Here is a 72,089-nt window from a genome sequence, read left to right on the forward strand (position 1 = left end):
ATCAGACAAATCCTCACTAGGTTTTCTATTCTCATCTAAGTACTAGTCTTCCCTTCTCATTGTTTCCTTGTAACTAATCACTCTTTGTAACCAAAACACTCTTATAATAACTAGTGCGCAACCCGTCGAAATTCGACGGGAAATTATTTTAACTTATTATATAAATTATTTAGAAATTTATTTAATTTAAGATAATATAGTTGAAATTATATTAATTTGAATCATATTCCTCAATTAAATGTTAACATTTTGTTAGAATAATAAATATTTTTTTATGTAGATTTTTATTTAATAATATTTTGAAAAATGTATAGATATTGAAAATTTTATTTCATCTGAGCATCATCTCGTCTGAACCTTGTAGGATCATATCATAATCTAAATTTCGGAAGACGACAACTAACGTTTGAACATCTGACTTTTGAGTATCATCTCGTCTAGATCTTAAAATACAAAAAATGAACTTTTATGCGTCAAGTTTGTTTAACATCACTATCTGGAGCTTTAAAAATCAAAGTTGACTTGTGAAATTGTATGATTTGGAGCTTCTAACATCATAACTAACTTGTAAACATCATTTTGTATGGAACTTGACAAAATCTTGACAAACTTTTATGCATTATTAGTTCTAAATATTATAATTGGGTTCCAAGAATCATCTCGTTTGGAGTTTAAAAAAACAAATTTAACTTGTGAGTATCATCTCATTTGAACTTTGAATGACCACAATTAAGTTACAAGAATTATCTTGTGTGTAGCTTTAAAGATCATTATTATCTTTAGCTTGTAAGATCATAACTAACTTTTAAACATCATCTTGTATGCAGCTTGAAAAATCTTGACAATTTTTTGTGCATTATTTCATGTGGAGCTTGAAATATCATAATTGAGTTTCGAGCATCATTTCGTTTGAAATTTGAAAGAATAAAATGGACTCGTGAACATTAATTATCTTCAAATCTTGAGTTTCAAGCATCATTCCGTCTGAAAATTGAAAGAATAAAATTGACTCGTGAACATTATCTCGTTTGAAGTTTGAAAGACCATAACTAAGTTTTAAAAATAATCTCGTGTGTAGCTTAAGAAAGTTGACACGAGATTCAAATTGTATTAATTTATTTAGTAATTTAATTGATAAATTTTCATAAAAAATTTATGTTGAATCCAAATTTTATTTTTAAATTTTATATAAAATATTATTTTATAATCAAATTAAATTGAAGAAATAATTTACTTAATCAAACCAGTTTATTTTTTCAAATTAAATTAATTAGACCATGTATTTAATTAAATAAATTTGGTCAAATTAAATTGACAAAACAATTCAAATTGTATTAGTCTCAATCATTCCGCCAATTAAATGTAGATTTTTAATTTGGAGAGCAAGAGCTTATTCTTGTATAAGTTTTATTTTGGTGAAATCTTATAAAAATACTCAATGTGAAATGAGGTGATTTATATGAATTCTTCACTCGATTGAGATTATTATAAATTTGATACATGATTAAATATTTCTAATATATTTTAACATCATATCCTCTATTGTTCTTTATCTAAATTCTTCATTTATGCATTACTAATTTCATAATTTATCTATTATTATTATTATTATTATTATTATTATTATTATTATTATTATTATTATTATTATTGAAATAGAAATTTTATTGAAAAAGAAAAGAACAAAACCCTTGAAAGCACAAACGCAGACTAAGGGCCGAGCCTCCAAAAGGAGAGCTCAAACGAAAGAAAACGACAAAGCAACGAAAAACCAAAACAACACTAAGAGAAGAATTGATCGTCCTCGTAGAACGAGTCGTCGTCATCCAGCATATCTCCCCATCTCTTAGAAACTACAGCTGACATAGCTCTAGCTGCGTCTGAAGCAGAAGAGCGGACCCCAAGCGCTCCTCCAGACTGAGCCTTTGGCGCTTTATTCAAGAACTCCACTGGTAACGGAGTGTCAAGAACGGCGCCCTTATTCCTGAGCCGATTTTTGATACTGTCAATCGGATTCGGCGGATCTTGCGTACGTTCCATACCCTTTTTAGGTCGACCCGGTCGACGCTTAGGGTTGTCAACGAGCATTTGCATCCCCTGACTGACCTGCTCTTCTAATTTGCTAATCCGACTAGCCAACTCCTCCGGAACAGAAAGTGTAGGCTCAATGACCGACCGAGATGCAGAAACATCTGCCATGTCCATGGACGGAACGACGGCTGACTGTAAATCCTCAGACCCGGCCGTGTCCTCCCTCTGAGGTCGCTTTGCCGAGCTAGCGGCCTCGCGATCGTCAGCAATGATCTCCTCATCCACGGATCTGTCAGAATCCTCCGAAAACAACCGTGTCCTCCTTGCAGGCTTGAGCAGCATCCAAGGGCCGATTCTGAACCGGTTTCATTAAGGACTCCATATTGTCTTCATTCTCTAACTCCATACCCTCCAGCACCTCAAACCGATTTCTGTTTTCCACAGAATTCTTCCCAACAGTGACGTCACATCTGGGTGAAGACTCCTCCTGGTTATCCAGCTTAGCAGCAGAAGGTGCCGCGTGTTGTCGAGAACAGCTCCTAATTTTCTTCCAGTGTCGAGATCTATTGCTATGCTTCCTGCCCCGCAAACTATTATCCTGTACTTTTTGTTTAGTCGGAGAGGCAGGCTCAATGCCCGATTTCCTGCAGTCATCAGTGGCATGGCCAATCGCAGAACAAAGACTACAGAAGTATGGCAAATTCTCATAACCAAACTCAATTTCATAAATATCATCATCACATCGCACATCAATAGACTCAGGAATTTCCAGGGCCACATTCATCTCAACTAACACCCTAGCAAAATAACCAACTGAAGCCCGAGCAGTCATGCCATCAACAAGAATAGGAGTGCCAACATGCCTAGCTATACCTAGAGAGAACTTCAGGATGCCAAAACTCATGCGGGAGATTATAGATACGGATCCAAACCTGAGCAGCAGAAGAAACAATCTTGTTCGGATTGAAGTTTGGAGTCCATGCCTGAAGGAAAAGGATCCCCACACGAAGACGCCAAACAGAATTCGCGAAAGCCAAAGCATAATCTTCCGGTGACGAGAACTTCAACGTGAAATATCCCTTGCCCAGAGGGATAACCTGCCACGAGGACGACGTTTTCCAGAGGATAGATAGCTCAGTAAAAAGATCCGCCGCAAATCTTGGTGAATCGCCTTTGCGAAGGAAAACCCTCCCATGAATAGCATGCTGAAAGGATTTGATTTGCCGTTGACGGAAAGCCGAGGAAATAGAAAGGCACGGCCTATCGTCCACCATTTTGGGTGTCAGAACCGTAAAATCATGAGCCGGGACGTCTGCGGGACGTCCTGAAGATTGCCAAAGAGACTCGGCAAACGACTTCACGGGAGGAGCATCAGCAAACGTTCTCCCTTTAGGAAGAGGCTCTCGAGACTACTGCTGTGCTGTCGAAGTAGTGGAAGGGACCCTACTATCCAGAAGAATCGGTTGGAGCATCTCCGGGTTGTTTGTGTGCGCCACCAGCGAAGGACCCTCTAACCGAGGGGTGTCGGAGATCAAAGAACCATGACCGTCACCCTCCAGAGCAGCAACAGACGCCACTACACAAGAATCGATGGGAGAGAGCCCCTGAGGAGCTCGCGCAAAATCCGCAGTTTCAGCCGCCATGTCCAAAACCCTAGAACTGTTGAGAGTCCCCGAAGATGAGAGAGTCTGAGAATGAGCGACAGCCCTGGCCAAAAAGCTCCAGTCAAACACCGCCGTCGACTGATTGGAAGTAGAACCATGCATCAAAATCGACGGAACCCTGGTCTCTAAACCAGCCGTGGCCAGAGTAGTAGCGTGTCCCGACGAAACCCACGAAGTCTGAGAAACCCTAGGTCCCGTTTGAAAATACGAGGAGGAGCCTTCCCGGAACATGCCCGACTGAACATTGTGAGGATCAGACGGTAAAGAATTCATCCGAGTGACGTGAGAAATTTGATTAGAAAAGACAACACCGCTGGAGACATTGCGCAAAGACGGAACCCTAGCCACCTTGCTGCTTTCCAACGGAGGAAAATCTAAAAGCGTGGGAGACATCATGCCGGCCGGCGAAGCCCAAAGCCGGCCGGCCACGCAAGAGAGAGGGGCGGCCGCCTAGAAGTCGGCGGGAGGAAACCCTCCTACGTGAAAAACCCTAAGAAATGAACATAAACAAATAAAGTTTGCAGAAATGAAAAATATATTTTTCTTCCCTATATAAATAAAATGTATGGATTTATTTTATAAGAAATAAAAATAAAATTTTAATTATTTTGATAGACATAAAATAAGATTTTGTTTTAAAGTAATCAGTTTATAGAATTTGTGCATTATTATGCAAACATGTAAATCAATGACCGGACCCGTTTATAATTTTCATATACATGCATGTCTCAATTCAAACTTAATTTAAAATTAATTTTATTGAAAATTAAGAATATAAATATTATATATATATATATATATATATATATATATATTCATACAATATATTAATATAATATATTGCAACATATACATATAATATGTACACTATTGAGAAATATAAAATTAATAACAAATATACATCCAATCACTAACATTCAATTAAAATAATTTATCGCATATAGATTATAATTTTTTTCTTATCAAACATGTAAATCTAATTTTTATCTAGAAAAAATAAATAATAAAATTTATTAATTTAGATTATATATAATGTTAATATTATTATATATATACATTTATTATTAATTATATTTATTATGATTAATGAATCTTTATATAGAATGTAATAGTTAATTAATTAATAAATGATGAAGATTAAATGGTGAGATTTTAGATATGTCACATAGGTTAAGGCTTAATCCTATTATATAATAGATACTTCCTAATTATTCATTGATTCCATTATCAACCACATACCAAAGTTTTAAGTTAATCTGTTCATTAAGGAAAGACTTCTAAATACACAAACCCAGATAACCTTTAGCAATCACAAACTAAAGTTATGAGGTTATATCACATTCTTTAATATATACTCGATAATTCACATAATGCTTAATGACATTACTAAGTGTTTTAATATCTCAAGAGAACCAATTTGGTTAAGTAAATTAACACGGGAAAAAAAATGTTTCATCTACATATATATATCCCTTTAGCATTTTTATGAATTACTAAGGTGTATAGTTATCGCCATTAACACATGCAATTTACTAAATCAAAGGTAGGTGTACTTTGTGAAAAACCATACTTGACTTCATATACTCTGTCCCAACTTCAAGCAATAAACTGCTTTACCTCGGAACTCTCCTGGGTTTGGGACTCATACCGTTTGAAAGCTCTTGAAGTCTAGTTTCATTTAAAAAAAAGTAGGTTGCGAAACTCTATGTGGTTTTAGGAGATATAACCATTTTCCTACAGTCTACCATATTCGACAGTTTTGTGCAACTGAAAGTTTTGATTTTTGAAAAAATAGTAGATCTTGTCAAAATAACTTGAAATTTTGTGGGTAGCTAGCTAACATGTTCATCTTGTTCATATAAAAATTTGGAAACCATAAACTCACGGAAACCTATTAGAAAAGTGGCTCTTGTATCAGTTTCTTCCACACTTTCGGTAGAAAGTTGCAGTTGGAGTTTCATAAATTAAAAGGGTATCAAACGATGTCCAAAAGACTTCAAATTTTACATGAACGTTCCTAACACTTATATATACTTACCATAAAATGTTCAAGATTTTTGGGTATCGATAACCCCGTCGAAATCAATCAAGTTAGTAGCTTAAATAAGCTAGCCAATTCACTCATCAACTAGTCCACCCTAAACATATAGCCAAGCATACTTTATTTCTTATCAAACCAATTCATCATAATTTTTATCAATCATCTCTAATCATCATTTTAATCCATCAACAATCATAGCTACAATCTCATAAGCTCATTTTTATACTCAAGCCCTTACTTTCTTCATGAACTTCAACTTTCCAACTTCACACAACCCAACACCTTCAATATTCCATAACTCAAATTAAATCATGCTTTTCACTCAAAGACCAATAATTAACACCTTAATAGCATGCATATACTAGTTAGAAGACGACAAAATTTTAGAAGACTTCCAACCCTAGTATATTCGAAAATATTGAAGAAAAGATAAGGTGATGTTTTCATGCTTTGATCCTCCATTTACATGCTCATAAAGCTTAGATATAAGTAGATTCATGTGTTTAGAAGCTTACTCTATGAGTTTGAAGAGAAAAGTATAGCTCCTCCTTCTTGAAACCAAGCTTTCAATCACAATCTAGCTTTTGATTAATGGAGATATTGATGTTTTGAGCATGGTTTAAGAGTTTTCTATGGTGTAGAATTGATCTATGGAGCTTTGGTTATGCCCAACAATGGAAGGTGTTGATGGAAAAAGAGAGAGAAAAGAGAGAGGAAATAGACGGCTGCTATATGGGATGAAAGAGAAAGGTGTTATATATATATAACCCCATTTACTTAGCCATCAAGTATTGGATAATAACACATGCTTAATTATCCACTTGCATAAATATCTTATCCATTTATCCACTTGCTTTGACTTCTCTCTCTAAAGTCAGTTCCGCACCAGAGCAGAGCTCATCTCGACCACCAGAGCAGAGCTTGTCTTCAGCTCTGCCTCCAGAGCAGAGCTCGATTTTAGCTCTGCTGCCAAAGCAGAGCTTCGAACTTTCAGCTCTGCCTCCAGAGCAGAGCTCGGCTAAAACTTGCCAGAGCAGAGTTAAAAACTCGCCAGAGCAGAGCTAACTGACTCGGCAGAGCAGAGCTAACTGACTCGGCCAGAGCAGAGCTAACTGACTCGGCCAGAGCAGAGCTCAATTTCAGCTCTGTCACCAGAGCAGAGCTCCACTTCAGCTCTGCCTCCAGAGCAGAGCTTTCATCTAGAGCAGAGCTCAAACCCAGAGCAGAGCTCCCAGGTCAGAGCAGAGCTTAAAGCCAGAGCAGAGCTAGGCTCAACATCAGCTCTGCTTCCAGAGCAGAGCTCGGATACGCCAGAGCTGCTACCTAACTAAAGAAAGGAAAGAAAATTTTTAACTCTATACATCCTTATTTCCTCAAAGTATTTCATTTACTAGTCTCATCATCGAAAATATAATAGCTCATACTAATGGGATATCTCATCTCATCATAAGATTATTTTTATATCTCGGTGCTCTTAAAAATAAATCTCAAAATATTTATAAATAGGTAAAATGCGGGGTGTTACATCAAGTCATCATTAGCGCAAATCTAACTCTTGTACAGGAAGAACGTCTAGTCAGAGTCTTACGAGAGAACAGGGAAGCCATTGGTTGGACCTTGGCTAATATCAAGGGGATCAGTCCAACGGAGTGCATGCACAACATCTATTTGGAGGAAGGAACCAAACCTGTCCGAGATTCAGAAAGAAAGATGAACCCAGTTATGAAGGAGGTGGTACTTAAAGAAATCCTGAACCTTTTGGAATTGGTAATTATTTATCCCATCTCCGATAGCCAATGGGTGAGCACCGTCCATGTCGTACCGAAGAAGTCAGGAATACAGGTCATTGAGAATGACCAAGGCGAGCTGGTGCCCACCCGTTTGCAAACTGGATGGAAGGTTTACATTAACTACAGGAAGCTGAACGAGGCAACAAGGAAGGACCATTTCCCATTACCATTTATTGACCAGATGCTCGAGAGACTAGCTGGTATGCCTATTACTACTTTTTGGATGGATATTTCGGGTATATGCAAATCTTTGTGGCATATGAAGACCAAGAGAAAACCACTTTCACTTGTGTATTTGGAACATTCGCATATCGAAGAATGTCATTTGGGCTATGCAATGCACCGGGAACTTTTCAACGGTGTATGATGAGCATCTTCTCCGACTTACTTGAGAATTGTATTGAAGTTTTCATGGATGACTTCATCGTATACGGAGACTCGTTTGACACTTGTCTCAATCATCTAGAGCTCGTGTTAAAAAGATGTGTGGATACAAGCCTGGTTCTTAACTATGAAAAGTGTCATTTTATGGTAAAAGAAGGAATCATGCTGGGCCATGTGATCTCGGAGAGGGGAATCGAAGTGGATAAGGAAAAAATTGACTCTATCGCCAAATTGCCCTACCCAACAACGATAAAGCACATACGGGCATTCCTTGGTCATGCAGGGTTCTACCGACGATTCATCAAAGATTTCGCCAAGATTGCTCAACCCATGACCAGACTGTTGTAACAGGATCTACCGTTCGAGTTCGATGATGATTGCAAGGAGGCATTCACAATTTTGAGAGACAAGTTAGTGTCAACCCCAATTATCCAACCTCCGGTTTGGGACCTATCGTTCGAAATTATGTGTGATGCCAGCAACCATGCAGTTGGGGCAGTACTGGGCAGAAGAAAGGGAAAAAAAGTTGTGCTACACCTCCAAGACTTTGAACCCAGCACAGTGTAGTTATACCATTACCGAGAATGAACTTTTGGCAGTTGTGTTTGCTATAGAAAAGTTTCGTTCCTATCTTTTGGGAACGAAAGCAATTGTCTACACGGACCATGCAGCTTTGAAATATTTGATGGCTCCAAAACTAAAGTAGTATCATGAAATAAAAATAAAAGTAAAACTTAACAAGTTCAACTAAAATGTTCAATGTAAAATCCTTATCCCTAGTCATTCTCCACGTCAATGGCCACTTAGACTCCAAAACTGCAAAACTGAAAAGATAAGGGGTGAGCATATTGAAAATATACTCAGTGAGGAAACATGCACATATTCACATTTGAAGGCCTACTATTTAGATCAAACTAAAACAATTTTAGCAAAAATCTTACATGAAGAAAAAAATAAAGAGGAGAAGAAATTCAGTACCGATTGAAAGTATTCGAGAGAAGAAGCCAGCTGACCGAATTTGCGTGTATATGTGTGTGTATGAGATTCAGGGTTTGAAATAGATCTCATATTTATACTAATTTTTAAATAGCTTTTGATAAATACAAAAATTATATTCTATGTATATCTCCTACTAAGATAAAGAAATAAGATGATAAAAGAGTTCTAATCTTAATAGGAAAATGATAATAATAATAATAATAATAATAATAATAATAATAATAATAATAATAATAATAATAATAATAATAATAATAATAATAATAATAATAATAATAATAGTCTAGATGAAAAATTAATGGTGCATATCTATATTTATCATGTAATTATCTAAAAATAAGCTATGAAAGAAAATACTATAATTTTAACTTATATAATAAATCTAAAAAAATATGGGGTGTTACAATTCTTATATTCTGACTAATTAAGAATCAAGATCTCGGCGACTTAAATATTCTTAACCTTAGTTGGATTAATCGGTGTGAATAATAGATTGACTATTGCTTTGATTTATCAGGAGTGAGAGTTCTCTTGAAGCTCAATATACTCGATACTTTGGGTGATAGCAATTATTATTTGACATGCGATTATATTGCAATAAGGAACCTGTGTCCTGCTAATAACAGGATGATAATATCCTCTCGAGGAACTCAATAAGTTTATCGTATTAATCTCTGCAGGTGGAATTAGTTCCGATACGATAATAAGTTTAAGTGGTAGCACTCGAGATGTCGTTTATAATTAAACGACTAATTAATTAATTAATTGATCGTCAAATGAATTAATTAATTAATAGATATCAGATATCTTAAACAAGGGGATTAATTAAGTCTAATACTAGCCCCGACTCACCTAAAGAATAAAGAGGTAATTCAGTATTAATTTTCTAGTGGAATAAATTAATACTTGTGTCTCGATTTTATTCTGGGCTGAATAGGAAAATCGAGCACTGGGAGGCCAAACTTTATTCAAGCTAGTAGATCCCCGCTTGGCCCAATAAAGACTTCACTCCATATGGGGTGTCCGTCCATCTATTTCTTACTTAAGCCTTTGGGCTTTATCTTAGTTTAATTAGATGATGGGCTTATTATTTAGGGTTTTAATGCCCAGTATAAAAAATAGGTACAACCCTAATTCTAATTACTTGTGGCATTACGTGAGATAAAAAAGAGAGAAATCTGTGAGAACACAGAAAGTGAGGCGGCGCGTTTCCCTAGGAAAATGAGAGGACTTGAATATCGTTGACATCCAACGTCAAGTCTTGCCGTGGGAACAAGTTGGAAGATCAACACTGGAGTCGATCATTGCCGGATTTGCAAGTAAGATTCCATCCTCTTGCTATAGGCACATGATTTTTGTATGTATTCGTTTGATATCCGAAATGGATCACGGGGACGTGAATCATATGTCAAAATATGGTTCCTTCAATATGGTTCAACGTGATTTAACCTGTAAACCTTTTGAAGTAAAAGGCTAAGCGGAAAATTCAATTTTTTAAATAAAATTAATATAGACCTCCACAGTTGGTTTAAGACAAAGTAAATTGATAATTGGTGTAAACGTCCACACGAATGTGGCTTGCACTCGTTATTAATTTGCAGCTTTTGTCGGTTAAACTTCTAAATTAAAAATATTTTAATCTTGTGAATAAGTGGGAGTTTTGCATGTGAATGTTCACACTATCGTGACTTGCCTGTATTAATTTCTGCGAGTTATTCTGGAAAGGACTAAAATTAATTATTTTAACCTTGAGAATAGTGGGACCTTCTCGTGTAAACGTCCACACGAACGTGGCTTGCACGGGTTAGTTTTCCATGGATTATAAACGATAGTCATAAAAATGATTAAACTGTGGTCATAGCTTAGGCGTCTATTTCAAGTACAACTCCCCAACGGAGTCCCTTCTTGAAATTGCGTGGTCTAGACAAGGTCCGTTTATTGGTCCCATTTTGTCACAAGGATAAGTTGACAATGGAATGAGACCAAAGACTGGGTGTCTGGTCAAACGAAGAGCGCGTAAACTTCCACACGAACGTAGCTTGCATGTAATTCGATTGGGCTAACGGAGGTTTCAATAATATTGTTTTATCAAAAGGTTACAATATTATTGCTACGAATCTTTATGCAATGACGTGTTTTCTAATGTGCGCTTGTTTGTTTATATTTCAGATATAACTGTTACCCCGCTTTTTAATGTTTTATCTGCCAAGCCGCTTACTGGTCCGAATTTTTTGGAATGGAAGCGCAATCTGTGATTTGTCCTAGACGCGGAGGAGTATAAGTTTGTGCTTACTACTCCCGCTCCCGCGAACCTTCATACTCGGTCTTCCGAAGAGCAAAGAGAGGTCCATAAGCGGTGGCATAGGGCGAATAATATGGCGAAAGCTTATATTATGACCACTATGTCTTCTGCGTTGCAGCTACAACATCAGTCGTTGGAGACTGCGGCTGCAATTATGAGGAACCTCGAGGAGCTCTTTGGGGAATCGGACCAATCAGTCCATTTTGAACTCATGAGGAAACTCATGTCTTCAAAGATGACGGAAGGTTCGTCTGTGCGCGAGCACGTGCTTGGAATGATTAATCATTTCATTGAGCTGGACGTGCTCGGTGGAGGAATCGAGGATGCTACTAAGGTAGACATGGTTCTCCACATTTTGCCTAAATCCTACGAAAACTTTCGACTCAATGCCGTAATGGGCAAGAAAAAGTTCACTCTAAATGAACTGCTTAATGAGTTGGTAGCGGCCGAGGGGGTCATGGGAAAGAGTCCACAGGCTTTGGCCACTGCCATACGGCCCAGTTTTCCACTGAAAGGTAGGAAGAAGAAAGGGCCCCATGGCAAGAAAGGCCAAGCAAAAGGTGGGAGCAAGAAGAAGCTAGGCCCGACCGGAAGCGTTGGCAAGCCAAAGGGGAAAGGGAAATGCTTCAAGTGTCAACAAGTAGGACATTGGAAGTCTGACTGTTTCATGATGAAGAAAGCTCAAGGTATTTCTACTGCTCTTGTAACAGAAACATACTCAGTTTCGAGATCTTCCCATCAATGGGTTTTTGACTCGGGTGCAACTGACCATGTTTGTTACACCTTGCAGGGGTTCCTGCGGACAAGGGAGCTTAGTGGAGGCGAGCTGGCACTCTCCATGGGAAATGAAGCAAGCTTACCTGTTGTTTCAATTGGAGATGTGAATTTATTGATTGATGGACATGTTTTGGTTTTGAGAGATGTACTCTATGTTCCGGGTTTTTGAAAAAACTTGATTTCGACTATTCAGTTACGAAAGTATGGATATTCTGTTCTTTTAGAAGACAGTGCAGTATTCATCAAAGATGGTCAAGTTTTATTTAGAAGTGCGGCTGATTCTCTTTATATTTTTTCATGTCCATTCGATTATTCTTCATCTGCTTATACTTTGACTACAAACCAAAAGAAGAGAAAGGCTTCTTCTCGGGAGAACCAAACTCTTCTTTGGCACCTAAGATTGGGTCACATCAATCTAAGGAGGATCCAAAGACTGGTTTCCGATGGTATCTTGGAGTCTCTCCAAGTAGAACCAATCCCAGTCTGCGAATCCTTCATAGAGGGAAAGATGACGACTCGGCCTTTCAAGGCCAAGGGGATATAGGGCCAAAGAAGTGTTGGAACTGGTTCATTCTGACTTGTGTGGACCCATGTCCACTCAAGCTCGTGGAGGGTACGAGTATTTTATCACTTTCATTGACGATTACTCAAGGTACAGATACATTTACTTGTTGTGCTACAAGTCTGAATGTTTTGACAAGTTTCAAACATTCAAGGCGGAAGTAGAGAAGCGACATGGTAAAAGTATCAAGTCACTGCGATCTGACCGCGGTGGCGAATACCTTAGTGACGAGTTTAGAGCATACTTGTTAGAATCTGGGATTACATCTCAGTTGACTACACCGGGTACACCCCAACAGAATGGTGTAGCAGAGAGAAGAAATAGGACTCTTCTAGAAATGGTTCGTTCGATGATGAATTTCGCTACTTTACCTATTTCGTTCTGGGGATATGCCTTAGAAATAGCTGGTTACATTCTTAACTTAGTGCCTTCTAAGTCGGTTGCAAAGACCCCATCCGAGCTGTGGTCAGGGCGCAAGCCTTCTCTTAACCACATCCAGGTTTGGGGCAGTCCAGCACACGTGCTGAACAAGGATGCCGATAAGTTGAGCCCTAGAACTGAAGTAAAGTTGTTCATAAGATATCCTAGAGGAACGAAAGGTGGTTATTTTTATTGTCCTAAGGATAAGAAAGTCGTTATTAGCACTAATGCAAGATTCTTGGAAGAGGACTATGTAAATAACCACAAAAGTAGGAGCAAAATTATCCTCGGTGAGGTCAAAGACATTGGCACGACAAGTCAACCAACTCAGCCAATTGTGCGAGATGTAGTACCCCAAGTCTCATCAGAAAACGCACAAGCTGTCGATACTGAATCTACAATAGTGCCACGTCGTAGTGAGAGGGCATCAAAGGGCAAACCGCCCAATCGATATGCGTTTGTCAATGAATCTACGGATTCAGTTGATGATAGGCTTGTCAAAGAAGATCCCTGGACTTACTCAGAAGCACTAGTAGATCCGAATGCTCTTGAATGGGAAGCATGTACGGTTTCTGAATATGAATCCATAACTGCCATGGATGTATACGAGAAATGTTTGCTACCTGTTGGTCGTGAGGCCATTGGCTGCAAATGGGTATACAAATGCAAGAGAGGACCAGACGGGAAGGTTACGGCCTTCAAAGCGAGACTAGTGGCGAAGGGTTATACTCAACGACCTGGTATCGATTATGAGGAAACTTTTTCGCCAGTAGCCATGCTTAAGTCTATTCGAGCTCTCTTGGCCATGGCTGGTGATTTATGCTTAAATTGCTCTATTTTTAAGGGTTTGTTTGTGCGTATTTTAAGATAATATTCTGGAAATTGGTGCGTTTTATGGTGTATTCTATGCTTTGCAGGAGATTTAGGCTTTCGAGATGGAAAAATGCAATTTTGGAGAATTTTGGATGAATTTGGCGTTTTCTAGGTGTTCTGGTCTCCAGAGCAGAGAAATCAATCGCCAGAGAAATCAAGAAGCTAGAGCAGAAGAATCACCCATTCCTCTGCAGAGAAGCGCCAACATCAGAGAAATCAATCTCCATAGTAAAAAGTCAGAGCAGAGAAATCACCATTCCTCTGGCGATAGCAGAGAAATCACCATTCCTCTGGCGTTAGCAGAGAAATAGCCATTTCTCTGGCGCGACCCGTTTCTTTGACGATAGCCGTTCCTTTGGCGAGAGCTGCGAATTAGGCAAGAGTGGGAGTATTTTCCAGAGCGCGCATCCAGCTGGAGAGTTGCCTTATTTTACACGATTCTATTACCTTTAGAATTCTACTTTGCATGGCAACTTCTATGGTGATCGAAGGAAATCTGAAAACTATAAATATGTCCTCTTTTGACCTATTCAGAACACCAACATTCATATTTTCAGTTTTATAGCTTTAGAATATTTTAGCTTTCCAGTTTTTAAGGCTTGGATCAAGATTGAAGATTCAAGCCGCTACAATCGTTTTCATTCAGTTTTTATATAATTTAGTTTTTACAATTTCTTTCTTATTTATTATGTTTATGTTTTCTTTTGCGATGTCTGTTTAGCCCTATTTTGTGATGAATTCGTGAGTCGTTTTGCTGTGCATTCGAGCATGCTTCGTGTATTTTTGCTCTATCTTTCACGTGCTCGATGACTTTTTGGGTGTACTACTGTCGTGTGCAGGATTCGGGAGTTGATGAGCGGTTTGGCATCATTTCGAGGAAATTTTAGAGTCAGGCTCACGGCCGCCGTGGCCCCACGGCGCGGGCCATGCATTGCTTGGAGAGAATTCTGCGAAGGGCCCCTATGGCGCCGCCGTGTCACGGCGCCGCCGTCTCACGGCGGCCGCCGCCCCTGTGTAAATCCGGCAGTTACGTTTTTGGGCTTTAAAAGCCGATTTTTAGGGTTTCTTGCACTACTTCCGACCCCAGCAGCCTCCACCTGCGATTTTATGCTTTTTCCCTTAGTTTAGGTAGATAGAAACATTGGAGATACTTGTGGATTCCGCTAGATCGTTGTTTCCATTGAATCGATTGTAAGTTCCTCATTTTGATTAGTTAATCTTTACAAGCTTTCGTGTTATTGCATTGCCTAGATAATCGAGCACTTAGATAATGATATTTGATTTATGCTTTTGATGTTTTCATCGCCTAGATAATTGTTTCTTTATGCGCCTAGATAAATATTGCTTCACGTTTTTAGGTTATTTATCGCTTCTAGATTAATTAGCTTAGAACCCTAGTTATTATGCTTGATCTATTGCTTCATATTTATTTCTCGCCTAGATAATTTTACTGCTTTCTTTCTATTACGCGCTAGTTAATCGGAGAGAGTGTCAGACCCAATCTACCCGATTAGAGTGTTTAGGTTTTATTTCTGTACTTGTGAGTAGCACAATTGAAGCCCTGCTAAGTCTTCCTTGAGAGACGACTTGAGTCACCTTACCACCCTAGGACGACCTCGTATAAATTCGAGTCCATCCGTTAGGTGTTTTTGGATGAGTCAAATTTTGGCGCCGTTGCCTGGGGAAGGCTTTAGGCATTTGATTGTGTTGCATTGTTTTCCGTGTTTTCTTTTGTTTAATTCTTTTGACTCGGTTATTTTCTCCCTCCGGTGCGTTTGATTTGTTTGTTCGTGCTGTGTATGCAAGGACGTAGAAGCTTGAAGAGAAAGCTTGCACCTTACTACGACAACATTCATCGACCTCGTGAGGTCCTTTCAAGCCTGGAGAAGGAGTCCGAGTCCAGTTCGAGAAGTCTTGTGGAATCACAGTTTCGAGAGGAAAATTGTGAAGAGAGAATCGCTTCCAACCCCATTCTGGAAGCCGTTGAGGATACACCTTCTTTGCACTCTGACGGAGAAGAAGAAGCTCGACCAAATCCTGACCAAGAAACCATGGCGGAGCAGAACGTACAGTACATGGGATATTTTTCCAGGCCGGTTATTGGGAACACTAGCACCTCAGCGATAGTGCTTCCCACGGCGGTCCGGAACTATAATCTGAAGCCTAACGACTCGAACCTGCTGCCGCTCTTTCATGGAATGCCGAGTGAGGACGCCCTACAGTTCATCCGCGACTTCTGCACCCAAGTGCAGACCTTCCCACTTTTGGAGCTCACCGAGGATCAGTTGAGACTCAAGTGCTTACCTTATGCACTCAAGGACCGCGCTAGAACGTGGTTGCTGTCCCTGCCGCCGAACTCTATCAACACATGGGGAGAGGCGTGTGAGAAGTTTATGCTCAAGTACTACCCTAATCATAAGACTCAAGAGATTAGGAGCCAAATAATGAACTTCATGCAAGGAGCTGACGAGCCTCTCCACGAGGCTTGGGAGAGATTCCAAGAGCTCCTCCGCCAGTGCCCGCAGCACCAGTTAGCACCCGTCATGTTGATGCAGTTCTTCTATGACGGATTGATTCAGACGGCACAGTTTATGGTGGACAGTACAACAGGGGGCAACATTGCCCGGAAGACAGCTGATGAGCTCAAAGAGATTTTCGAAACACTTGCCAACAGAAATCAGTTAGAGGAAGGAGGGTTGAAGCCAATGCAGTAGCTCCCAACAATGAGCTTCAGAAGCAAGTAGCGGACCTGATGAGGCAAGTACAACACCTCACGATGAACCAGGTGAAGGCTCCACCAGTTCATGCGCCACCAGCAGAAGGATGTGGCATATGTGGCGATTTTGGTCATGGAACCAACGCGTGCCATCGCATGGGGGAATGCACACCTGAAGGAGAAACAGAGGTCTATGCTGCTCAAGGCTATCCGGGGAGGCCTCAATTTGAACAGAGGCCCATCTTGAATCAAGGGCAACAGAGCTCCAACTCGGGTTGGAGAAATCAGCAGAACTCGGGATGGAGGAATCAAGCCCCTAGCCAAGGGTCGGGATCAACCCAAGATCGCATGCAAGGACATGGGCAGAGTTCTCAATTTTGTCAAGTCCAGAAGCCTATGGGTTATCAAAACCAGTAGCAATCCTACCTAGCCCCGCAGCAGTTCCCCATGCAACAAGGGAATTTCGAGCAGCCGCAGCAGTTCTACCCACCTCAGCAGCACCAATCTCCAGGCCCCTTATTTGAAGATCAGATGCAAGCTTTCATGCAGGCTAGCAAACAGGCGATGGAGGCTCAGAGTGCTACCATCAAGCACCTCGAGACTACAGTTGGGCAACTAACAGGAGCCCTGAATCAGCTGCAGCAAGAACAGCCAACCGGGAAGTTCCCGAACCAGGACAAATAGCCGCATCAAGCTCATGCCGTTGAGGTAGTCAAGGACAAGGCCCCAATAACCATGGGGAGATGGAGAAGCAAAACTGTGCAGGCAATCAAGGCTACCCAATGCCCCAGTGAGCCACTGCCACCCGTCACTGTTGCACTAGACCAACCACCACCCAAGCAAGGAGATCCAGGTAGCTTTATTTTTTATATTAGCTTAGGTGGGGTTGAAAAGGTGTTTGGAATGCTTGATTTGGGCGCGGCAGTCAATTTGATGCCGTTTGATATTTTTGAGAAATTGGGTAATAAAAGGCTGAAATGCACGAATATGAAGATAGAGCTAGCTGACGGCTCTATTAGTAGCCCACGGGGCCTTGTAGAGGATGTTGAGGTGGTTGTTAGGGGAATTAGAGTTTTGGTTGATTTTGTCAGTCCTTGATGTGGGAAAAGGGATTAGAGGCGAGAATGGGCATCTCGTGCTACTTGGCCGACCCTTTATGGCCACCACCCAGACTCGCATCGATGTGAGTACGGGAACTGTGAGTATGGCAGGGGCAGGTAGAGCGGTAACATTCTCAACTTTTGATGAAAAACCTACTCCCTTCACTTCCTTAATTCAAAGCTGCTCTTATGTTGAAACTATTGATGCTTGGGAGGAGAATTGTATTGTGCAGGAACTCTTGAATAAGCTGCAGGAGGAGGACGAGATCGTGGAGAAATTCCTCGCTAACTTGCAGGATGAGGCTGACATTGAGCAGGAATTTCGGGAAAAGCTGCACGAGGAAGGTGATATAGAGCAAGGCTTTCTGTCTGCCTTGCTACTGGAAGAGAAGTTCGATGAGGTTGTGTCACTCGATCTCCTTGGATGGGTGGATGGAGGACCATCCCAGGATATGAGCATGGAGGACTCATTTGGAGGACCCGCAGCTGCAATTCAAGAAGATGTGTTTACAAGGGCGCTAAGGCAGCTGGAGATCCAATCGGATTTTGGTCAAGGGGTTCTCCTAGTCGGGCTGGCGACTTTAAAACTAGCGCTGCATGGGAGGCAACCCATGTTTTCTTTCTTTTTCTTGTTTCGTTTTTCTTTCGTTTTTTTTTTTGTGTCTTGTTTTGTTGCTTTTGTTGTTTGGTGCAGGTTGTTGTGTTGGAGACTGCTTGTTCTTTGGATGAGAGAGAGGCAGACATCGTAGGGACACTACAGACTCACCACTGGATCGGTATTTAGGGAAGTTTCCTCTTTCACCCCTCTCTTTTTGTTTGCACTGAGGACAGTGCCAGATTTTAAGTGTGGGAGGGGCGTTTGTTGGTATTTGTAAATCCTGTGGGTGTCTTCTTGTTATGTCCTTGGGCTTTCTTGTGTTGGGGTGAATGGTCCCCTTGCCTTGTTTTTTTGCTTGTTTTTTAGTGCATCGCATGTTGATAGTGGTTCATTGGCGATTCTGGATTGTGTCTGTGTTGTTTGTTATCCTTGTTTTTCTTGATTGATTTGTTCCCAATGAAGTGTAATTAGTTTAAGGTTTTGGTGCAACACCCTGATGAGCAACTTTTGACGTGATTTGTCCGGTAGAAGCTAAGGGGAGTGTTTTCAGTGCAATTTCCTAATATCTGTCTCTGTTTGAATTGTTTGGTTGGTTGTTGAGTTTCTGATAGTCTGGGTCTCTGCTCCTCTAATGTTTTCATTATGAGCATGGGAAACCACACGAGAACATTTTGGGTCACCTCCAAAAGTGCAATCTCGTGAATTATGGCCCATCTATTAAGAGCGAAAATAAATTGACCCCAAAAAAAAATGAGAAGTGTATTGTGAAAAAGTGAAAGAATATGAAAAGGAATGAGATATGATTGTAAAGGAAATTGCATTAGGAAATTCACCCTTAGCGGAGAATTGGGTCTGATCGGATTGAGTTGTATCACCTTGTTGTTGTACTTTAAACCTTAGCTTTGAACACTTGATTGGGGGACATTGATATCTTGAAGGACTTGGATTGGTTAGTGCTGCTTGGTAAGAAGAATCGTTGTGGATTTTCTGTCAATGTTGTGATTGTTGCTTGAGGACAAGCAAGGATTTAAGTGTGGGGGGTTGTTTAGCCCTATTTTGTGATGAATTCGTGAGTCGTTTTGCTGTGCATTCGAGCATGCTTCATGTATTTTTGCTCTATCTTTCACGTGCTCGATGACTTTTTGGGTGTACTACTGTCGTGAGCAGGATTCGGGAGTTGATGAGCGGTTTGGCATCATTTCGAGGAAATTTTGGAGTCAGGCTCACGGCCGCCGCGGCCCCACGGCGCGGGCCGTGCATTGCTTGGAGAGAATTCTGCGAAGGGCCCCTACGGCGCCGCCGTCCACGGCGCCGCCGTCTCACGGCGGCCGCCGCTCCTGTGTAAATCCGGCAGTTACGTTTTTGGGCTTTAAAAGCCGATTTTTAGGGTTTCTTGCACTACTTCCGACCCCAGCAGCCTCCACCTGCGATTTTATGCTTTTTCCCTTAGTTTAGGTAGATAGAAACATTGGAGATACTTGTGGATTCCGCTAGATCGTTGTTTCCATTGAATCGATTGTAAGTTCTTCATTTTGATTAGTTAATCTTTACAAGCTTTCGTGTTATTGCATTGCCTAGATAATCGAGCACTTAGATAATGATATTTGATTTATGCTTTTGATGTTTTCATCGCCTAGATAATTGTTTCTTTATGCGCCAAGATAAATATTGCTTCACGTTTTTAGGTTATTTATCGCTTCTAGATTAATTAGCTTAGAACCCTAGTTATTATGCTTGATCTATTGCTTCATATTTATTTCTCGCCTAGATAATTTTACTGCTTTCTTTCTATTACGCGCTAGTTAATCGGAGAGAGTGTCAGACCCAATCTACCCGATTAGAGTGTTTAGGTTTTATTTTTGTACTTGTGAGTAGCACAATTGAAGCCCTGCTAAGTCTTCCTTGAGAGACGACTTGAGTCACCTTACCACCCTAGGACGACCTCGTATAAATTCGAGTCCATCCGTTAGGTGTTTTTGGATGAGTCAATGTCTGGCTAGTTCGTTAATCTGAACCTAGGGTTTGTACATAGCTGATTAATTATGTGTGTATGATTTATTGATATAAATTGGCCTTCCAACTTGTGATTCATGATTCCTGGTGCTTAATTTCTTGTCAATTATTTGGCCAATAATTTACATGTTTAGCTTGTTCTGTTTGAGTCTTGAATGCGATAATTGATCAGCCGATTCAGGAATGCATGTTATAGTAGTAGCCTTGACACTTGAATGGGATAGGTGAAACTGTAGGGAGCTATTCTTTGTGTACGCTTGGGAGTTAATTTATTCCTTGAGTCTTGAATGTGAAAAGGGGTTAATTAATCTACTTTCATAGGTGTTCGTTAGAGAAGCTTGTGAATAGTTCTGTGATCTCTCATCAGGGTTGGATTAAATTGGTAATTGAATCAATAGATCAAATGCATGTAATTAATTAGTAAAAGTACATCCATAGGGTCAGAGTATTTTATTATTTGAGTTTTTACCTTATTTTATTTGTTGTTATTTGAATTTAGTGCTAATCAAACCTTCCTACTTTCTGTTGTCTGTCTACTGTTATAGTCTGTTTAGGAGATAGCTAAAGTTATTTCGTTGTGTCAGTCCCTGTGGATACGATACTCGGTTACTTATTACTTGCTACAATTACCTGTGTTAGTTGCAGTTTTTGTTGCTAAGAATTTAGTGATCAACTTTTTGGCGCTGTTGCCGGGGACTGATTAGAAGTTTCTTTAATATTTCCGATAGGACTTAGTAGTACTTTAGGCGTTTACTTTTCCTTTTTATTTTTTTTATTTTTCTAATTCTCGTTTTGTTTTTTTAGGCACTGCATACGATGGCTACTAATGAACAGATTCGTGCTCTACAGGAGCAGCTGCAACAGCTGTTGGACGCTCAAGCTGCTAAAGAGGCTCAGAAGCAACCAGCCATCAATGAAGCGTTCATTCCACAGTATGTGTATCAGGAGCCTCCACGAGTGAACGTTAACAACTTTGAGCTGCAAAACGGGTTTGATCACGATGGTCCAACAGAGCCAATATGGTGGACAAGCGATTGAAGACCCTAATGCGCACCTGGCGCATTTCCTGGAGCTGTGTAGCACGGTAAAGATGAATGGTGTCCCTGATGACATTATCCGTCTTCGTCTTTTTCCCTTCTCACTGTGGGATAAGGCGAAGTCGTGGTATCATACGCTGCAGCTGGGAGAGAATATCGTGTGGGAGGATTTGGCTCATACATTCCTACGCAAGTTTCATCCGCCTGGCCTGATGTTGAAACTGAAGATGGACATCGTGCAGTTTCAACAGTACGATGGAGAAAAGCTAGCGGAGACTTGGGAGCGGTATCAGGAAAAGCTCAGAAAGTGCCCAAGCCATGGATTTGATGAAGGCACGCTTGTGACAATGTTCTACAATGCCTGCGGGGAGCGTACAAGGATGCACATGGATACAGCTGCAGGTGGCTCTCTACTCCAGAAAAGTAGTTCTGAAGCATGGAGCATTATTGATAGTATGGCTTCTACGAGCTACCAATGGCCATCTGAGCGAATACAATTGAAGAAGGTTGCAGCTGCATCCAGCTCTGATCCTATGGCAGCAATGGTTACACAGCAGGCAGCGTTTGCTACGCAGCTGGCAGAGCTGACTACTAAAATTAGTGAGTTGAATGTTAGACGTCCTGAGCAAGCTGTGAAAGACCCGTCAGGCATAGAAGACGTAAATTTTGTCAATGGCCAAAACTATGGAAATTTTTAGAAGGTACAGCCAGGAATGTACAACAGATGGCAGCAGTTTCAGCAGCAATATCAGCCAGGAGGGCGCCCACACCCGAATCTAGCCTATAGCAATCCCAACAATGCTTTGCAACCTCCACCGGGATTTTCTATGTCTAGTGGAGGAGTCATCAATGAGCCGAAGAAGGATTCACTAGAGGAGATGATGAAGCAAGTGTTGGTGAAGGTGACCGGGATGGAGGCAAACTCGGCAAACATGGGGACCAAAATCTCCAACATGGAGAAAATTTTTTCAGCATTGTCTAAGCAGGTGCAGATGTTGGAGACTCAAGTTGGTCAGATGGCCAACCAAGCAGCTGCGCAGCACAAGTCGAGCCAATTCCCGAGCAACACTACTGCCAATCCAAAGGGCCAATGCAATGCCATTTTCGATGGCACTCTATCTCCAAAAGATAGGAGAATGAGCAAGGAGAATGAACAACCAAGTAAGGAACCATACAAATCTCCTATTCCACTAAGGGAATACATCCCAAAAGCTCCATTCCCCCGTAAGCTGATGAAGAGGGAGGTGCTTGAAGAGCAATGTGCTGTGAAGCCGAGCAAAAAGTGTAACACAATTCAATTGAGAAGCGGGACAGAGCAGCGGGATCATCCAGAGCAGCGGGACTGGCAAGGATGCCAAGGAAATCAAGCTGGAGATCTCCCATTGCAAGAATGAGAAAAAAAGTTGTCAATCCCGAGGAGATAGAGCATAGATGTATAGTGAATGAACTAGAGAGACTACTTGAAGAATCGGACCGACGTGCACAGCCTCAAATTCTCTCGCAATTGCAGGATCCCAAGGATAAAGAAGAAAAGTCAATTGTTCACACCAAGAAGATGGGGGATGAGGATAAGAAAATCTCGCAGGCGAAAGCTGTGTGCACTGAGCTGCCAATGAAGCTACTTTCGAAGAAGAAAGATCCGGGTAGTTTCACCATTGAGTGCGAGATTGGAGGAGAGCTCTTTCCCGAGGCTCTTTGCGATTTAAGGGCTAGTGTCAATGTGATGCCCATCTCTGTTTTCAAGCGGTTGGGAATTGGAGATCTCAAGCCGACCTCGATGGAGATTCAAATGGCGGATAGATCAAGAGTAAAGCCGAGAGGAAAGCTTGAAGACATCTTTGTAAAGGTTGACAAGCTCGTCTTCCCTACGGATTTCTTGGTCCTCGATATTCCTGAAGATGCAAATCCTCCGTTGATTCTTGGTCGATCATTCTTAGCTACGGGGAAGGCTATGATAGATGTGCCCAATGGAAGCGTCGTCTTTCACGCAGCTGATGCGCATGGGTCTTCTACCTCTGTTCGTGTTAAGCGTTCTGTCACGCCCGCTGCGTTTGATGTTCATTGAGACCATGAGGTATCGCTAGACGTTAAATTAAGCACTTGTTGGGAGGTAACCCAACCGTTTTTGTTTTATTTTTTTTTCTTTCAGTTTCGTGTTGTTTCTTTTTGTTTTGTTGTTTTGTTTATTTTTTTTAGTGCGGTGTTGAGCTTGGAAGTTACGAGAACTCGCGCCCTGTTCATGCCACCGCCGTGGAACAGGTGTTTCTCTGCCAGATTTCTGGAGGTCTTCATGTTTCAGCGCAGCCACACTCTCTTCGCTGCCCTGTCCAGCGCCGCCACTCTCTACCCTGCCCAAGGTCACAAACCTTTTCGCCGCCTTTCACGATGATTCAGTTTGTCAATGCCGATATTCAGGGATGTTTTCTCACTCTTTTTCTTTTGCCCTGAGGACATGGCATACTTTAAGTGTGGGGGGGTGTTTTGTTGCTTATATTTTTCAAAAATTTGGGTGTGATCAATCTTTCTACGCTTAGTTTTTGGTCTTTGAATCTTGCTAATTTTTATGAATTTGTGGAAGAGAAGATGGTTTTCGATGTGTATTTCGAGTTTGTGTTTGTTTGGTGGTTATTCTTATTTTACTTTTAATATATGTTTCTTGATTGTGCAAAGAATTATGAGTTTTGTTGCAACACTTTTGTAAGTTAGTAAAACGTGATTTGTCCGGTAGATGCTAGAAGGAGTGTTATCATTGTGATTGCCTACGATCATATCTTATCTGTGAAAAATGAAAAAGTTGGACGAATTACCAACTCTGAAATTGCCAGCTCTGAAACATCTGGCCTAGTTCTGAAAACGCGGCAGCTCTGAGTCTCTGCTCCTCTAGTTTAACTATGAGCATGGGAAAACAAGTGAAAAGACTTTGGATTACATCCAAATGGCTTTATTTAATGAATTATGGCTCAACTGTCAAAAATTCTAAGCACACAAAGTGTGAAAATTGGTGATATTGATTATAAAGGCGATCACATTAGGGAATTCACTTCTAGCGGAGAATTGAGTCTGATCGAATTACTTGCATTACTCTTTTGTTGCTTCTTAAACTTTGAGTTACTTGCATGATCGAGAGATGTGTGTTGATTGTAAAGTTTTGAATTAACTTTGTGAATGTTTGGATGGAAATTAACATTGCTGAAATCAATCTCTTCCTAGGATTCATATGGATTTTGCTTGAGGACAAGCAAAAGGCTAAGTGTGGGGGAGTTGATTTATGCTTAAATTGCTCTATTTTTAAGGGTTTGTTTGTGCGTATTTTAAGATAATCTTCTGGAAATTGGTGCGTTTTATGGTGTATTGTATGCTTTGCAGGAGATTTAGGCTTTCGAGATGGAAAAATGCAATTTTGGAGAATTTTGGATGAATTTGGCGTTTTCTACGTGTTCTGGTCTCCAGAGCAGAGAAACCAATCGCCAGAGAAATCAAGAAGCTAGAGCAGAAGAATCACCCATTCCTCTGGCGATAGCAGAGAAATCACCATTCCTCTAGCGATAGCAGAGAAATAGCCATTTCTCTGGCGCGACCCGTTTCTCTGACGATAGCCGTTCCTTTGGCGAGAGCTGCGAATTAGGCAAGAGTGGGAGTATTTTCCAGAGCGCGCATCCAGCTGGAGAGTTGCCTTATTTTACACGATTCTATTACCTTTAGAATTCTACTTTGCATGGCAACTTCTATGGTGATCGAAGGAAATCTGAAAACTATAAATAGGTCCTCTTTTGACCTATTCAGAACACCAACATTCATATTTTCAGTTTTATAGCTTCAGAATATTTTAGCTTTCCAGTTTTTAAGGCTTGGATCAAGATTGAAGATTCAAGCCGCTACAATCGTTTTCATTCAGTTTTTATATAATTTAGTTTTTACAATTGCTTTCTTATTTATTATGTTTATGTTTTCTTTTGCGATGTCTGGCTAGTTCGTTAATCTGAACCTAGGGTTTGTACATAGCTGATTAATTATGTGTGTATGATTTATTGATATCAATTTGCCTTCCAACTTGTGATTCATGATTCCTGGTGCTTAATTTCTTGTGAATTATTTGGCCAATAATTTACATGTTTAGCTGTTCAGTTTGAGTCTTGAATGCCATAATTGATCAGCCGATTCAGGAATGCATGTTATAGTAGTAGCCTTGACACTTGAATGGGATAGGTGAAACTGTAGGGAGCTATTCTTTGTGTACGCTTGGGAGTTAATTTATTCCTTGAGTCTTGAATGTGAAAATGGGTTAATTAATCTACTTTCATAGGTGTTCGTTAGAGAAGCTTGTGAATAGTTCTGTGATCTCTCATCAGGGTTGGATTAAATTGGTAATTGAATCAATAGATTAAATGCATGTAATTAATTAGTAAAAGTACATCCCTAGGGTCAGAGTCTTTTATTATTTGAGTTTTTACCTTATTTTATTTGTTGTTATTTGAATTTAGTGCTAATCAAACCTTCCTACTTTCTGTTGCCTGTCTACTGTTATAGTCTGTTTAGGAGATAGCTAAAGTTATTTCGTTGTGTCAGTCCCTGTGGATACGATACTCGGTTACTTATTACTTGCTACAATTACCTGTGTTAGCTGCAGTTTTTGTTGCTAAGAAATTAGTGATCAGCTGCCCATATGAACCTAGAGGTGTGGCAAATGGATGTCAAGACCGCATTCTTGAATGGGTATCTTGAGGAAGATCGAGACATCTATATGCTACAACCAGAGGGGTTCATCAAGGAAGGTGAGGAGCATCTAGTGTGGAAGCTCAAGAAGTCCATTTATGGACTTAAGCAAGCTTCACGATCCTGGAACAAACGTTTCGATGACGTGGTCAAAACATATGGTTTTGAACAGTGTGTCAACGATAGTTGCGTTTATAGGGTCTGTATCGATGGGAGTTTGGTATTCCTTATACTCTATGTGGACGACATACTTCTCATTAGCGATAATGTGAATGTATTGTCTGGCATTAAGGAGTGGTTATCCCAACAGTTTCAAATGAAGGATTTGGGAGAGGCAGCATATATTCTCGGGATAAAGATTGGTCATGACCGATCTAAGAGAATGTTGAGTTTGTCTCAAACAGCCTACATTGATACTGTATTGGCGCGGTTCAGCATGTAGAATGCCAAGAAAGGTTTTCTACCTTTCAGACATGGTGTTCCGCTATCTAAGGCAATGTGTCCCACAACGCCTGAGGAGATAGCTGTTCGCTATTTTCTTTACACGCCGCAAGTGTACGGGTGCAATTGTATATAGTGGCAAACAAGGTCGAATCCACAGGGACTAATGGTTATCAATGCCTATTCTTAATTACTTTACTCTATCTGGAAAAATGAATTTTAAAGGTTTGATTTTGGAAAACAAATTTAAATTAAAATAAAGAAACACTAAAAAAAATCAAGCTGTGAAAATGCGAAGTAACAGAAGAAAGAGAGTTTCCCAAGGCAAAGGTTTCAACAGATTCTCCTAACTAACATGTTTGATTCAATTAATGAGATAATTCCTAAGGCAATCTCAAAGTTAATTCATACCCACTCCCGTGGCATACAAATCGTTGATTACATGCAAGGTTACCATCCCTGGATCACACTTCTAACATGTAACTCCTAAAAGTTCCTAGGATTAAAGCCTTCACAATTATTAATTCCCTTTAGAATTAGAATAAATGTGTTCTATGTTCTTAGTTCAGGTTATAATTATCATCTCCCGATCTCAAATTAAAACCTATGATAATGCTAAATTGGTGATCAAGCAATAAAGCAAACAATTATAACAAGAACATAGAAAGGAATAGAAATCTCAATTAATTAAATCAACAGTCAGAAATTTGAATCATGTTTACTCCCTAAACCCTGGGAAAAGGGATTCTAGCCACACATAGACATATGAACTAGAATACAATCTTCAATAAAACAAATGAACATTAAACAATAAAAAACCGTAATGAAGTCGAGATTCTTCAGTCTTGCTCTTGCTCCGTGTCTCACAGCTCTCAGGAAAAGTCAGAATATGATAAAAGGTGTTTGGAATAAGCTAAAGGATGGTATTTATATGCCCTAGGTCGTCCAAGCTCGAAAATACTCCAAAAACGCGCTTTTAGTGAAAAATCGGAAAAACTGGGCAGACTCGGCGCCTCGCGCGGTCTCGTCGTGCGGCCGCATGGCTGGACCCTGTGCAAGCTCGCGCGGCCGCGCGCCTGGACCGCGCGGTCCTCCAACGGGTTCTGCAACGTCGCGCGGCCGTGGCATGCGGCCGCATGCCCGGACCGCGCGACCTCCCGGCGCCGTCCTCGCGCACGGCCGCGTGTCCTCCGACACACGGACTTCCCGGCGCCCGTTCTTGCTCATCTGATGCCCGATTTTAGCCCCGTTTGTGCCTATGGACTCGTCACTTCGCGTACTCCACTACGCTTCATCCAAAACTTCACAAATCGAGTCCAATAACCTGTAAAAACAACACGAGCATGGACGAGTAGTCTATTCCACACAAACTTAATAATTCAAACCAAAGACACTCAAGAACTCGATGAAAACACCCAAAAACTATGAATAAACGCGACAAAGGAGATGAAAAATGCATGTAGAACAATAGCGAGCATGAAGATAATTTCCTATACCTCGGCTGTGGGAAGTCTCATGTATGCGATGCAGTGTACCGGGGCCTGATATCTGTTTTGCCGTTGACATTACAGCAAGATATCAGGCGAATCCAGGTCAAGCTCATTGGACTGCTGTAAAGCACATACTCAAGTACCTTAAACGGACTAAGGAGTATGCGCTAGTTTACCAGTCTGATGATCTGACACCGGTAGGATATGTGGACGCCGATTATCAAGGTGATAAGGACAAGAGGCGGTCTACTACTGGCTATGTGTTTAAGTTTGGGGGTGGAGCCTGTTAACACATGGTATCAACATTATAGAGAACAGAAGAATCGAAGATTGAGAAGATTGTGTTTTGTATTGCTTGTTATCTTTTGTGTCAACTACAAGGCCCTTTTATAGGGTAGAGAAAGATTTACATAAGGAAAGAATAAACCCTACTCTAATCAAGGATTTTAGATTGCTAATTTTTATCCTTGATTGAACTCACCCAATATTTTCCATAAATACTTTCAACACTCCCCCTCAAGTTGAGTAACGGGATTTCCGATACTCAACTTGTGAAGAACTTCTGAAAAACTTTTGAAGTCCACAGCCTTGGTTAGGATATCAGCGAGCTGATCTTCGGACCTCACAAACGGGAGCTCCACAATCTTTTCCTCAATCTTCTCCTTGATAAAGTGCCTATCCACTTCGACATGTTTAGTTCTATCATGTTGAACTGGGTTCTCAGATATGCTGATGGCAGCCTTGTTGTCACAGTACATTTGGCACGTCTTTGTTGGGTGAAGGCCTAATTCCATCAGCAATCTTCTTAGCCAAAGGACTTCGGTTAACCCACTCTTGATCCCTCTGAATTCTGCTTCTGCACTTGAGAGGGCAACCACCTTTTGTTTCTTGCTTCTCCATGAGACAAGATTTCCTCCCACAGATGCAAAGTATCCAGCTGTTGACTTTCTATCATTCGGGTTTCCTGCCCAGTCAGCATCGGTGTAAGCTTGTATCTCAAGGTGTCCAGTCCTTTTGAACAGCACTCCATAGTCAAAAGTCTTCTTCAAATATCTCACAATTCTGAGCGCGGCTTCCATGTGGTCAACTTGTGGTTGGTGCATAAATTGACTCACAACTCCAACAGCATACGCAATATCAGGCCGAGTATGGGAAAGATAGATGAGTTTTCCTACCAAACGTTGATATTTTCCTCGATCAGCCAATTCAGCTCCATTCACAATCTGTAGCCCATGATTGACAGCCATAGGTGTCTCAGCTGGCTTGCAATCTAGCATCCCTACTTCCGCAAGAAGGTCAAGAGTATACTTTTTCTGATTGATAAAAATTCCTTTCTTCGATCTAAGTACTTCGATCCCGAGGAAGTACTTTAGTCTCCCAAGGTCCTTCATTTCGAACTCCTTGAAAAGATTTTCTTTCAACTTCTGAATTTCTTCTAAGTCATCTCCTGTTATGATCATGTCATCAACGTAAATGACTAAGCAAGAAATAAGATCACCTCGTTTCTTCAAGAATAAGGTGTGGTCGGAATTGCTTTGCTGGTACCCGAACTTTTTCATAGCTGTGGTGAATCTTCCAAACCAAGCTCTGGGAGACTGTTTGAGCCCATATAAAGTCTTCTTCAATCTGCATACCTCCCCTTCTACGAACTCATCTGAAAAACCTTGGGGTGCTTCCATGTATACCTTCCGTTCTTCTTCAAGCTCACCATGAAGAAAGGCATTTGTAACATCAAACTGATGAAGATCCCAATCCTTGTTTGCAGCAATGGAGAGGAGCACCCTGACAGTGTTCATTTTTGCTACAGGCGAGAAGGTTTCTGCATAGTCGATCCCATATGTTTGTGTATAGCCTTTTGCAACCAGCCGAGCTTTGTATCGCTCAATAGATCCATCGGGTTTTTGTTTGATTGTGAAAACCCATCTGCATCCCACAGTTTTATTCCCTTTCGGTAACCGACACTTCTCCCATGTGTGATTCCGGTTCAGGGCCCCTATCTCTTTCTTCATAGCATTTCTCCAATGCTCGATCTTCAGGGCTTGCTCTGCTGTTTGTGGAATCTCCTCATCATATAAGGCCGCTTCATAGGCTGTGGCATTTTTTGACAAGTTTCCCTTGGCGATATTCCCAACTGAGTATCGGGAATTCCTCACAATTTTCTCTGGGGTATACCGTTTAGGGGGTATACCCCGATTGCTCCTGGGTGGTAGCACATATCTCCCAGTATCTCCATCTACTGTATTATTCTCCTGTTCTTCTTCAATGACTTGAGAAATATGATCAGCAGAATCAGAAGTCACAATAGTAGGTTCAGAAGCTCTTACCTCAGATATCGGAGGCGGAGAAGATATAGGCTCATGCAACGGACTAGATTGTTCTGGAGTGGATGAAACATGCTCGGTGGCAAGGCTAACTTTTTCTGTTGGGTCTGCTTCCGGGCCTGGCATTGGTAACCAACTTAACAGGTCGATCTCACTCTCTTTCTCACTCTCCCCCTGACTGTTAAGGTGGGTACTGTAAAAATACTCAGTTTCAAGAAAATCACAGTTCATGGTGGTTATGATTTGACGGGTTTTAGGATTGTAACATCTATACCCTTTTTGGTTAACACCATACCCGACAAACACACACTTAATGGCACAAGGAGAGAGTTTAGTCCGTTCATGCTTGGGAATATGAACGAATACGGAACTACCAAAAACTCGAGGTTGAAGAGTAAGAGCGAGAGGGACAGAGGCCAAAGTGGATAATTTTTGTAATGGGGTTTGAAGTTTGAGGGTTCTAGTGGGAAGGCGGTTTATAAGGTAAACTGAGGTTGCGACAGCTTCGGGCCAAAAAAAGCTGGGTACCTTAGACTCAATCATCATAGCTCGGGTCATTTCAAGCAAGATTCTATTCTTTCGTTCGGCAACACCGTTTTGTTCGGGGGTATGGGGACAAGTGGTTTGATGAATTATCCCTTTTTGTTGACAAAAGTTCTGCATGTTATGATTGACAAATTCACCCCCGTTATCAGTTCTAAGGACTTGGATATTTTTATGGAATTGATTTTGCACCATGGCGAAAAAATGAGTAAATTTATCAAAAACTTGAGATTTATTTTTGAGAAAATATACCCATGTCATTCTAGTGCAATCATCAACAAAAAGCAGAAAATATTTAAACCCTTGACCCCCGGCAACAGGTGAAGGACCCCAAACATCAGAATGAACTAAAGAAAAAATAGAATTGACTTGAGTATCACTGGGTTTAAAAGGTTGTCGATGACTTTTAGCCAAAACACAAGTTTCACAAGACAAAGTATTATTTTGCATAATGTTAGGGAATAAAATCTTAAGGTAACCCGTGGATGGATGCCCTAACCGACGGTGCCAAAGCCAGGCTTCCCGGTCTGTAGTTCCGTGAGCCAAGCATCACCTTGCCTTGTTGAGCTATCTCATCCACATAGTACAATCCATCCCGCTCAGTGCCACGCCCAATAATCTCCCCCGTCCTGATATCCTGAAGTAAACAGAAGTGAGGATGCATAAGCATGGTACAATTGAGCTCTTTAGTAACATGGCTAATAGATAAGAGTTTGTGTGAAAGAGACGGGACATAAAGACAATTTGAGAGACGTAAAGTAGGGGAAATTTCTATAGTTCCGGCTCCTTCAACACGAGTCAAATCACCATTTGCAGTCTGAACATGCGTACGATGTGATGTTGATGACTTAATAATATCAGTTTTATCAAAAGTCATTGTATCAGTGGCCCCACAATCAAAAATCCACCCATTTTCTTTATCCCTAGTATCACAAGTGGTTTGGTAAGCAGCAGAGATATTTAGGGAATTTTTACACAATTGAGGGCTGGTTTTAGCATTATATAGAATAGTGGGGTGGTTTTGTATTTTCTGACAACTCGAAGGGGCAGTTGGCAAGAGATGGGGTACTTTTTGTAAATAAGGGAAAGATGGAGGGTTTAGTGTGACAACACTAAACCCTATACCTGATTGTGCCCCAATTTCTCCCATTTCTGCCGCCTCCAATGTGCCTTCTCCCCTTTCGTTTTTTTCAGTCGGCAAGAGCTGGTTCTCCGCCTCTGCCTCAACTCTCGCGGCCACCGCCGGAGCTCTGGTCGCCTCCTGACCATCTCCAACGCTGCTCACCACCTTCCCTTTCGCCACTTTGTGATTATCCTTTATTTTTCGCGATGAAGAGCTGCCTGAGTGGTTTGGCTGACCTCTGCCGGTGGTGGTCGGCTGAAAGCAGCCTTCCGGCCGTGGCGCATGGCAGTGGACGGTGGCAATCCCGGTCCCGATGGCTCCCGATGATGAAGGGTCCGGTTTGGTTGCCGGCTGTAGCTGGGCGGCCTCCCATCTCACTCTTGAGAATGCCGACTCGGCTGAGGGAACGGGAACTTCCTTGAGAATGTCCCGACGAAGTCTGTCATATCTCCTATCAAGTCCGGAGAGGAACTGAAATAATCGATGATTTCCGATCAGTTTTCAGGTGCTTGTTGGTCCCTTCTTCACAGCAGTCAAGTGGATTTGGGTTTCTTCGATCCATTCTGTGGATTTGTTGAATTGGTTCATTTGAATCTGTGTGGTTTATGGTTTCAATCTCTCCTGACATTCTGTAGGTTTTTTTTTTTTTTTTTTCAGGAATGAAGCAGGTGCTGCCTTGATTTGGTGAATTGGCTAAGAATGGTTTTGGTTTTGGATTATGAACGATGATGATTCGTTTCTGAGTTCCTAGGGTTGAACCTGCTCTGATACCATGTTAACACATGGTATCAACATTATAGAGAAGAGAAGAATCGAAGATTGAGAAGATTGTGTTTTGTATTGCTTGTTATCTTTTGTGTCAACTACAAGGCCCTTTTATAGGGTAGAGAAAGATTTACATAAGGAAAGAATAAACCCTACTCTAATCAAGGATTTTAGATTGCTGATTTTTATCCTTGATTGAACTCACCCAATATTTTCCATAAATACTTTCAATAGAGCCACTGTGTGGAGAAGTGTAAAGCAGAAATACAATTCACTATCCACCATGGAAGCCGAGTATGTAGCTGCTTGTGAAGCTGCTAAAGAGGCTGTATGGCTCAGGAACTTCCTAACTGAGATTGATGTGATTCCTAGTTTGCCGAAGTGCATCACAATTTATTGTGATAACGAGGCTGCTATTGCGAATAGCAAGGATTCAAGATGTCATCAATCCATGAAACACATTGATGGCAAGTATCATTACATTCGGTCTGTAGCTTTGATGCATATTGCGGGAGTTGATAATCTGGCTGATCCCTTCACGAAGAGTCTTCCTGGTGCGGTGTTCAACAAGCATGTTGAAGGCCTTGGAGATTTTGTAATAGCTAGAGGATATTATCAGTTTTCAGTCACATTGTATACTAAAAGTTTCCTTTAGTATAAGTGGGAGAATTGAAGGGTTGTATACTGAAAGCAAGACTTTATGCTTGTATACATTGATTCCTTAGTTCACTGTGATTCTTCTATCTGAAATATTGTTATTGCATAATCCTATTATAGTCCAATTTATCTCATACTATAGATTATATGGTGTGTTGTAGATCACAGAAGATCATATAATTGGAAAAAGTTGAGATATAAATTGAGTTCACAATCGAGGCAACTATGGACGAGTTGTTGGTTTAGATTGTAGCATAAATGGATAAATAGTTTATCTTGGCTATTTATTTATGCTAGTACCTTCGTGTATTGAACAGGATCACAGTGAGATGAATTCTTATATTCTGACTAATTAAGAATCAAGATCTCTGCGACTTAAATAGTCTTAACCTTAGTTGGATTAATCGGTGTGAATAATAGATTGACTATTGCTTTGATTTATCATGAGTTAGAGTTCTCTTGAAGCTCAATATACTCGATACTTTGGGTGATAGCAATTATTATTTGACATGCGATTATATTGCAATAAGGAACCGTGTCCTGCTAATAACAGTATGATAATATCCTCTCGAGGAACTTAATAAGTTTATCGTATTAAACCCTGCAGGTGGAATTAGTTCCGATACGATAATAAGTTTAAGTGGTAGCACTCGAGATGTCGTTTATAATTAAACGACTAATTAATTAATTAATTGATCGTCAGAGAAATTAATTAATTAATGGATATTGGATATCTTAAACACGGGGATTAATTAAGTTTAATACTAGCCCCGACTCACCTAAAGAATAAAGAGGAAATTCAGTATCAATTTCTAGTGGAATATATTAATACTTGTGTTTCGATTTTATTATGGCCGCTGAATAGGAAAATCGAGCACTGGGAGGCCAAACTTTATTCAAGCTAGTAGATCCCCGCTTGGCCAAATAAAGGCTTCACTTCATATGGGGCGTCCGTCCATCTATTTCTCACTTAAGCCTTTGGGCTTTATCTTAGTTTAATTAGATGATGGACTTATTATTTAGGGTTTTAATGCCCAGTATAAATAATAGGTACAACCCTAATTCTAATTACTTGTGACATTACGTGAGATAAAAAATAGAGAAATCTGTGAGAACACAGAAAGTGAGGCAGCGCGTTTCCCTAGGAAAAGGAGAGGACTTGAAGATCGTTGCCATCCAACGTCAAGTCTTGCCGTGGGAACAAGTTGGAAGATCAACACTGGAGTCGATCATTGCCGGATTTGCAAGTAAGACTCCATCCTCTTGCTATAGGCACATGGTTTTTGTATGTATTCGTTTGATATCCGAAATGGATCACGGGTACGTGAATCATATGTCAAAATATGGTTCCTTCACATATGATTTAGGCAGAGCGTTTAATAGAACAATAGCCTTATCTTCATCACCAAGAACTACTTCAATGTTTTCTAGATCATCAATCACTTTATTGAATTCATCTAGTTGCTCCAAAATGTTCGTATCATCAGCTATCTTGTAGGAATAGAGTGTTTGTTTAGAATATAACCTGTTGGCCAAAGACTTTTCCATATACAAGCTCCCCAACCTCTTCCACACAGCAGCTGCACTCTTTTCTTTTGAGACTTCTCTTAAAACTTTATCACTTAGGTTGAGGATGATTGCACTATGAGCCTTCTCTTGCAGTTCTAATTTCTTTGCATCTGTAACATCAGTTTTGTCATCCTTCACCTCCAAGTCTTTCAGATCATCTTCCTTGATGAAACTTGCCAATCCTTACTGAACCAGCAACAGCTTTCATCTTGATTTGCCAGATGGCAAAATCGTTCTTTCCATTGAATTTTTCAGCTTCATAACTTGTAGTCGCCATTATCGATTCCAGGTTGAGCTTCAAGATTTCGGATCTACAGATTGCGATTGAATCGGTTTGCGCCGTGGATGATCTCCCTTCCCACAGACAGCGCCAAATGTGAATGCAAACCAATAATGCAGCAAACAAAACACAGATTTACAGCAGCTCAAGAAACTCAACAAATCTAAACTACAACACTCAAAATTACGTGGTTCGGATTATTGCTAATCCTACATCCACGGGAAAGTCAACAAGAGTTTTATTACTTCACAAGATCGGAGAATTTACAATGAGAATCACTCAAGAAAGGAATAAAGGAATTCCTCACAAGAACTCACTCTACTGCAACACTTTTGCACTCTTAGTCCTTTTCCCTCACTGATACAATTGATTTCTATCTTCTCTCTTGTTTTTCTCACTACACACACACCGAAAAAATGAAAATAAGCTAAGCGAAGATGGCCTCCAGTCTGCAACGGCTATGAACTGAATCAGGAGACTCAAAAGCGTACCTAACTCTTGTTAGAGTTATTGCCTTTTAGTCCTCAAACTTTCTGCCTTCTAACTTGAGTCCTTCAATTTAATCAATATTATACAAATAACCCCAACAATAATAATAATAATAATAAATGGAGAAATGGCGAACGTCAAACTTAAGCCCCTTACGTTGAAACCTTCCAAAAAAAAAATTGAAAAGTCATCGATACACCCGTTAGTTGAACGGCTGCATCAACGAGGGGTAAAACTGTCAATGACCTTGTTTTGGAGCAAATCACGTTTCATTGTTTATAATTCAGTTAGTTGTTCTGTAATTTATAAATATTAGTATAAAAAAAATAATAAAATAGTAAAATTTAAAAATGGTGCGTAGTTTGTATGTGTAGGTGGGAAAAAAATGGGAAAATTCGAAAGGGAAAAAGGCGAAAAGACTGTCACAGAGCGACACCATTGCCATCTTTTCCACCTTACGACGTTTCCGTTTTCCTCCAAGTCCCGTTTCGGAGGGTTGGAATCTCTTCGTTCTAATCCCACTATATTTTCCGTTATGTATTTATTTTGTGTTGGATTATCCGCCGATGCTGTTCTGGTGTGTGATGATCAGTTTCTTTCCCGATAATTGTAACCGATTGACGCTGCATAACTGGATTCCTGGGTTCTAACTTACGTTTTTTGACAGCTCAGGTTAGATTCTCTAGTTTTTTAATGAACATGAAAAATTTGTAGGTGTTACTTTTTAGGTTGGGTCAGGAGTTTGTTTAACGAATTTTGTTAATAGGTTCACCTATATTTTTAGTTCTAGGTTATATGATCTGTTATCCTATCTCAGATGATCACTCCGTGATTGTTGAATTTAGTAATTACTATTTTTTCAATTCATATTTTAGGGGCTCCAAATTTTTTTGGGTGTATGATAGGGGTTTGTTTATATTTTGGTTGGATTGAGGGTTATTTTGTGTAATTCGTAGAGCTTTTTATCACAATTCAAAAGGATCGGGGTTTTGATGGAAGAATTATTTAATTGGAAGTGAGGTATTGGAATAAATCATATATTTCTGATTAAAATATATTGGATTTGTGGGCAGGTTTGTATAATTTGACTTCAACTATGAGCGGAGGCGGAGAAGAAGATCAATTCTTTGAAACGCGTGATGACAACGCCTCTTCTGCATCTGATTTGGGTTCCGATTGTTCAGAATTGTATGTGAATTCTGGGCTTGACAATTGTGCTTTGGAGTATGACTTTTGGACTAAAGAGCCAGGTAGTGTAAATGAGAGACGTGAACGGTTTCTGAGATGGATGGGTTTGAGCCCAGATTGCCGTGGGATTGGTGATGCTGAAGACGAAGATTCGTATCATGATGATGTAAAAAGGAATATTGACAGATTGAGTGATGATGGAGCGTCAGTGCTGGCTAACTTGGATGCTGACAAGCAGTTCTTCTCATCTCGCTCGTTGCAGTCCTTGCAGTCGCACGAGACCACGCATTTACTTCAAAATGGTGGTGCTGAGGGGAATCTGAGCTTAATGAAGAATGACGACAATGGAACAGAATCTGTCATGGATGAACTGACTGATGAGGAATATCTTTCAACATCTCTTGACTTTGGTGCGGACAAGATGATATCACTGGACGAGTTTCATAAAACACTAGGCTCATCATCTTTGGTGCAGCAGTTGTTGATGAAAAAGTGTAAGAAGTTGAACATGGTTGATCGAAGTAAGAAAAGTAACTGGCTCCAGAAATTTAATTCAGTTATCCAAATTGTGGATAGGGCAAAGGGGTTACTCAGTAAGGCAGAGATGACAATGGGTGAATCTACTACTCGAAGAGTTCGTGTCAGTTCATGTAAAAAGAACTCAAAAGAACTGTCATCTCTATACACCGGGCAGGAATTTCCTGCACATGAAGGTTCCATCTTGACCATGAAGTTCAGTCCTGACGGGATGTATCTTGCTAGTGCCGGGGTGGATGGTGTTGTCCGTGTGTGGAAGGTTCTTGAAGACGACCTTACAAAGAAATTTAGCCCTCATGATAGTGATCCTTCGTGTTTATACTTTTCACTCAATGACTTTTCCAAGTTGGCACCTCTTGATGTCCCCAATGGGGATGAACATACGAATAGCTTGAACAAATCTTCTGACTCAGCATGTGTTGTTCTTCCACCAAAGGGCTTTCAGTTATCGGAGAAACCTCTTCACGAGTTTCACGGACACAAAGGGGAGGTATTGGCACTCTCGTGGTCCAAGAATGGGGTCAGTATTCTTATTCTTTCTATAGATTTTTAACTGTTATTAGAGGTGAACTGACCGTTACTTATTTATATTGCAGCATTTGCTTTCATCTTCAGTTGATAAAACAGCTCGCTTGTGGCAAGTGGGATATGAAAATTGCCTAGGAGTTTATTCTCACAATAATTATGGTAAAGCCACTTCCATCTTGATAGAAGCAGTGTAACATTGATTCTCTCCATTGTGTCATTTATTTATTTCATTAATGATAATGATGAAATTCTCTATATGATGCAGTCACTTGTGTTGAGTTCAGCCCCGTGGATGATAATAATTTTATTAGCGGTTCAATAGATGGAAAGCTGCGAATTTGGGAAGTCCAGGGTGGCAGAGTCATTGATTGGACTGATTTTAAAGAAATTGTGACTGCTGTGGGATATAGGCCGGATGGAAAGGTCTGAGAATTTGTCATGCATAGCGTAATTTTCAGAGTTTTGGAGCCTTCTTAAATATTTTGTTTCTATTTGTTCAGGGAGGTGTTGTTGGCTCCATGGAAGGTACTTGCCGGTTCTATGACATCATAGGTATACCAATTCACAATTCACAATTCATAATTTCATATTGTTTTCTTGCCAATCCTAACATACTTTGGCATGATTGGTTAACTGACACAGTTTTCTTTAGATAATCGCTTGCAATTAGGTGATTCAATATGCTTGAAGGGGAAGAAAAAGTTGGCTGGCAAAAAGATAACTGGCTTTCAGGTGAGACTTTATGTAACTATCTTTTCTTTAAATGTTAGGAGCCAATTTCTATATTTTGAAAGCATTTGCAATGCAGTATTGTCCAACTGACATGAGCAAAGTAATGGTCACTTGTGCTGATTCTCAAGTACAAATACTATGTGGAACAAATGTCGTCTGTAAATTCAAAAGTGAGTATCTTGACTGATCCATCACACTCAGCCAACAAAATCCCGTAAGTTTCCTTCTAAAAATGCACATTTTGCCTGCTTTAGGTAACCGGAGCTCAGCAAGCCAAATGCCAGCTGCTTTCACATCAGATGGGGAGCACGTTGTATCAGCCACGGAGGATTCCAATGTCCGTGTGTGGAATTACACCAACCAGGAGCAGAAGTCATCCAAAGCAAAGAAAGTGTGGTCGTGTGAGAGCTTCCTCTCGCGCAATGCATCTGTTGCCATCCCATGGTGCGGGCTCAAGCATAAGCTAGGGGCATTGCCGGGAAGTATACTAGGAAATGGGCATTTCGATGAGAAATTGTTGCTGCAGAAATTCCAGGCTTCCATCCCTATGAGCCTGGGGTATTTCTTGGATGCTCTATACAAAGGAGCTGCGACGTGGCCAGAGGAGAAGCTGCCGAAGTCGAACCCTATTCCGCTGAAGCCATCAGTGTGCAAATCGGATTTCAAATTCTTGAAGAATGCATGGCAGAATGCGTTCAATTCGCCAAATTTGTGGGGGCTTGTGATTGTGACTGCAGGGTGGGATGGATGCATTAGAACATTTCTCAACTATGGTTTGCCTATAAAGTTTTGAGAGCAAATATATATAAATATGTATCGACAATTAATTTTTTTGTAGATGGTGCTGGTCAGGCAAATGTTGTAAAAGTGTTAACAACAATACAGTGTAGTGAAATAGTATTATTTTATTATTTTTTTGCAAAATGTAGGCTCAGTGCCAGAGACGTGCAATCTTCATTGAGTCGTATATGATGAGAATTATATATGGAGTGAATCGATGGCCCAAACACAAAATGTGTTGCATTTAGTAGCACTGATGGAGACTTCTAATCATGCAAATGAAGGATAATGTGTAAATTAATTAAAAGTATAGAGCCTACATTATTATAAGGGTTAAATTTTTTTATTTATAAAAACAGAGAATGTGTAAATTAACTAAAAGTAGAGCCTACATTATATAAGGGTTAAATTTTTTTATTTATAAAAACAGAGACAAGACCCAAAATAAACCGAAAATAAAATGTCACTTTATAATGGGACGGATGGAGTAGTAAATTAGAGATATAGCGTAAAAGAATGTTAGATGAAGTGATGTGTATTCTTTTATCCATCTTCTTTCACCAGAATTTCATTTTTCACTTGAATTTATTTTTTGTTTATTTTTTGTATCAGAGTTTCTTAATTGGGTTCTCATTGAATGAGAGTGTTCTGTTTGTTGGTGTTGTTGCAGATTAAACTACTAGATAAAATTTTATGAATTTGGTCTCTTTCGCTCCACAACATGACAATATATCCAAGCATATTTGGAGCTATCAACAAGCCGAATTACTTGAATAGGGGTTCAATGAGTGATTATTCGAACTTGTTAGTTCTTCAGTGTGTTCGTCATTTGTACATCTTATTAGCAAAACTACATTAAGAGGGTGTTTGGCTGAGCTTATTATAAGCTCATTCAAAGTATTATAAGCTCCTTCAAAGTGTTTGACAAAATAAGCTCCTAAACAGCTTATAAGCTCTAAAAATAAGCTCCAAAAGCTTATAAGCTCCCCAAAAAATAAGTTCATATACCCCAACTTATTTTTTTATAATCTCATATGCAACAATCATTTTACAAATATTTTTTCAACTATAATTTATTATTTTCATTATATATCATTCAAGTTCATTTTTCTTCGATTTTCACTCTCTAAAAAAATATTTTCTCTCTCTAGCAAAAAATATCTCTCTCTAGCTTATAAGCTCAATTATCCAAACACTTTGACAACTTATAAGCTACTAATAAACTATATCTTATAAGCTCCTAGAGCTTATAAGCTCTTTAAAATAAGCTTAGCCAAACACCCTCTAAGTTTTTGATTTGCTCTATTTATTCTAAGAAACTAATGCATTACAAACGAAAACATCGTATTTAATTTGTATTCTAAATATAGAATGTTGGGTTCCGTAGGGTTACTGAACTGGTGTATGAGGGGTGGGGGTATACACCAGTTGGCTATTCTTAGAACTTCTTTTAAAAACTGAAGTTAGTATCGAAATTGATACTGAAGTGAGGTGACTGAAGTTCTCAGTGTAAAACAAGATCAGTTAAGAACATGTGTCGACTTATACAGATATTGCTTCAGTATTTTAACTTTAGTGCGAGGAACTTGTCAACACACTGATAGTTCACTTAGGGTTTAAGTCTAATCAGTTTTAACAGAGAAGTGCTAGAAATCTTACTAACTATCCGAAGATTTGTTAGTTAGACTGATAACACTTGGAGCGGAAATGATTTTTATGAAATAGCCTTTAAGTGAATCACTTTGTTAGTTTTAGGGTTTATCTTTTCTCTTAATCAGTTTCAGTAAGGATAATCACTGGGCTTGTGCTTGCGGGTGCACAACAAACCTTGCTTCTGAAACACAAGTTTTAGAGCCAACCACTAGGTTGGACTTTTCTCTTTCTTAACTCGCAGTTGCTGAGACAACACACGTCTAGCTTGCGGTGGTTAAGATTCTCTAAGTTCAAACAACCGTCTCGAACTCTCTCTCTATCTCAAACGCTCTTCTCACTCTGGTAGAAAAGGGTTCAAATCTTCAACTAAAGATTACTGAGAACAGGCTCTCGAGTAATCGAAATCTATGCTTAGGATGAAGAATATTTGCCTAGAAACTTCTAAGATAATGTTTGTATTTCAGGTGAACTGATATTTGGCAATAGGAATTCTCTTATTCGATTCAAGTGTTTTGACTAAGTATAAGCCGAGTCTTGAGTTTGGCAGAGCTTCAGCGTATGTTCTTGAATCGCTGAGGTCGAAGGTTGATTATTGAGATCTATTTATAGACGAATGAGGAAGAATAGATCCGTTGGAGGAGATCCTTCAATCATATTGTTGGATTTGTATACTGAAAGCAAGAACGTTTTATGCTTGTATACAATGATTCCTATATTCACTATTTTATCTCCTATCTGATTGGGTTCATGATTGCATATGTATGTTCTTTATCTCTATATAAGTAGATTATATGGTGTGTTGTAGATCACAGAAGACCGTATAATTGGAATAACCTTAAGAGATATAATATAATCACAGCCGAAATAACTCCAGGACAAGTTATTGGTTTAGGCTGCGGTATAGATGGAAGTAGTTTGTCTTGACTACTTATCTATACTGGTACGTCATAACGTATTGATAGGACCACAATGAGATGTATTCTTCTATCTGACTTAAGTGAAGAATCAAGATCTCGGTAACTTATATGATCTTAATACTAATAAGATTTCAGATATATATGTTGATTCGTTTATCACTTTGATTTACTATGAGCGAGAGTTATATAGTAACTTGAGTACTCTGTATCTTGGGTGATAGCGGTTAATATATGATATTTGATTATCTGTATTAGTACTCGTATCCGAATAGGATAATGACATCCCCTTAAGGAGCTCAATAATGTTTATTGCGTTAAACCCTGCAGGTTGATTAAGTTCAGGCGCAATAATAAGTTTTGAGTGGTACTGCTTAAGGATTACAAAGAGATTAATTAATTAAGGCTGTCAGAGCTATAATTAATTAATGGATGTCGGATATTTTAAATACGAGGATTTAATAAGTCTAAATACAAGCCCCGACTCATCACCGGCAATAAAGGGGTAAGTCAATATCGGTTCTCTAGTGGAATGAACTGATATTTATAAATTAATTATGGTCTGGGCTGACCATAGATAAATTAATTTATTTGAGGCCCATCTTTATTCCATGTATCTGGTCCCTTGTAACACCCCGCATTTTTCCTCATTATAAATATTTTGAGTTTTATTTTTAAGAGCACGAAGATATAAAAATAAGTTTATGATGAGATGAGATATTCCAATAGTTTGAGCTATTATATTTTCGATGAAGAACTAGTGAATGAAATACTTTGAGGAAATAAGGATGTATAGAGATGTTGGTTGAACATTGATGAATTTAAAAATTTCTTTTCTTTCGATAGTTTGTAGCCGAGCTCTGGCGTAGCCATGCTCTGCTCTGGAAGCAGAGCTGAAGTTGAGCTCTTGTAACACCCCGTACTTTTATGAGTAGTAGTAGTGTCGAGACACTACAGAGAGTACTACGGTACTGAGATATGAGATTATAATTAAGATGAGATGAAGTTATGATGATAAATAAAGATATTGAGTATTAGAGTTACATTTTTTTTGATGAGACGAGTTATTCTTCTAGATGGAGATATGAGTCTGATAGAATCAATGATGAGGATAGAGAGTGAGCAGTTTGAGAAAACGAGTTGAGATAGAGATGCTGATTGAATTGAGAAAAGAGCATAATTTATTTTTCTCGATGACGGATACAGAGGTATCTATGAGATTAATTGTCCTGATGACGGATACAGAGGTATCTGTGAGTGTAATTGTCCTATTGTTAATAGGAACATCTGATTAAAAATAGAGTTGAGATAAGTGAGTGAGAAACCCTATAGAATGGAGAGTCGATTTGAGAGATGATCTAATTGAGAGATGATTGTTGATTGCTTCAATGAGAATTGTATCCGTGGTTTATCTGAGATGGTTTGAGTGATTGTTTGCGTGACTATTTGTTATGATGATATGTGTATGATTTGTTTTGTGTTATGTTAACACGGATTATTTTCAAGATTTTTGAGAACGAGATTATTTTTAAAATCGGGAAATAGCATACAGCTATTATTATTTTGCATATCAGTATTTTATGAGAAATGTTTTACTGAGATATATATAAATAAGTTTATGATGAGATGAGATATTCCAATGGTTTGAGCTATTGTACTTTTCGATGATGGGATTAGAGAATGAAATACTTTGAGGAAATAATGGATGTATAGAGATGATGGTTGAACGTTGATGAGGTTAAAAATGTCTTTTCTTTCGATGGTAAGTACCTGAGCTCTGGTCTTAGAGTTTTGCTCTGGCTTGCGAGCTCTGCTCGGGAAGTCAGTCCTCTGCTATGCCAGAGGCGAAGGCATTCGTCTGCCCAGACAGAGGGGAAGTCAGTCCTCTGCTATGCCAGAGGCGAAGGCATTCGTCTGCCCAGACAGAGGGGAAGTCAGTCCTCTGCTATGACAGAGGCGAAGGCATTCGTCTGCCCAGACAGAGGGGAAGTCAGTCCTCTGCTATGCCAGAGGCGAAGGCATTCGTCTGCCCAGACAGAGGGGAAGTCAGTCCTCTGCTATGCCAGAGGCGAAGGCATTCGTCTGCCCAGACAGAGGGGAAGCCATTCCTCTGCCCAGACAGAGGATGCATTCCTCTGGCGAGCATTTCTCTGCTCTAGTGCGGAACCTACTTTTGAGAGAGAGGAGTCAAAGCAAGTGGATAAACATTGTTAACGGATAAGATATTTTATGCAAGTGGATAATTAAGCATGTGTTAATTATCCAATACTTGATGGCTAAGTAAATGGGGTTGTATAAATAACACCTTTCTCTTTCATCCCCCATAACAGACGCCCCTTTCCTCTCTCTCCTCTCTCTTTTCTCTCTCCTCTCTCGACTGTCATTATCCAACGCCATTGATGAGCTAGTAAAAAAAAGCTTTGTAAGCTACTTTTTATCCCATAACCATCAATTAAATCTAGCTGAAAACACTCTTAAATCCATAGAACAAAAGCTGGGTTGAAGGTTTGAGCTAGGAATCATGAAGATGGAGTTATACTTTTCTCTACACAAAACATAAGAGTAAGCTTCTAAACACATGAATCTACTTATATCTAAGCTTTATGAGCATGTATATAGATGATTAGAGTATTAAAACAACTCCTAATTCAAGTTGTAGTTCATGAAGAAAGTGAGGATTCGAGTATAAAAATGAGCCTATGAGATTATAGTTATGATAGTTGATGGATTAAATGATGATTAGAAATGAGTGATAACGAATATGAGTTCTTGAGTTGATTTGAAGATTTGAGTGGTTATATGAGTTCTTGAGCATGCTATGATGTTAAGTGATGGTTTAGATTGATAATTAGAAGTGATAAAATGAGTTTGGTATGAGTTTGTTGTTGAGAGTTATGATGTTATATTCAAATTAGAGATGTTTTTGAGATATATGATTTTTGAGTTCAAATTGGAGAAATTTCGTAGGCCTACTGACCTACTGTGATCAATGGTTTTTCGATGTCTAATAGCTTTGAAAAATTTATAGCAAGTCCCTACATGAGTCTTGAGTATCCTGATAAAATTTCAAGCCATTTCAACTTCGTTTGATATTTCTTTAAAATGCAAAACCTAAACTGCACTTTATTATCGAGAATTTCAGAGAACAAAGGAAAGAGTCATTGATTTAAGTAGCTTCCTATGTGATCTAGCTTTCCAAATTTTTATGGTATCAACCTTATTGTGTTAGCTAGATACCCACCAAAGTTGGGCCCAGTTTGACAACGTTTACTATTTGTCAAAAATTGTAACTTTCGATTGCTCAAAACTGCCAGGAATGGTAGATCGTGGTAAAAATGTCATATCTCTCAAACCACTTGAAGTTTTCGACTCTACTTTTTTTTTAAATGAAACTAGACTCGTAGATCTTTCTTTTGGTATGAGTCTCGAGTCCCGGAGATGTCGGAGTCAGAACAGTTTAAATTTTGAAGTTGAGTCAGTGTATAAACAGAGCATGTTTTGATGATGTTTGATTGTGATTGCTTATGTGCCTTATGTGATTGTGTTGCCTATGTGTTTGAATGAGATTAGACGAGCCTTATATGAGAGATAAATCGAGACTTAGAACCATGATTTTTCTTGAAACCTATCCTTGAACTGAAGGATGTGTCATGAGTGGAGAGTTTATGTAGAGATGAGTAAGGAGATAGAATATGAGATAGAGCATGAGTTAAGGTTTGAGAATTAGTCAATGAGTTTCTAATCGAGATTCATTTTATGACATGAACCTTCGATGATGATGATCCCTGAAGACACGAGCAGAGCAAGGTAGTAAGTAACTCCGCTTTGACGGGAGATTTTGAGTAAGGTCTTCAGGTGGGCATTATTTTGAGTATACAGTTTTAGAGCTTTTCTAAACTGTTTTAAATGATGATGAAATTATGAGATGTTTTGATGTTTTGAGATTATGATGATGTTTGAGAATTATTGACTTGCCAATATTTTTATGATGATGTTGAGCTTGTATGTTTACCCTCTACTGTTGAGATGAGACGATCGGGTCCTGGGCAGTTGATAGCTATCCTGCCAGGGCTAGTGTACACTGAGGTGACTGTGAGCCGTTGAGCGAATCGGCCGGTCACGGTGCTTGAGAAGGAGGCCTACTTCTCAGTACCTGAGTTGAGATGATGATGAGTTGTAGATGTGGTACTTACTTGCTGAGTTTTGACTGCAGTCATTTGAGTCATTCATTCATTTATTAATGATGTTGAGTTTTAACTGCTTGCACAGGTTCTTTTAAGATATAATTCCTGTGTATTGCTGAAATGTGGCAAGTTCAATTTATAGCTCTATGAGCAGCTTTGTTTTTCGGCGATATGTCCACTGAGTATTTATGTACTCACGCCCTGCATGTATTTCTAAACGTGCAGGATAAGCGGAGGGGAGTATGGTGCGGTGCTGGTGGGGAATGTCTCGGGTTGACGTTTTCTTACTCTATCGAATGTTCGTTTGGTCGATAGAGTTTTGATATAAAGTTATGTTGTTTTAAATTAAGCATTTTACTCACGATTATATGTCTTCATACATATAGTCGGTTCACCTTTCGTTATCACACTCTGAATATTATGACTCTATATAAAAATCGAGCTATACTTGTTTTGCTTTTCAAGTCGAGATTTCTGATATTTATCTAGTTATGACGATATTGACGAATATACCCTTTTGATGAATTATGATGATCTTTCCTTAGCACGTTTCTTTGTGAGCTTCCGCTGTTGATCTATGTATTCTTTCTATCTTTCCCCTTTCTTTTATTAGTCGTATCGATACTCGGTCCCCGCTATTACTAGTGTCGGGATCGGGCTGCGACAGAGTGGTATCAGAGCAGGTCGTCTGCTCTGAGTCTAATGCTTGATTGAGTTGAGCTTTTATTTGCTCTTATTTATGAGTTGAGTACTAGTCTAACTTGAGTTCTTAGACTGGTTTGAGAGTCAGTGGAAACAGAACCCCAGCACCCCATCTCCTCCGACTTATCGAGGTAAGAGCTTTTGATGTTTTCTTTTCCGCTTTCATGCTGAGTTTTGAGTTGACTCACTAATGAGTTATGTGATGTTTGACGGTGGAACTATCTGAGCGTGATGAGAACCATGAGTTGAGGAATATTTGGGAGTCATTTTGAGGCGAGTATAGCCGTTGCCCCACCATACCAAATGAGAAAGAGTATGTTGATGATTGGGGTGGAATACCAAGTAAGTTTCGTATCCACTTTTGAGAAAAACGATGTTTTTGTTTTTAGGATGCAGCGTATTGTTGAAGCATCAACGAAATGCTGGTTTAGAGAGTGCGAGTCAGATGAGGACGATACGCTAGGAGAGTTTCTAAGCCCATTACCATCGACGCTGGCAGAAGGTTATTCCCTACGGAATCGACGGAGCGGAAGCTATCGACCTTCTGATTCCGCGATTACCACCCATGTGGGGAGTTTGGGCGACAACATTAGTCCCCCTATTCGTGGACACTACGTGGTTGGGAGGAGTGAGGTATGGTGATATTAGCGGTTTTATCGCGACGCTCAGCCATCGTTATTTTGCGTTCGGCGATTCCCCTGCACCGCCGTACGAAGTGCCCGATGGGCCAGTCCAGGGTGGAGAGTTAGTGGTTGTACCACCACCCCCTAGTGAGGCAATGCCGGTTATACCTGACCAGGCTGTTTCAGATTCGATAGTTTTCGAGACGTATTCACCGGTCATGGAGCACGATCCATTTTCGTATTTGGCGATGATCACATATCCTAACGCCGACTTACCATTGTGGGATTTGACCCCGGTGACGGCACCCTTGCCAATGCTACCTATCAGATCATCACCGCCGTTTGTTTTTACAGAACCTCAGATTCAGCGGGTATCAAGGCCATCCGATTCGAGAGTTGCCCCAGTACTAGATTCCGATGTTTTGGCTTTACAGCCTTACACGCACCAACTCCACTATGCACCTTATCGAGGCGCCCAAGAGGGAGGGTCTCGACCTACGAGGTCAGATAGCGAGGAGGAGGATCCAGACGAGGAAACTCCGGATATGACAGTTGAATGCGGGCGAACCCAGCCTTTTTTGCATCAGGTTGCGGACGACGGCACCGAGACATGGGTTTCTATTCCCGAGGTGCCGGTTTACTATCCGATGTATGACACGGATGTCGAGGATGAGCCGAGTGACGATAGCGTGTATCGGATCATAGACGAGTATAAGGATGTAGAGTCGAAGCCGAGTGAGGATGCACCAACTGATGATGTTGGGAGTAGGACATCAGGTAATGACGATGACAATGACGAGATAGGAGATTGATAGATGACGACCGAGACTATCTAGAGATGTATATGTATATGTATATATATATAGTGATGCATAGTCAATGTACATAGCTAGAAGCATAGCATAGAACATTTATGACGCTTAGTCCCTATGATGCTTGCATAGCGAAAGCACCATTATAGTATAGGGCGTTTTGTACAGAGAACCTTCGCTTTTGTGTAAGACCTCAAAAGTGAGGCAATTTTCCCTATGATATAGAGATGACGTTGATGACTAGAGAGCTTTATGTCACATCAGAGTTTTGAGATTGATGATTTGATGCATGATGTTAGATGAACGATAGAGATGACGAGAACTGAGATGAGAATTCTATATGAGAAACATAGAATTGAGTTGAGATATAGAGAACTGAGATGAGAATTCTATATGAAATATATAGAACCGAGTTGAGACGTATATTTGAGTTGGGAAAATAGAACTTGTATGTTGCGATGACGAAAAGATTAGCTTTGAGGCTGATATATTTATATATTTCTTACCCTTATAGTATGCCTCCGAGAAGGAGAAACAGAAACCGAGAAGAAAAGGAGGAACAGAGAAATCCTACACCACCACCTCCTCCACCACCAGAGAGGAGAATAGAGGAATTTTTCCTGAGACAAAATCCACCAGTGTTTAATGGATCTGGAGATCCTGCTGAGATGGAAGAGTGGATCCGGAGTATGGAACGAATCTTTAGATTTTTGAGATGTGATGATCACGAGCGTCTTACATGCATGTCCTATCAGCTCAAGGGATCTGCAGATTTCTGGTGGGAAGCTAAACAGAGAACCATGACCCCAGAGCAACTAGATGCCCTTACTTGGGATCAGTTCAAAGCAGCTCTGTGTGAGAAGTATATACCCCGGAGTTACCGGAAAAAGAAGGAAACAGATTTTGCCAATTTGAAACAAGGCAATAAGACAGTAGCCGAGTATGATCGGCAATTTTGCGATTTGGCTCGATATGCCCCATATCGAGTGGACACGGACGAAAAGATGTCGGAACTATTTTGTTCTGGTTTGAAGCAAGAGATACGAGTTGTGTTAGCAAGCCAGAGTGCGCTAACTTATGCTGAAGCGCTGAACAGAGCGCTAGATATGGAATTGGCTATGCAGCCAGAGAAAACGAGTCAAGCTTCGACGCAACAGTCGAACCCGAATTTTCAATCGGGAAGCCAATCTTTTTCTGGCCAAAGCCAGAAAGGCAAGAGAAAATGGGACGACTGAAGTCAAGGTCCCAAGAAGCTGTGGCAGAGTCAGAATGCACCGCCACACTATCAGAACCGAGATAGCCGGCCTTACGTTGGCCAGACTGCTCCAGCAGCAGCTCCACCAGGATCGCGAGGAATACCTCGTTGCCCGAAATGCAACAAGCTACACATCGGAGAGTGCAAGATGGGACAGAACAGCTGCTACACCTGCGGAAGGATCGGACACTACTCCAATCAGTGTCCAAATCGCCAGCAAAGTGGAGGCGGAGGAAGGCTGAACCAGTACCAGCCGCAGCTCAAAGCGATGGAGGGAGTCCTACCGCTACCACCGCCACAGCGACAACAGCCAGCCTATCGACCACGTCAGTCAGGAAGGCAGCCGCCAGCCCCGCAGGCGAATCAACCCCATCATCAGAGAGTGTTTAGGTATGAGCGGAAGGCTCAGGACAAGAATCGAGGAAATCTAGCAGGTATTGGTGAGTTGAAGGGTGTATCCATAGTAATACTGTTTGACACGGGAGCACCCCATTCTTTTATTTCCCCATACTTGTGTCGATACTATAGATTTGAACATAGAGCATGCTCCGCAACGTCTAAGAGTGATGACTCCTATAGGTAGAACCACTACGATCTCACTCGTATGTCCTGACTTAGAATTCGAGCTAGAATTGATTAAGCTCATGGGTAATAACCTAAGGATGATGTCTATGTAGCACATAGATATTATTTTGGGAATGGATTGGTTAGAGGAGAACCATGTGATGATACAAAGCAAGGAGAGACGAATATCGTTTCAATTTCCAGGCCAAGAGCCTACTTCGTTTATTGGCGTTGTGAGAAAATGAAGAAAGTCGCCAATAATTTCGGTGCTTCAAGCCCGAAAGCTTTTGCAGAGAAAGGATACAACCACGTATGTTGTATACCTGAATCCGAGTGAGGAGTCCAAAACAAACATAGATGACGTGCCCGTCGTGCGAGAATACAAAGACGTTTTTCCTAAAGCTTTATCAGGTTTACCCCCAGATCGATAGCTCGAATTTACGATTAATCTTGAGCCCAGAGCCGCACCGACGTCGAAGGCCCCATATAGTATGGCCCCGATAGAGTTGTAAGAGTTGAGGCTGCAACTTCAAGAATTTTTAGATTTGGGCTTCATTCGACCTAGTGTTTTCCCCGTGGGGAGCACCGGTTCTCTATGTCAAAAAGGAGGACGGTAGTTTGAGGTTATGCATTGACTACCGCGAGTTGAATAAGTTGACACAGAAGAATAAGTATCCGTTACCTCGGATCGATGATTTATCAACTCCAAGGAGCAAGCACTTTTTCAAAGATTGACTTGAGAACGGGGTATCATAAGCTGAAGATAAGATCGGAAGATATTCCGAAGATGGCATTTCGTACAAGATACGGGCACTATGAATTCATAGTCATGCCTTTTGGATTGACGAATGCCCTTGCAGTGTTCATGGATCTCATGAACCGAATCTTACACGAATACTTAGACAAGTTCGTGTTAGTGTTCATAGATGACATTCTGATTTACTCAAAGAGTAAACGAGAACACGAAGAATATTTGAGAATCGAGTTTGAGAGCTAAAAAGCTATATGCTAAGTTCAGCGAATGTGAGTTTTGGCTTAAAGAAATCAATTTCCTTGGCCATGTCGTGTCTGCGAGAGGAATAAAGTAGACCCAGTAAAAGTTCAAGCGGTAAAGTGGAGAACACCGAAATCCACAGTTTTCTAGGATTAGCAAGGTATTACCAATGATATATTGAGGGCTTTTTGAAAATCGCTAAGCCATTGACGCACCTGCTAAAGAAAGAAGTTAAATTTGAGTGGACGAACGAGTGTGAGTTGAGTTCTCAAGAGCAGAAGAAGAGAATTACCACTGCCCCAGTTTTAGCCGTTCCAAAGGAGAACAAAGAGTATGCAGTCTATACAGACGCATCGAAAAATGAAATGGGATGTGTACTGATGCAAGATGGAAGAGTTATTGCATATGTCTCACGACAACTCAGGCCGCATAAGGTGAATTATCCGATGCATGATTTAGAGTTAGCAGCCGTAGTGCATGCTTGAAAGGTTGGAGACACCATCTTTATGGAGTACGGTGTGAGATATACACCGATCACAAAAGTCTCGAGTACTTCTTTGAGCAAAAAGATCTGAACATGCGACAGAGAAGATGGCTAGAGTTGGTGTAAGATTACGATTGCAGGATAAAATATCACCCTAGAAAAGCTAACGTTGTCGCTGATGCGTTGAGTAGAAAGAATCAAGGAGAGTTAAGATTTTTCCTTACTCAAGAAGAAAACTTGATCAAAGAATTCGAGATTGAGATTGGAGGTAGTGATACCACCTCAAACGACGGAAATAGTGATTGCTACACTGAACGTTACATCTGACCTACGGTCAAGGATAATCACAACTCAAAGAGAGGATGAAAAGATGGAGAGGTTACGAATGAAGATTCGAACCGAGAAGATGGAGAATTATCAATAAACGACAGACAAAGCCATATTATTTGATGGAAGAACGTGTGTGCCTGATAGAGAAGAGTTGAAAAATGAAATCATGAGTGAAGCTCATGACACCCCTTATACAGCACACCCAGGAGGTACAAAAATGTACCAAGACTTAAAAACGAAATTTTGGTGAAAAGGAATGAAACGAGAGATAGTGCGATTGCACGGAGTACCGATGACGATTACATCGGATCGAGATTCCAGATTTACTTTACGTTTCTAGACGAGCATGTAAAAAGAGTTAGGTACTAAACAGAATTTTAGTACAGCCTTTCATCCGCAGACGGATGGACAATCCGAAAGGACTATACAAGTTTTAGAAGACATAATTAGAACTGTTGTGCTAGATAGAGGAAGTCAATGGGAGCAAGTTTTGCCCCTGATCGAGTTTGCTTATAATAACAGTTTTCACTCGACTATTAACATGGCTCCATACGAAGCCCTGTACGGACGAAAATGTAGATCCCCGTTTTATTTGGGATGACGTTGGAGAGAGAGAAAGTACTTGAACCAGAAGCCATTGAAGAGATGATCGCCATTGTGCGACAGATTCAATAGAGAATTAAAGAAGCACAAGATCGCCAAAAGTCTTAGGCAGACACTAGGCGAACATAGATTCATTTTGATGTAGGAGACAAAGTTTTTTTTAAAGTTTCCCCATCCAGAGGAGTACATCATTTTGGAGTTAGAGGAAAACTCAAACCGAGATATATATTAGACCCTACAATATACCCGAGAAAGTAGGCCCTGTTGCCTATAGACGTGCGTTGCCTCCGAGCATCGCGAACGTTCATAACGTTTTCCATGTTTCACAATTAAGAAAATACGTGTTTGATCCAAAACACGTCATTCATTAAGAAGAAGTGTCCCTAGAGCCGAACTTGAGCTACGAAGAGGCCCGATGCTATTCTGGACCGGAAGATCCAGCAACTGAGAAACAAGTCAATTCCTTTGGTGAAAATCCAATGGAGACATTATGGGCAAGAGGAAGCAACATAGAAAATTGAAAAGAAGATGAAAGAGAAATATCCCGAGCTTTTACCCGAAAGTGAATAATTCAAATTTCGGGACGAAATTTTTTTTTAGGGGGGTAGGATGTAACACCCCGTACTTTTATGAGTAGTAGTAGTGTCGAGACACTACAGAGAGTACTACGGTACTGAGATATGAGATTATAATTAAGATGAGATGAAGTTATGATGATAAATAAAGATATTGAGTATTAGAGTTACATTTTTTTTGATGAGACGAGTTATTCTTCTAGATGGAGATATGAGTCTGATAGAATCAATGATGAGGATAGAGAGTGAGCAGTTTGAGAAAACGAGTTGAGATAGAGATGCTGATTGAATTGAGAAAAGAGCATAATTTATTTTTCTCGATGACGGATACAGAGGTATCTATGAGATTAATTGTCCTGATGACGGATACAGAGGTATCTGTGAGTGTAATTGTCCTATTGTTAATAGGAACATCTGATTAAAAATAGAGTTGAGATAAGTGAGTGAGAAACCCTATAGAATGGAGAGTCGATTTGAGAGATGATCTAATTGAGAGATGATTGTTGATTGCTTCAATGAGAATTGTATCCGTGGTTTATCTGAGATGGTTTGAGTGATTGTTTGCGTGACTATTTGTTATGATGATATGTGTATGATTTGTTTTGTGTTATGTTAACACGGATTATTTTCAAGATTTTTGAGAACGAGATTATTTTTAAAATCGGGAAATAGCATACAGCTATTATTATTTTGCATATCAGTATTTTATGAGAAATGTTTTACTGAGATATATATAAATAAGTTTATGATGAGATGAGATATTCCAATGGTTTGAGCTATTGTACTTTTCGATGATGGGATTAGAGAATGAAATACTTTGAGGAAATAATGGATGTATAGAGATGATGGTTGAACGTTGATGAGGTTAAAAATGTCTTTTCTTTCGATGGTAAGTGCCTGAGCTCTGGTCTTAGAGTTTTGCTCTGGCTTGCGAGCTCTGCTCGGGAAGTCAGTCCTCTGCTATGCCAGAGGCGAAGGCATTCGTCTGCCCAGACAGAGGGGAAGTCAGTCCTCTGCTATGCCAGAGGCGAAGGCATTCGTCTGCCCAGACAGAGGGGAAGTCAGTCCTCTGCTATGACAGAGGCGAAGGCATTCGTCTGCCCAGACAGAGGGGAAGTCAGTCCTCTGCTATGCCAGAGGCGAAGGCATTCGTCTGCCCAGACAGAGGGGAAGTCAGTCCTCTGCTATGCCAGAGGCGAAGGCATTCGTCTGCCCAGACAGAGGGGAAGCCATTCCTCTGCCCAGACAGAGGATGCATTCCTCTGGCGAGCATTTCTCTGCTCTAGTGCGGAACCTACTTTTGAGAGAGAGGAGTCAAAGCAAGTGGATAAACATTGTTAACGGATAAGATATTTTATGCAAGTGGATAATTAAGCATGTGTTAATTATCCAATACTTGATGGCTAAGTAAATGGGGTTGTATAAATAACACCTTTCTCTTTCATCCCCCATAACAGACGCCCCTTTCCTCTCTCTCCTCTCTCTTTTCTCTCTCCTCTCTCGACTGTCATTATCCAACGCCATTGATGAGCTAGTAAAAAAAAGCTTTGTAAGCTACTTTTTATCCCATAACCATCAATTAAATCTAGCTGAAAACACTCTTAAATCCATAGAACAAAAGCTGGGTTGAAGGTTTGAGCTAGGAATCATGAAGATGGAGTTATACTTTTCTCTACACAAAACATAAGAGTAAGCTTCTAAACACATGAATCTACTTATATCTAAGCTTTATGAGCATGTATATAGATGATTAGAGTATTAAAACAACTCCTAATTCAAGTTGTAGTTCATGAAGAAAGTGAGGATTCGAGTATAAAAATGAGCCTATGAGATTATAGTTATGATAGTTGATGGATTAAATGATGATTAGAAATGAGTGATAACGAATATGAGTTCTTGAGTTGATTTGAAGATTTGAGTGGTTATATGAGTTCTTGAGCATGCTATGATGTTAAGTGATGGTTTAGATTGATAATTAGAAGTGATAAAATGAGTTTGGTATGAGTTTGTTGTTGAGAGTTATGATGTTATATTCAAATTAGAGATGTTTTTGAGATATATGATTTTTGAGTTCAAATTGGAGAAATTTCGTAGGCCTACTGACCTACTGTGATCAATGGTTTTTCGATGTCTAATAGCTTTGAAAAATTTATAGCAAGTCCCTACATGAGTCTTGAGTATCCTGATAAAATTTCAAGCCATTTCAACTTCGTTTGATATTTCTTTAAAATGCAAAACCTAAACTGCACTTTATTATCGAGAATTTCAGAGAACAAAGGAAAGAGTCATTGATTTAAGTAGCTTCCTATGTGATCTAGCTTTCCAAATTTTTATGGTATCAACCTTATTGTGTTAGCTAGATACCCACCAAAGTTGGGCCCAGTTTGACAACGTTTACTATTTGTCAAAAATTGTAACTTTCGATTGCTCAAAACTGCCAGGAATGGTAGATCGTGGTAAAAATGTCATATCTCTCAAACCACTTGAAGTTTTCGACTCTACTTTTTTTTAAATGAAACTAGACTCGTAGATCTTTCTTTTGGTATGAGTCTCGAGTCCAGGAGATGTCGGAGTCAGAACAGTTTAAATTTTGAAGTTGAGTCAGTGTATAAACAGAGCATGTTTTGATGATGTTTGATTGTGATTGCTTATGTGCCTTATGTGATTGTGTTGCCTATGTGTTTGAATGAGATTAGACGAGCCTTATATGAGAGATAAATCGAGACTTAGAACCATGATTTTTCTTGAAACCTATCCTTGAACCGAAGGATGTGTCATGAGTGGAGAGTTTATGTAGAGATGAGTAAGGAGATAGAATATGAGATAGAGCATGAGTTAAGGTTTGAGAATTAGTCAATGAGTTTCTAATCGAGATTCATTTTATGACATGAACCTTCGATGATGATGATCCCTGAAGACACGAGCAGAGCAAGGTAGTAAGTAACTCCGCTTTGACGGGAGATTTTGAGTAAGGTCTTCAGGTGGGCATTATTTTGAGTATACAGTTTTAGAGCTTTTCTAAACTGTTTTAAATGATGATGAAATTATGAGATGTTTTGATGTTTTGAGATTATGATGATGTTTGAGAATTATTGACTTGCCAATATTTTTATGATGATGTTGAGCTTGTATGTTTACCCTCTACTGTTGAGATGAGACGATCGGGTCCTGGGCAGTTGATAGCTATCCTGCCAGGGCTAGTGTACACTGAGGTGACTGTGAGCCGTTGAGCGAATCGGCCGGTCACGGTGCTTGAGAAGGAGGCCTACTTCTCAGTACCTGAGTTGAGATGATGATGAGTTGTAGATGTGGTACTTACTTGCTGAGTTTTGACTGCAGTCATTTGAGTCATTCATTCATTTATTAATGATGTTGAGTTTTAACTGCTTGCACAGGTTCTTTTAAGATATAATTCCTGTGTATTGCTGAAATGTGGCAAGTTCAATTTATAGCTCTATGAGCAGCTTTGTTTTTCGGCGATATGTCCACTGAGTATTTATGTACTCACGCCCTGCATGTATTTCTAAACGTGCAGGATAAGCGGAGGGGAGTATGGTGCGGTGCTGGTGGGGAATGTCTCGGGTTGACGTTTTCTTACTCTATCGAATGTTCGTTTGGTCGATAGAGTTTTGATATAAAGTTATGTTGTTTTAAATTAAGCATTTTACTCACGATTATATGTCTTCATACATATAGTCGGTTCACCTTTCGTTATCACACTCTGAATATTATGACTCTATATAAAAATCGAGCTATACTTGTTTTGCTTTTCAAGTCGAGATTTCTGATATTTATCTAGTTATGACGATATTGACGAATATACCCTTTTGATGAATTATGATGATCTTTCCTTAGCACGTTTCTTTGTGAGCTTCCGCTGTTGATCTATGTATTCTTTCTATCTTTCCCCTTTCTTTTATTAGTCGTATCGATACTCGGTCCCCGCTATTACTAGTGTCGGGATCGGGCTGCGACAGCTCTGCTCTGCTCTAGATGCGAGCTCTGCTCTGCCAAGTGAGTTATGTTTTGAGCGGTCTTTGCTTTGGACAGAGCTGGCACCGATTCCTCTGTTCTGACAGAGAAATCATTCCTCTGGTCTGACCCGAGAAATCATTCCTCTGCTCTGACCCGAGAAATCATTCCTCTGCTCTGACAGAGAAATCATTCCTCTGCTCTGACCCAAGAAATCATTCCTCTACTCTCACAGACAAATCATTCCTCTGCTCTGACCCGAGAATTCATTCCTCTGTGTTGACAGAAAATTCATTTCTCTGCTCTGTTTCCAGAGCGGAACCAAAGCCGAAGCAGTTCTGGCCACCAAGACTGTTTAGTGTGCAGAACTGACTTTAGAGAGGGGAGTCAAAGCAAGTGGATAACTAAGCAAAGGGATAAGATATTTTATGCAAGTGGATAATTAAGCATGTGTTATTTATCCAATACTTGATGGCTAAGTAAATGGGGTTAAATAAAACAACACCTTTCTCTTTCATCCCTCATAACAGACGTCCCTTTCCTCTCTCTTTCCTCTCTCTTCTCTCTCTCCTCTCTCTCCTCTCTCGACTGTCTTCACCCAACACCATTGTTGAGATAGTAAAAAGCTTCACAAGCTACTTGTATGCCATAACCACCGATTAAATCAAGCTGAAAACACTCTTAAATCCAAAGAACAAAAGCTAGGTTGAAGGTTCAAGCTAGGAATCAAGAAGGTGGAATTATACTTTTCTCTACACAAATCATAAGAGTAAGCTTCTAAACACATGAATCTACTTATATCTAAGCTTTATGAGCATGTAAATGGAGGATCAAAGCATGAAAACATCACCTTATCTTTTCTTTAAAATTTTCGAAAATTATTTAGGGTAGGAAGTCTTCTAAAATTTTGTCATCTTCTAACTTTAAGTGGAGAGTATATACATGCTATTAAGATGTTATTTATTTGTCTTTTGAATGAAAAGCATGAATTAATTTTGAGATATGTAATATTAAAGGTGTTAGGTTGTGTGATGTTGGAAAGTTGAAGTTCGTGAAGAAAGTGAGGATTTGAGTATAAAGATGAGCCTATGAGATTGTAGTTATGATAATTGATGGATTAAAATGATGATTAGAGATGATTGATAACGATTATGATGAATTGGTTTGACAAGAAATAGAGTATGCTTGGCTATATGTTTAGGGTGGACTAATTGATGAGTTAATATGACTAGCCAAAAAAAAAAAAAAAAGAAGAAGAAAAAGCTACTGACTTGATGTAATTCGACAGGGTTAATGATACCCAAAAATCTTGAAATGTTTATGGTATGTATATATAAGTGTTAGGAACGTTCATGTAAAATTTGAAGTCATTTGAACATCGTTTGATATCCTTTTAAATTATGAATCTCCAGCTGCTACTTTCTACCGAAAGTTTGGAAGAAACAGATACTAGAGTCACCTTTCTAGTAGCTTTCCCTGAGTTTATGGTTTCCAAATTTTTATATGAACAAGATGAACATGTTAGCTAGCTAGGAAAATGGTCATATCTCCTAAACCACGTAGAGTTTTGCAACCTATTTTTTTTTTTTATGAAACTAAACTTCAAGAGGTTTCAAACGGTATGAGTCCCAAACCCAGGAGAATTCCGAGGTAAAACAGTTTATTCCTCGAAGTTAAAACAAAGGGGTATGAGGTCAAGTATGGTCTTTCACAGTACACTTACTTTTGATTTATTATAATTTCATGTGTTAATGACGATAACTATACACCATATTAATTCATAAAAATGCTAATGGGGTATATATATATGTTTATATATATATAGGTATAACACTTTTTCCGAGTTTAATTTACTTAACCAAATTTGGTTCTCTTGAGATTTTTAACCACATAATGATGTCATTAAGCATTATGTGAATTATCGAGAATATATATATTAAAGAATGTGATATAACATCATAACTTTAGTATGTGATTGTTAGATGTTATCTGGGTTTGAGTATTTAGGAGTTGTTCCTTAATGAACAGATTAGACTTAAAATTTTGGGGTTGGAAACGATGAATACTTAGGAAGTATTATTATAAGAGTGATTTGTTACAAGGAAACAATGAGAAAGGAAGACTAGTACTTAGATAAGAATAGTAAACCTAGTGAGGATTTGTCTGATCGACGTTTATTTTATTACATGAACCGTCTATGCCAATGATGATTTCTGAAGACACGAGTCAAGGGCATAAGTAGGATTGCTCCGAAGTACGAGGACCGAAGCTAAGATTTCCAGGTGGGCATTACTTTCTAATACCCCTGTTACTGGCTTTCTAAATGATGATTATAATGATGTCTATAAGTTTTTAAGATGATTTGAGATAAATTGATGTTTGAACTAATTAACTTGCCGAGTTTTGATGTCGACGAGCCTGTACGTTACCCTCTACGGATGAAACGATTTCGGGTCCTGCCAACGGTGGGATTGTGTACACGGAGGTAACCGAGAGCTGTACACTGGGTTGGCCGGTCAGAAATGACTGTGAGCCGACTGTCAGGTCGGCCGGTTACGGTGCTTGAGAAGGAGGCCTACTTCTCAGTACCATGATGATGATGAGTTGTAGAAGCGGTACTACATGCTAAGTATTTGTGACTGCAGTCTATTTTTCTTTACTTTATGATGCTTATAATTCATTAGTTGCTTACACAGGTTCTTTTGAGTAAAACCCCTGTGTAAAGGATAAATGGCAAGTTAAATTTATAGCTCTAAGAGCGAGATTGTTTATTTTCGGCTTATGTCCACTGAGTATTTTATACTCAGCCCTGCATGTATTTCTAAATGTGCAGGATGAGCAAGGAGAGAGATTGGGGGACCGTTGGAGACGACTTCTGGATACCGTATTCTGCTCCTATACGGCAGTGTGAATAGTTGAAGACTATGTCCTTTGAACTTAATTAGGATTGTCACTCTCAGCTATATGTCCTCATACATATAGTCTGATCACGTTTTGCTGTGCTACCCTGGACAATATGAATCATTGTAAATATTTAGCTATACTCCCTTTGTTTTCGTTGACTAGAACCCCGATACATTTGAATGTATAAAGCCGACAATGTTTCTATTAAGTTTGATGATATTTTATTTGCTTTAACTTGAATTATTAGTAGCTTCCGCTTGACGAGTCTTCTAGTTTCCCTTGTTTTACCCTATCATTTTTTTAGTCGTATCGATACCCGATCTACGCTATCACTGGCTACAAGTCGGGCTGCGACAGAGTGGTATCAGAGCCAGGCTTTGTCTGTTCTGAGTTTCATTCTTGATTAAGTTCAAACTCCTTACTTGAGTTAAAATTCCACGAATGAGCCAAATGATAGATTTCAACTATCCTTGAGTTGAGTAAATCTTTTGATCTCATTTACTCATGAGACTAAATCCTACCTTGACAATGAGTCTAGCCTACCTTGAATCCTTAGGCTAGAGTGAAAGTAAGATCGAGAGTAAGTCTGAAACAACACCTCAGCGCCCCATCTCCTCCGGCTCAACGAGGTAAGAGTTATTACTTTTGTACTGTGTTTATGTTGAATAGTGTTTTTGATGTACTAACGAGATATGTAATGTTTTGATGGATGGAACTTCTTGAGGTGATGGAATATGATGTGAGCCAGTGGTTTTGGAATAAATGGAGAAATATTGAGGCTAGAATAGCCATGCACCACCGTACCAAACGAGATTGAGTATGTCATTGTTTGAGATATATCAAGTAAGTTCTTTATCCTTGATGTGATAGAAGTTAGAATTTTATTTCAGGATGCAGCGACATTTAGAAGAGATGATGCGTCGATGGTTCAGAGATATTAGGCCGCAGGAGGGTGACACGCTTGGTGAGTTTTTAGCACACTACCATAGACGATGGCTAGAGACTACCTCATATGGGATTGATGAAGCAACAACTATCATCCTTTTGATTCCACAGTTACCACCTGAATGGCAGGATTGGACGGCTTCGCTGGTGCCGCAGTATGTCGTTAGGGATGAGTTTGCACGATTTGAGCGTGCAGATTTTAGGGGTTTTGTAGCGATGATTAGTCACCGCTACATTGTATTTGATGATCCCCCACCACCGCCATATGATGCACCCCCTCCTCCGACAGATCCTTTTCCGATTATACCCGCACCCCCAGCTGATGAGGTTCCGTATGTTCCGGAGCCATTCGTGCCTGATGAGGCCGTTGCTTTTGAGCCCATTGTCTCGGATTCTGCTGTTCCGGAGTCGGGCATTCTGCAGACTGGATCGCCATATATGGATTTTGATCCATTTTATTACTTGACACTGATACCCTTTCCCAGTGCTGATCTGCCTCCCTGGGAGCCGGCCCCAGCGACAGAGCCATTATCATTGCCTCCTTTAGAGATTATACCACCTATTCCATCTACGATGCCTTGGACCGAGTATGTGCCTTTTGATCCTTACCCGAGGGTTGCTCCTCTACCTGAGCCCGGCATATTTGAGTTTCAGCTTTATATGCATCCTATTCTATACCCGCCATCCCGAGATGCACAGGAGGGACCGTCTCGTCCGATTCCGATTGATAGTGATGATGAAGACCCAGACGAGGAGACACCAGAGATGACAGTTGGGCATGGACAGACCCGACCACTACGGCGTCGGACCACTGCTGATGGAGTCGATGTATGAGAGCCTATTCCAGAGCCACCTGTTTGCGGTTCGATGGCAGACACATATGTTGAAGATGAGACAGAGGATGATGATGATAGTGAGGAGACCGAGCCTAGTGAGGATGAGGAGACCGAGCCCAGTGAGGATATGATAGTAGATGATGCAGAGAGTAGAGTATCAGGAGACGACTTCGGTGGAACTGGATGGATCTGAGTGAGAGTAGCTACATATGATGCTGGGATTTTGATGCTTATATGTAGATAGATGTATATAGATAGAGATGCATAGTATAGTGTGTATATCAGTATCTGATATATATAGATGCCCAGTACGTATTAACTCATCCAAAAACACCTAGCGGATGGACTCGAATTTACACGAGGTCGTCCTAGGGCGGTAAGGTGACTCAAGTCGTCTCTCAAGGAAGGCTTAGCAGGGCTTCGATCGTGCTACTCACAGGAAACAGGAAAGGAAACCTAAACACTCTAATCGGGTAGATTGGGTCTGACACTCTCTCTTTAAAACTAGGCGTAATTAAATAAAGCTTGTAAATTATCTAATGCAGAATCAACGGGAAGCATCTAAATCTATCTAGGCGAGAAGTAAATATGAAGCAATAGATCAAGCATAAAAACTAGGGTTCTAAACTAATTAATCTAGAAACGATAAATACCCCAGAAACGTAAAGCAATATTTACCTAGACGCATAAAGAAACAATTATCTAGGCGATGAAAACATCAAAAGCATAAATCAAATATCATTATCTAAGTGCTCGATTATCTAGGCAATGCAATAACAAGAAAGCTTGTAAAGATTAACTAATCAAAATGAAGAACTTACAAACGATTCAATGAAAACAACGATCTAGCGGAATCCACAAGTATCTAAAATGTCTCTATCTACCTAAGCTAAGGGAAAAGGCATAAAATCGCAGGTGGAGGCTGGGAGAAAAATCGGATCTCAATGAAACCCTCAAAATCGGATTTTATAGCAATTTTCGTAACTGCCGGATTTGCACAGGGGCGGCGGCCGCCGTGAGGCGGCGGCGCCGTGGACGGCGGCGCCGTCCCCCCCTTTCGGCCTTTTCTTGAATTTGTGGGACTTGGGCTGGTTTATGGCTGGCGGCGCCCGCCGTGAAACGGCGGCGCTGTGGACGGCGGCCGCCGTGGGAGCCTTTCGCTGATCTTCTCTCCAAGCAATGCACGGCCCGCGCCGTGGGGCCGCGGCCGCCTAGCGGCGGCGGCCGTGAGCCTGACTCCAAAAATTGCTCGAAATGATGCCAAACCGCTCATCAACTCCCGAATCCTGCACACGACAGTAGTACACCCAAAAAGTCATCGAGCACGTGCAAAATAAATCACAAAGGTACGAAACGAGCTCGAATGCGCAGCAGGAAAACTCACAAAATTATCACAAAAAAAGGGCTAAACAACCCCCCCACACTTAATTCCTTGCTTGTCCTCAAGCAACAATCACAACATCGACAGAAAATCCTCCAGCGATTCTTCTCACCAGGCAAACACAACCAATCCAAGTCTTTCAAAATATCGAAGTCCCCAATCGGGTGTTCAAAGTTAAGGTTTAAAATGCAACAACAAGATGATACAACTCAATCCGATCAGACCCAGTTCTCCGCTAGGGGTGAATTTCCTAATGCAATTTCCTTTATAATCATATCTCATCCTTTTTCACATTCTTACATTTTTTTTTTCACATTTCACTTTCTCTTTTTTTTTTTGGGGGTCAAGTTATTTTCGCTCTCAATAGACGGGCCATAATTCACGAGATTGAACTTTTGGAGGTGATCCAATATATTCTCGTGTGGTTTCCCATGCTCATAATGAAGCCACTAGAGGAGCAGAGACCCAGATCTATCAAAAACTCAACAACCAACCAAACAATTCAACACAGAGAATGATATTAGGAATTTGCACTGAAAACACTCCCCCTAGCTTCTACCGGACAAATCACGTCAAAAATTGCTCATCAGGGTGTTGCACCAAAACCTTAAACTAATTACACTTCATTGGGAACAAATCAATCAAGAAAAACGAGGATAACAAACAACCAAGACACAATCCAGAATCGCCAATGAACCACTATCAACATGCGATGCACTTAAAAACAAGCAAGAAAACAAGGCAAGGGGACCATTCGCCCCAACACAAGAAAGCCCAAGGACACAACAAGAAGACACCCACAGGATTTACAAATACCAACAAACGCCCCCCCACACTTAAAATCTGGCACTGTCCTCAGTGCAAACAAAAAGAGGGGTGAGAGAGGAAACTTCCCAAAATACCGATCCAGTGGTGAGTCTGTAGTGTCCCACAATGTCTGCCTCTCTCTCGTCCAAAGAACAAGCAGTCTCCAACACAACAACCTGCACCAAACAACAAAAGCAACAAAACAAGACACAAACAAAACGAAAGAAAAACGAAACAAGAAGAAGCAAGATAACATGGGTTGCCTCCCATGCAGCGCTAGTTTTTAAGTCACCAGCCCGACTAAGAGAAACCCTTAACCAAAATCCGATTGAAGCTCCAGCTGCCTTAGCGCCCTTGTAAACACATCTTCTTGAATTGCAGCTGCGGGTCCTCCAAATGAGCGTTCCATGCTCATATCAGGAGATGGTCCTCTTTCCACCCATCCAAGGAGATCGAGTGACACCACCTCATCGAACTTCTCTTCCAGTAGCAAGGCAGTCAGCAAGCCTTGCTCTATATCACCTTCCTCGTGCAGCTTATCCAGAGATTCCTGCTCAATGTCAGCCTCATCCTGCAAGGTAGCAAGGAATTTCTCCACGATCTCGTCCTCCTCCTGCAGCTTATTCAATAGTTCCTGCACAATACAGTTCTCCTCCAAAGCATCAATAGTTTCAGCATAAGAGCAGCTTTGAATTAAGGAAGTGGAGGGATTAGGTTTTTCATCAAAAGTTGAGAATGTTACCGCTCTACCTGCCCCTGACATACTCACAGTTCCCGTACTCACATCAATGCGAGTCTGGGTGGTGGCCATAAAGGGTCGGCCAAGCAGCACGAGATGCCCATTCTCGCCTCTAATCCCTTTTCCCACATCAAGGACAACAAAATCAACCAAGACACTAATCCCCCTCACAACAACCTCAACATCCTCAACAAGGCCCCGTGGACTACTAATAGAGCCGTCAGCTAGCTCTATCTTCAAATTCGTGCATTTCAGCATTTTATTACCCAATTTCTCAAAAATATCAAACGGCATCAAATTGACTGCCGCGCCCAAATCAAGCATCCCAAACACCTTTTCAACCCCACCTAAGCTAATATAAAAAATAAAGCTACCTGGATCTCCTTGCTTGGGTGGTGGTTGGTCTAGTGCAACAGTGACGGGTGGCCGTGGCTTACTGGGGCATTGGGTAGCCTTGATTGCCTGCACAGTTTTGCTTCTCCATCTCCCCATGGTTATTGGGGCATTCTCCTTGATTACCGCTACGGCATGGGCTTGATGCGGCTGTTGGTCCTGGTTTGGGAACTTCCCAGTTGGCTGTTCCTGCTGCAGCTGATTCAATGCTCCAGTTAGCTGTCCAACTATAGTCTCGAGGCGCTTGATGGTAGCACTCTGAGACTCCATGTTCTGTTTGGTCATCTCCATAAAGGACTGCATGGTGTCCTCGAGAGACGGTTTCTGCGGTTGAGCTTGCTTCTGAAACTGTTGAGGAGCATTCTGGTATTGCTGCTGCTGCTGAAAATTCCCTTGTTGCATAGGGAACTGTTGATACTACTGATACTGCGGGGGCTGCTGCTGCTGATAAGCTTGAGTGTAGTTCTGCTGCTGAGCTCTCCAACCCGAGTTGGAATTTTGTTGCCCTTGATTAAAGATGGGCCCCTGTTCAAATTGAGGCCTCCCCGGGTAGCTCTGAGCAGCATAGACCTCTGCTTCTCCTTCAGGTGTGAATTCCCCCATGCGATGGCACGCTTTGGTTCCATGACCAAAATCACCGCATATTCCATATCCTTCTGCTGGTGGCGCGTGAACTGGTGGGGCTTCTGCCTGGTTCATCTTGAGGTGCTGAACTTGCCTCATCAAATCTGCTACTTGCTTCTGAAGCTCATTGTCTGGAGCTATGGCATTGGCTTCAACTCTCCTTCCTCTGACTGATTTTTGTTGAGAACTCGCTGCAAGCGTGTTGAAAATCTCCTCGAGCTCATCAGCTGTCTTCCGGGCAATGTTGCCCCCTGCTGTACTGTCCACCATAAACTGTGCTGTCTGAATCAATCCGTCGTAGAAGAACTGCATCAACATGACGGGTGCTAACTGGTGCTGTGGGCACTGGCGGAGGAGCTCTTGGAATCTCTCCCAAGCCTCGTGGAGAGGCTCGTCAGCTCCTTGCATGAAGTTCATTATTTGGCTCCTAATCTCTTGAGTCTTGTGATTAGGGTAGTACTTGAGCATGAACTTCTCACACGCCTCTCCCCATGTAGTGATGGAGTTCGGCGGCAGGGACAGCAACCACGTTCTAGCCCGGTCCTTGAGTGCATAAGGTAAGCACTTGAGTCTCAACTGATCCTCGGTGAGCTCCAACAGTGGGAGGTCTGCACTTGAGTGCAGAAATCACGGATGAACTGTAAAGCGTCCTCACTCGGCATCCCATGGAAAAGCGGCAACAAGTTCGAGTCGTTAGGCTTCAGATTATAATTCCGGACCGCCGTGGGCAACACTATCGCTGACGTGCTAGTGTTTCCAATGACCGGCTTGGAGAAATCCCCCATGTATTGGACATTCTGCTCCGCCATGGTTTCTTTGTCAGGATTAGGCCGAGCTTCTTCTTCTCCTTCTGAGTGCAACGGAGGTGTATCCTCAACGGCTTCCAGAATGGGGTTGGAAGCGATTCTCTCTTCACGGTCTCCCTCTCGAGACTGTGATTCCACAAGGGTTCTCGAACTGGACTCGGACTCCTCCTCCAGGCTTAAAAGGACCTCACGAGGTCGGTGAATGTTGTCGTAGTAAGGTGCAAGCTTTCTCTTCAAGCTTCTACGTCCTTGCATACACAACACGAACAAACAAATCAAACGCACCGGAGGGAGAAAATAACCAAGTCAAAAGAAAGAAACAAAATAAACACGGAAAACAATGCAACACAATCAAATGCCTAAAGCCTTCCCCGGCAATGGCGCCAAAATTTAACTCATCCAAAAACACCTAGCGGATGGACTCGAATTTACACGAGGTCGTCCTAGGGCGGTAAGGTGACTCAAGTCGTCTCTCAAGGAAGGCTTAACAGGGCTTCGATCGTGCTACTCACAGGAAACAGGAAAGGAAACCTAAACACTCTAATCGGGTAGATTGGGTCTGACACTCTCTCTTTAAAACTAGGCGTAATTAAATAAAGCTTGTAAATTATATAATGCAGAATCAACGGGAAGCATCTAAATCTATCTAGGCGAGAAGTAAATATGAAGCAATAGATCAAGCATAAAAACTATGGTTCTAAACTAATTAATCTAGAAGCGATAAATACCCCAGAAACGTAAAGCAATATTTACCTAGACGCATAAAGAAATAATTATCTAGGCGATGAAACATCAAAAGCATAAATCAAATATCATTATCTAAGTGCTCGATTATCTAGGCAATGCAATAACAAGAAAGCTTGTAAAGATTAACTAATCAAAATGAAGAACTTACAAACGATTCAATGATAACAACGATCTAGCGGAATCCACAAGTATCTAAAATGTCTCTGTCTACCTAAGCTAAGGGAAAAGGCATAAAATCGCAGGTGGAGGCTGGGAGAAAAATCGGATCTCAATGAAACCCTCAAAATCGGATTTTATAGCAATTTTCGTAACTGCCGGATTTGCACAGGGGCGGCGGCCGCCGTGGGACGGCGGCGCCGTCCCCCCCTTCGGCCTTTTCTTGAATTCGTGGGACTTGGGCTGGTTTATGGCTGGCGGCGCCCGCCGTGAAACGGCGGCGCTGTGGACGGCGGCCGCCGTGGGGCGGCGCCGCCGTGGGAGCCTTTCGCTGATCTTCACTCCAAGCAATGCACGGCCCACGCCGTGGGGCCGCGGCCGCCGTCTCGACGGCGGCCGCCGCCTAGCGGCGGCGGCCGTGAGCCTGACACCAAAAATTGCTCGAAATGATGCCAAACCGCTCATCAACTCCCGAATCCTGCACACGATAGTAGTACACCCAAAAAGTCATCGAGCACGTGCAAAATAAATCACAAAGGTACGAAACGAGCTCGAATGCGCAGCAGGAAAACTCACAAAATCATCACAAAAAAGGGCTAAACACGTATGACGACCGTTTTGATAGAGCGTCATAGTATGTATTAGGGGACTTTTTGCTGTATATATCCCATTTTGTAAAAGTCCTCGTAAGAGGCAATTTTCCTATATATATATATATATGATGATGACTCGAGGGTCTTTTATAAATAAGAGGTTTGTTTTATGCTTCCATATTATGATGTTAAATACGAATAGAGATTTTAACTAAGAGATGTAATGTTATAGAGGTAGTATGATGTTGAGTAAGAACCCTAAGATTGGTGATTTATAAGAACTAGTTTTAAGAGCTGACGTATGTTTTTCCTTTTTAAGAATGCCGCCGAGAAGGAGATATAGAAATCAAGAAGAGGAAGAGGAGGAACAAAGAGAACCTACGACACCACCACCCCCTCCACAGCCAGAAAGAAGAATAGAAGAACTCTTTTTGAGGCAAAATCCACCTACCTTCAATGGGTCTGGAGATCCTGCTGAAACTGAAGAATGGATAAGAAGCATGGAGCGAATTTTTAGATTTCTGCGATGTGATGATCTCGAGCGTCTTATGTGTATGTCGTATCAGCTTAAGGGGTCAGCAGATTTTTGGTGGGAAGCGAAACAGAAAACCATGACCCCAGAACAGATGGCTGCTCTAACTTGGGAGCAATTTAAGATAGCGCTGTGTGAAAAATATGTACCGCGAAGTTATCGAAAGAAGAAGGAGACGGAATTTGTAAATCTGAGGCAGGGAAACAAAACAGTAGCTGAGTACGATCATCTGTTTTGTGATTTGGCTCGATATGCACCATATCGAGTAGATACGGGCGAGAAAATGTCAGAGCTGTTTTGCTCTGGACTAAAACAAGAGATACGAGTTGTCTTGGCAAGTCAGAGTGTGCTGTCATATGCTGAAGCTTTAAATCGAGCACTGGATATGGAACTGGCAATGCAGCCAGAAAAGACGAGTCAAATTTCTGTACCCCAGTCGAACCCGAACCCTCAAATGGGAAATCAACCTTTTTCGGGATAGGGGCAGAAAGGAAAGAGGAAATGGGAAGACCGAAGTCAAGAATTTAAAAAGCCATGGCAGTATCAGAATGCACCACCACAATTTCAAAACAGAGATAAGCGACCTTATGCTGGACCTCCGGCAACACCACACGGACCTCGAGGGATACCACCTTGTCCGAAATGTAACAAGCTACATCTGGGAGAATGCAAGATCGGAACGAACAACTGCTATACCTGTGGAAGGGCTGGACATTATTCAAATCAATGTCCCAATCGTCAGCAAAGTGGAGGCGGAGGGCGACCAAAACAGTTCCAGCCACAGCTTAGGGCTATGGAAGGACATATACCGTTACCGCCGCCACAGCGCCAACAACAAGCTTACCGACCACATCAGTCGGGAAGACGACCTCTAGCCCCGCAGGCGAATCGGCGACATCACCAGAGAGTGTTTGCCATTGATCAGAAAGCGAAGGATGGGAATCAAGGAAATTTAGCAGGTATGGGTGAGTTAAAAGGAGTACCCATAGTCATATTGTTTGATACTGGAGCCTCGCATTCTTTTATTTCCATTCCGTGTGTGGATACGTTAGAACTGAACATAGAACTTACTCCACAACATCTAAGGGTAACCACTCCCATAGGCAGAACTACTACGGTTTCACATGTATGTCCTAACTTAGAATTTAAGTTAGGATCAATTAAGCTTAAGGCTAGAGACCTGAGAGTAATGCCTATGTGGCATTTGGACATCATATTGGGAATGGATTGGTTAGAGGAAAACCATGCAACGATACAATGCAAGGAGAGACGAATATCATTTCAACCTCCTGGCCAAGAGTCTACTTCTTTTATTGGCATTGAGAGAAAATGGAAAAAGACGCCAATCATCTCAGCGCTACGAGCCAAAAAGCTTTTGGAGAGGAATGATACAACTGCTTACGTTGTATACTTAAATCAAAATGAGGAATCCAAGGCAAACATAGACGACGTGTCAGTCGTGCGGGAGTACCAAGACGTTTTTCCTGAAGCTTTGCCAAGATTACCACCCGATCGACAACTCGAGTTTACGATCGACCTTGAGCACGGAGCCGCGCCGATATCAAAAGCGCCTTATAGAATGGCACCGGCAGAGTTACAGGAGTTGAAGCTGCAACTGCAAGAATTGTTGGACATGGGTTTCATTCGACCCAGTGTTTCCCCGTGGGGAGCACCCGTTCTTTTTGTCAAGAAGAAAGATGGCAGCTTGAGGTTATGCATCGATTATCGTGAGTTGAATAAGGTGACGCTAAAGAACAAGTATCCGTTGCCCCGGATAGATGACCTGTTTGACCAACTATAGGGAGCGAATACTTTTTCGAAGATTGATTTAAGATGGGGATACCATCAATTGAAAATACGGTCAGAGGATATTCTGAAAACGGCATTTCGTACAAGATATGGACACTATGAGTTTATAGTGATGCCTTTTGGACTAACGAATGCCCCTGTTGTATTCATGGACCTCATGAACCGCGTTTTCCATGAATACTTAGATAAGTTCGTGGTAGTCTTCATCGATGATATCTTGATTTACTCGAGAAATACACAGGAACATGAAGAACATCTAAGGATCGTGTTAGAGAAATTGCGAGCTGAGAAACTTTACGCCAAGTTTAGCAAATGCGAGTTCTGGCTTAAGGAAGTCAATTTTCTGGATCATATCGTTTCTACAAGAGGAATTAAGGTAGATCCGGCAAAAGTACAGGCTGTACAAGAATGGAGATCACCAACTACGCCGCATGAAATACGCAGTTTTCTAGGGTTAGCAGGTTATTACCAAAGATTCATTGAGGGCTTTTCAAAAATTGCTAAGCCAATAACACACCTGCTAAAGAAGGATGTCAAGTATGAGTGGACTGACGCATGTGAGCGAAGTTTCCAGGAATTGAAGAAGAGACTCACCACTGCCCCAGTGCTAGTTGTTCCAAAGGCAGATAAAGAGTACGCTGTCTACACGGATGCATTAAAGAATGGTCTAGGATGTGTACTTATGCAAGACGGAAAAGTGATAGCTTATGCATCACGACAACTTAGACCACATGAGATGAATTACCCGATGCATGATTTAGAATTAGCAGCAGTGGTACACGCATTGAAGATATGGAGACACCATCTTTATGGAGTACGGTGCGAGATATACACCGATCACAAGAGTCTCAAATATTTCTTCGAGCAAAAGGATCTCAATATGCGACAGAGAAGATGGCTCGAGTTAGTAAAAGATTATGATTGTGGAATCAATTATCACCCTGGAAGGGCTAATGTTGTAGCTGACGCTTTGAGTAGAAATAATCAAGTAGAATTGGGATTTCTCCTTACCCAAGAAAAGGACTTGATCAAAGAATTTGAGAGGATGAAAATAGAAGTTATATTACCACCACAAACGATAGAGATTGTTATGGCCACATTGAGTATTGCACCTGATTTGCGATCAAGGATTATCGCGGCACAACGAGAAGATGAGAAAATGGAGAAATTGTGTATGAAGATTCGAACTGAGAAAATGGAAAGTTATCAAGAAGCGGCAGACAATGCCATCTTATACGAAAGAAGATTGTGTGTGCCTGATAAAGATGAGTTGAAGAATGAAATTTTGAGCGAAGCTCATGACACTCCCTACACTGCACACCCAGGAAGCACGAAGATGTACCAAGATCTAAAAACTAGGTTTTGGTGGGAAGGAATGAAGAGAGAAATAGCAGCTTTCGTAGAAAGATGTTTGGCATGTCAACAAGTAAAAGCACTACACCAACGACCCTATGGCAAACTACACCCGTTAGAGATTCCCGAGTGGAAGTGGGATCACATAGCTATGGACTTTGTCACTGGATTGCCGAAGTCGAAAAGAGGTAACACAGCCATTTGGGTAGTTGTTGATAGATTGACGAAGAGTGCCCATTTTATACCTATTTCGATTACTTATGGATCTGACAAGCTAGCTCAGATCTATGTTCGAGAGATAGTACGACTGCATGGAGTACCGATGACGATCACATC

The 72,089-nt window shown here is 40.7% G+C and overlaps 2 protein-coding genes across 2 annotated transcripts; both read left to right on the forward strand.

Moving 5' to 3' along the window:
* Positions 1–36,008: 36,008 nt before the first annotated feature.
* LOC130992966 (2-deoxy-glucose resistant protein 2-like) lies at positions 36,009–39,607 on the forward strand. The gene is made up of 8 exons (XM_057917681.1): positions 36,009–36,370; positions 36,772–37,943; positions 38,020–38,110; positions 38,217–38,374; positions 38,452–38,503; positions 38,604–38,683; positions 38,760–38,853; positions 38,938–39,607. Exons 2-8 carry the CDS (start codon positions 36,795–36,797, stop codon positions 39,474–39,476), a joined length of 2,163 nt encoding a protein of 720 aa, XP_057773664.1. The 5' UTR covers positions 36,009–36,370; positions 36,772–36,794; the 3' UTR covers positions 39,477–39,607.
* A 28,772-nt stretch (positions 39,608–68,379) lies between these two features.
* On the forward strand, positions 68,380–69,072 carry LOC130994224 (uncharacterized). The gene has a single exon (XM_057919261.1). The coding sequence runs from the start codon at positions 68,380–68,382 to the stop codon at positions 69,070–69,072; it is 693 nt and encodes a 230-aa protein (XP_057775244.1).
* The last annotated feature ends 3,017 nt before the right edge of the window (positions 69,073–72,089 follow it).

The sequence above is a fragment of the Salvia miltiorrhiza genome, chromosome 7, assembly GCF_028751815.1.
Source record: "Salvia miltiorrhiza cultivar Shanhuang (shh) chromosome 7, IMPLAD_Smil_shh, whole genome shotgun sequence".
Classification (NCBI taxonomy): Eukaryota; Viridiplantae; Streptophyta; class Magnoliopsida; order Lamiales; family Lamiaceae; genus Salvia; species Salvia miltiorrhiza.

What these genes read in the sequence shown, in the direction of transcription:
- LOC130992966 (XM_057917681.1), top strand. Translation starts at nt 36,795, where the DNA reads ATGAGCGGAGGCGGAGAAGAAGATCAATTCTTTGAAACGCGTGATGAC. An exon ending in TTATTCTCACAATAATTATG is followed by an intron (nt 38,111 to 38,216) that starts GTAAAGCCACTT and finishes TATATGATGCAG; the next exon opens with TCACTTGTGTTGAGTTCAGC. An exon ending in GATATAGGCCGGATGGAAAG is followed by an intron (nt 38,375 to 38,451) that starts GTCTGAGAATTT and finishes CTATTTGTTCAG; the next exon opens with GGAGGTGTTGTTGGCTCCAT.
- LOC130994224 (XM_057919261.1), top strand. Translation starts at nt 68,380, where the DNA reads ATGCCGCCGAGAAGGAGATATAGAAATCAAGAAGAGGAAGAGGAGGAA.